Genomic DNA, 72,089 nt, shown 5'->3' with positions numbered 1-72,089 from the left:
AAACAAGTTTATGGCGATGATTGTCTATCCCATAGCAAAGAGCACGAGTGGTCTCAATGTTTTCATAGTGGTCGTGAGGACATAAATGACGATCAACATGTGGGCCAATGAAAATCCGTGATCACCAGAAATTCCATCGAAACTGTGCGTGAATTCATCAAAAATCAGCCGAAATCATTATTGAAATTCATGGAAATGGAATTGAACATCTTCAAAACATCGATTTTTCGCATTTTGACCTAACAATTGGGCTTATGAAAGGTGTGTGCACGGTTGGTTCCGCACAAATTGACTGACGACCAAAAATTGCTCTCATCGATCGACGCTTGTGACCGATTATTGGACCAAATATCACATTTTAACCATTAACCACTCCCCGTATTCACCTGATATGGCAACGTGCGACTTCTTCCTTTTCAGAAAAATGCATTTGTCTATGAAAGGAAAGTGTTATGCAGACTTTTAGTAGAGGCCATTCAAAAGGCTTGCACCGGCATACTGGCGGTCAAACCGGCCAACGAGCTAAAACACTCGTTCGACATGCTTTTGGACCGTGCTAAAAGCTGTATTGAAGCAGGAGACTATTTTAAATATTTTCTGGTTTTTTTTTGAAATCCTGTTTACTTGGTAGGCCCCTTGTAGGCCTCATAGCTGAACACAATTTGGCTTGAAAACATCTGATCTTCTTGGAACTTTTCAAAAGCCCTTAGAGCGAAGCGATGTTGCTTAAGAAAGTTGCGCGGCTTCAGTTCTTGCACAAACTGTATTTTATACTTTTTCAATTTAAGATGTAGATCGAATGCGCCAAGTCGTTCCATGCGGCAGCGTGCGCTGCTGCAAACGACGCCGAATCGATTCTTCACGATTTACGTGTACACTCTCAGCTATGGCTGCCGAAAAGGCTATAACAGTACCTCTATTTGGATCACCGGTTATTATAACCAATGTCTTTCTGGAGAATATAGTTTATAAGACTTGCAGTCTGTCTTGATCGGAGGTGAAGAATTACGACTTGGATTATTTATCGCACCTCATCAACTATATACGTTATATGTATCATTGTAAGTATTAACCGAATAGGCCAATCAATGATATGGTGGAACATGTTTTGTTAGCAGCGCCATCTATCGAGTAGGAAATTTATGTATCCCAAAGAAAAATATTTAGTAAGAATATTCTCTTCCCTATTCAGCATTGCTTATGTTTTTTATACTCTCGCAACAAAGTTGCTAAGGGAGTATTATAGTTTTGTTCACATAACGGTTGTTTGTAAGTCCTAAAACTAAAAGAGTCAGATATAGGGTTATATATACCAAAGTGATCAGGGCGACGAGTAGAGTCGAAATCCGGATGTCTGTTTGTCCGTCCGTCCGTCCGTGCAAGCTGTAACTTGAGTAAAAATTGAGATATCACGATGAAACTTGGTACACGTATTTCTTGGCACCATAAGAAGGTTAAGTTCGAAGATGGGCAAAATCGGCCCACTGCCACGCCCACAAAATGGCGAAAACCGAAAACCTATAAAGTGTCATAACTAAGCCATAAATAAAGATATTAAAGTGAAATTTGGCACAAAGGATCGCATTAGGAAAGGGCATATTTGGACGTAAGTTTTTTGGAAAAGTGGGCGTGGCCCCGCCCTCTACTAAGTTTTTTGTACATATCTCGGAAACTACTATAGCTGTGTCAACCAAACTCTATAGAGTCGTTTCCTTCAGGCATTTCCATATACAGTTCAAAAATGGAAGAAATCGGATAATAACCACGCCCACCTCCCATACAAAGGTTATGTTGAAAATCACTAAAAGTGCGTTAACCGACTAACAAAAAACGTCAGAAACACTAAATTTTACGGAAGAAATTGCAGAAGGAAGCTGCACCCAGGCTTTTTAAAAAAAAATTGCGTCCCACTTATGGACCAAGAACCATATCTCAGGAGCTACTAAACCGATTTCAATGAAATTCGGCATATAATATTTTCTTAACACCCTGATGACACGTACGAAATATGGGTGAACTCGGTTCACAACCACGCCTTCTTCCAATATAACGCTATTTTGAATTCCATCTGATGCCTTCTCTGTATAATATGTATATACATTAGGAACCAATGATGATAGCGGAATAAAACTTTACACAAATACGGTATTTGAAAAATATGTAAATGACGGATAATGAAATCTCGATTATCACTTTATCATGCGAGAGTATAAAATGTTCGGTGACACCCGAACTTAGCCCTTCCTGACTTGTTTTTTGTACATTTAATATTTATATAAAGCAGAGTCTATTTATTTAGATATGCAGCTGTAATCAAGAATATTTAAATACCACAACCGTATAATAAACGGTAAATTGTGTGTCTTCCACCAACCAGCATATCGCTGGAGAACTGCCCCGTCTTTTATGAACCGAACTGGTGTCACATTAGCTGGCAACTGTATTGGCACTATTAAAAGAATATAAATTGTCCAAGAGACAAACACTTATACACATATACAATGGTCCATGCACCAACACAACAAAGGCTTTGGAGCTGGCAATGTTGCATGATTTATGGAGCCGTAACTGTTGCCGACAGAAAATCAACAATATGTAAGTGAGTGTGTGTGTTTGCAAGTAATAGAAATGTGGCAGAGCAGCATTTGTTGCAGACATGACCCAACGGGCAGCAACAGTAGCGTGCAACGTGTCCGCAAGAAACTTGAAATTACAAATGTATCCTATGTTGCAACGCCACAAAACCGCAAGAAAAAGTGGCAAACGAAGTGAGTATGAAATTGAAATAACACACAAGCGTACAAACTACTCCAGCAATATGGGCAAAAATAACTCAACACAACAACAAACACCGTAACAACTCAAGCAAATGCCGCAATACATACATATATCAGGCAATATAAAGTTATCGAACACTTGCAACACGCGTGCCAAAGCGTGACTACGTGAAATTTGTTGCAAGGCACGCACACACCCTTAAACGCATACATGTATATATAAGTGTGTGTGTGTGCGTTGGCAATGAGGCATCTCTGCTGCAATGGCATCAATAACAAAATGTTGCAGTAAATATTGTTTGAGATAAGTCGGATTTGTATTGCGGTTGCAGCGGCGTTTAAGACTTGCTGCTGCTGCTGCCGTTCGTGCCACATACTCTACTTCATCTGCAGCTTTACACATCTTCATCCCGCCGCCTGCATTCATTTACACGTGTCTGCTGTGCAGCTTTTAACTGTGAAGCCTTTCATATCGGCAGAAACAGTTCGTTTTCTTCACTTTCCACATTCGTTTTGCACCACAAAGTGCCGAAATGGCCACTTGCTACCAGCATGCATGCAGCGGCAAGCTATCTTATCAACATCGGTTTGATTTAATTCTTATTTACTCACCCCGTTGCGGTGCGTCGTGGCCCTGCTTGGCCTTCCAATCGCCGACCAGCAACGATTATTGATCAACTTCGAGCGCTCGAAGGTAGTGCATGCAGCAATATAGTGTTGCAAGCGAGTAGCAATGTGCCAGCTGCCTTATTTATTGCATTTATTTATATATTTCTTTAATATACATATGTATGTGTGTGTGTGCATGTGTAAGTGTCAGTGTACATATGTCTGGTGCACCATAAATTTTCTCGATTGCACAGTTTGCTTTTGGGGCATAAGGGCAAACAACAACAACGTTTCATTTATTACACTATTTACTTAGGCTTACGGCAAGGCTGCGTTACGTTGCCATTATGGTCGGCGATACACAAAGCAATATTATTGATACGAAAAAAATTCCCAGAGAAGGAATGAGAGATTTATATTTTATAAATGAATTTTTGCTTATTTTCCAATAATGTTGCCACCATATTTCTTCTGAAATTTAAGACTAAGTAAATATGAAAGAAAATATCTTTTATTGTATATACTTTTGTGATAATTTATGTGCTATCCCGACATCGGGGAAACTTTAGTGGATTTCAATGAAGAGTGGTTTGAAATTCATCTATTTCAGTAAATATTCTTTTGCCTCTGGGAGAAGTCTTTATGCCAGATATACATATAGACTATAGATGGAATTTTTTTCCTTCATGGAAATGCTGCAATCCCTTCACACTGTTTCATATTTCCCTGTTCATTTATAAGCTTTCGTTATTTTAATTTCTACGGGTGTATCAACTCATGGAACTTATATTTTGTAAGTTTTTCAAAGCGGTTGTCCTTATCTCCCAGTTTTGACATACATACATATTATTACTGAACTAGATGAACTACCACGCGGCGGATGGGAAACATTCGCCTTTGGATTCGGTGAAGTATTTACGACTCGTTCTAGATAGCATGTTTTCATGGAAGTCTAATAGTGACCAGAGAGCAAAGAAGAAATTGATTGTTGGTTTGGAGTCTCACCGAAGGTAGACTTTATGTCTATTATGTTCCATGGGCGGATAGAGGACTCTACAAAAGACCATACTATCAAGAAAGTTGCAGAGCGTCCGATGAGGGGCGCTTATCAGCATGTGTGATGCTCTAAGATCTACTCCAAGCATGGCACCTAATGCCATTTTGCATATGTAAATTGTCCATAAATATCGTCAGAAGGTGCATTGACATCAGACTCTGCGAATCTGGGTATTTAAATGAACAGGTTTCTGAGTATTCGAAAATCCTACCTCGATTTGACTATACCGGAGCTTTTAGATCATGGGGTCGCCAAACCAAACTCAGGTGACTTTTTCTACGTCCACATACCTGCGAGGAGCTGTGGATGGGTAGAAGTTATTGAGCGGCAGTGAGCTTCTTTACAGATGGGTCAAAGATTGAGGGTAAGGGTGGTGGAGGGATATATTTTCAGGAACTGTCCATCAACTTCTGCTTCAAACTTCCTGATCCAATGCGAATTTGGCCGCAACCATGGCTTGGGCAATATTCAGGAAGTTTGCAGAAATTGATGGGAAGTTCCCGAAGATATATCCCTCCACCTTCAGAGAAGTGACAATCAACTCTGATAGCAGAGCGTCGATACTAGCCTTGAGCTCACAAAACGTACCGTAGAGCTGGTAAAGGAATCCCTAACCTCGTTGTTAATAGCATCGAACCACTTGTGATAAGACTAGTAGTATGCCAGTCCACAGCGGAATCGCAGGCAACTGTAAAGCTGATGAGCTGGTAAGAAAGTATAGCCTAGTTCAGCTATCAGTGAATGGGAACGGAGCGATTCTTCCCTCCCCTAATGATCTACTATTTGATTGGCTCCGCTAGAACTTAGCCAGTACTGGGTTATCATCGGTTCATGCGCTATCGCTAAATGGTTTTGGCTCAAGATCGATCGTAAGCGATCCAGTCTGTAAGGCTGGCCTCTCTCAAGTTTTAGGCGTTTTAAAAGTCCGTAAGGTTGAGAACCTCACTGGACGCCATCTGCAGTAGCTGTATGAAAGAATATGAGGTGGAAAAATCTCAACACTTCACTTACAATTTTCAAACTTCCGGTTGGCTTCATTCCGTGCATATCGGTCCATTTGTATAATTTGTAAGGTTTCTTCGGAAAATTAAGTGTGTAAATAGTGGATATGGTATAGTTTAATGCCGAAAATATATGAAATCACTTCATGTATAAGGATGTTTCTTGTTCTAGGAGTCTTATATCGGATATTTATGTCGGTTAGAGCGTAAGTTATCTTCATACAAGAAAAATATTTTATTATTCGAAACATTAAGAGCCGAATCTGCGTTTTTAACAGCGATCGTCGGAATATATCGACTTATGATCAGTAGATTGTACTTAGCAAAGCAGAAACTTCAACGTTTGTACTATTTAAGAAAAAAAATAGAGATATTTAAACAGTTTGTGAAAAATCGATTTTTGAGTAGCAGCCGTTTTATGATATGTTCTCCAGTCTTCTTTGTTCAAATAATAATGTCATGTTGTCCGTACAGACGAGGACATTCCAGCTCTAAAAGTATTTTCTACGCCAGTAAAGAATAAAAAGAGAAGAAGTTTCCGTAATGTTGTTAAGTGACCACAAGGATGGAAATCATGACGTAGACTACGCGGTCTGTGTTCCCTCTACTCAAGGTCATATAGCTTTATGAAAATTTATTGTAATTTTTGAAATTTATTTCGTTTACTCTTGAAATGTGATACATAAATGATCCAAATACTTCTCTAACGAAGATATTGGCTTTATATTTGAAGGTGAGAGTATAGAAGTCAAGCAAAACCCTTATTTAATTATAATCAAAAACTAACTAGTAAAGGCACCTAACACAGAACAATTTATTGCTTAAAGTACAATTAGCTTTAAATTTCAGTAGCAGAGATGCTTTTGTCTATCGAATATTTCTGTATAAGTATGTCCTGGCAAAATACAATGGACAGCAAAACTTCCGTCCTGCGGCTTTTCAATGCTGCAAACAAATAATCAAACTTGCCGATCGGCAAACAAATACAATAACAAACATGCGTGCGCGCATACGAATACGAAGCATGAGTCTGCACGATGAATAAATTGTATGAAGTGTTTGGGAGAGATAGTGGCTGCATTAAATTACATTGATACTGCAAACGATTGTGTGCCACACAAAGCCGCACGATGGTGTTTGTAGTTGTTGTTGTCGTTTTTGCAACTAGTTTGTGCGGCATTGTTGTTAACGGTGTTCATTGTGATAAAGTTGCTGGACACTGGTTATATTAGTTGTTTTTGTTGTTGTTTCAGGCTGGTGTGCACATAAATGTATAGTAGTATGAACATTAGGGTGTTTGTTATTTACCAAGTCGATGTCGATTCAGTTTTTGTTTTAAAAAACAACTTCAAACGTAACGGAGCGAGAAGTTAGTATTTTCGATTTAAACTGTGCCGAAATCTTGTTTCTTTGTAATTATTTCATAATTTGCTTGAAGCTTCGTAAAGCTAAAACTTCGAAAGAAAAGTATTGTATTTAATAAAAATTGATTTGCTCTACAAACAGTGTCTTTTTGTTTTTTATCATAAAAACATTCCTTTAAGGGGTTAGACTAGGGTAACCCATGAGAAATTAGGCGATTTTACTAAATGAATATTCATAGCAGTGGCTTATAAACTCTGTGTTACTCATACGACATGGTGTACTGAATGATCATTCATAGAAGTGCTTTATAAACTATGTGTTACTCATACGGCATGGTGTACTGAATGATCATTCATAGAAGTGCCTTATACAATTTGTGCTATTCATACGTCATGGTGTACTGAAGGATCATTCATAGAAGTGCCTTATAAAATTTGTGTTACTCATACGTCATGGTGTACTGAAGGATCATTCATAGAAGTGCCTTATAAAATTTGTGTTACTCATACGTCATGGTGTACTGAAGGATCATTCATAGAAGTGCCTTATAAACTCTGTGTTACTCATATGATATGGTATACCAAATGATTATTCATAGCAGTGCCTTATAAACTTTGTGTTAGTCATACGGCATGGTGTACTGAATGACCATTCATAGAAGTGCCTTATAAACTTTGTGTTACTCATACGGCATGGTGTACTGAATGACCATTCATAGAAGTGCCTTAAAAACTCTGTGTTACTCATACGACGTGGTGTACTTCTGAACATATATTTGATGCACAACTTTAACTGCGTATAACCGTTAAAATAATGACTTTCTGAAAAAAATTATCCGGACGTGTTTTGTAGAGCGGACAATTTTTTTTTTATTAAAACATTCTTGATTAGAAAGTCAAATTGTAAAGAGCTTTTGATTTGTTTTTTGTGGCAAAAGCTGCAACTTCGAAAGGCGTAATCGAAAATAACGGACACCCTAATACATCCATATATGTATATGTATATGTAAATAAAGAATTTTTCCAAAAATAGTCAAATTTCAACCGTTAATATCTTTTAAACGGTTGGGTTTACGAAAAAATCATAATAGACCATATTTTAGAGCATCCAATTTCCTACAAAATCTAATGAACAAGATATTTTTTTAAATAGTTGGAAGCGAAATATAAATTTTTCTATCTGAAAATAAGAAAAAATAGAAAACCGTTAGGCGGAAGACCTTCCCGTTACAATTAAAAAATAATATTTGGAGAGGCTTTCTTAATACATAGGAATATATGTATATGTACATATGAAAAACAAAAAAAATGATATACCCTAATGTATATAGAGGCATTCATGTGTATTAGGTGTGGCTTTATTTGATTTTTATTTCATTTTATAACACAACAAGGTTTACTTTCATTCAAATATGGGGAAAAAAATATTGTAAACACATACAAACACATATGAAACTCTATCATGTATACGTCCTTTGTTAGCTGTTTTGCCCAAAATTGTTTTCGTTTTTTATATTTATGAATGCAGTGTGCTCTTGAGTGTTTGTTTGTATGTATGTAAAAAATAATTTTTCTTCATTGCTGTTGTTGGTGTCCGGTGCAGCCTAAAATAATAAGCAGTAAATGTCGAAAAAACTAAAAAGTTAAACGTCACTGCAGGCTATTATGTTTGGCAGGCGAGCGTTTGCTTATTTGTTTGTATATATGTGTGCGTGGCTGTGTGTGTGCATTGTCGTACATACGTGTGGTTATCTTTTCGCACGTGCTGAACATTTCTGCTGCATGATATCATAACAACAATGAGGCTATTTGTTTGTTTGGTTTCCCTTTATGTCCTGGTTTTTGTACTTTGTTTGTGTTCTCTATTCCAGCAGCAGCTGTGTTGTTCGCCATTGTCCGTCTGTGTCCAGTTGAATATTAAATTGAATTTAAAGTGCGAACTTTGTGTCCAACGAACAATTGTGTAAATAGCGTGTGCATTGTAGTATTGGCTTCAAGTTTCTAACCACGTGAACATTTATGATTTTCAATTATTATTGGCAATTTGGAATATTGCCATCTAAATTGAAAATACTTAAACTTTATTGATAGCAATTCTAGATTTTTGCATAATTTAAACAAAAATCATCGCCAGATATGCGCAATGAAATCGCTGGTAATCTGACATTTTTAAATATACTCCAAGGGAAGTATTCGTCACACAAGACGTCAATGATCTTTTAGAACTTTAAGTGCGATTTGAAATCCACTTTTTATACTTCATCTAAATGGTTTGTCCAGAAAGTAATAGGACTGGGACGACTTAAAAAATTGAAGGCGTCACGAAAGGCATTCTCCGGAATAGCCTTGAGAGCCGAAATGCATGTTGCTTGAATTCGCTTTCATCGGCCTTTTTAGGCAAAGAAACAAAAAAAAGTTCGGAGGGCCCCATCTGGGCTGTAGGGTGGCTGCGGAAGCGTTGGAATGCCGGCCTTGGTTAGGTAGCTGTTCACAAGAAAGGCGGTGTGAGTCGGGGCGTTGTCGTCGTGCAATTTCTAATCGACTACGATGTCTTGTCGGACCCGATTGACCCTTCGTTTGAGTCTCTTGAGGACTTTCACGTAACACTTGGCGTTGACGGTTTGTCCGGGAGGAACAAATTCATGGTGGACGAGGCCTTTGAGTTCAAAAAAGACAACTTTGGATTTGCTCATTCTTGCCTTTTTTGGCCGTTTTGTCACACCACTTCTTGCTAAAGCAACATCTGGGTAAACCTGCTTGATCATATCAAACGTCTTTGTCGAAGATTTACCGAGTTTCACACAGAATTTAATCGCGTACCTCTGCTCAAACGAACGCACCACTCACAGAAGCACGTCGCGCCAAAATGTTTGTCCTGACTCTCCAGGTGCTCGGAAACAACTGACAAGCTGCTCGTTTGTTAGCTAGGAACGCCCTCTACCGAAGCCAGTCGGTGCGCGCACGCTTTGAAGTATAGTCGCGGCGGAAGAAAATCGGACCTATTACTTTCCGGACAATCAATGTAGTCCCTTGAAGTCGGAATCTTCTAGATTTCTAAGACGAGTTCTTGATAGGACTGGGCAGAAGCAGAGCAGATGTCTCTTCTCAGTCTCTTTTCGAGAATGTGTGCGTAAAAGGCACGCATGCTTTTTCTCGGGGCAATCGATGTATGTCTTTTTCTTTATTGGGATAAACACGGCTTAGGAGGTTATGGGCGAGTTAACAACGGCCGTGTTCTTCCTTTTCGTTGTTTGGCGCCAATTGGAGATGCCAAGTGTGGCTAGACCCTCCTCCACCTAGTCTTTCCAAAGTAGTGGAGGTCTTCCTCTTTCTCTGCTTCCTCCGGTAGGTACTGTGTCGAATACTCTTGGAGCTAGAGTGATGACATCACCCAGTCTGCGCAGCTGTTGTCTCATAATTCGCTGATCTATGTCATTGTCGTGGTATATCTGGTACTGCTCATCCTACCATCGACTGCGGTATTCGCGGTGGCAAATGCGCAAAGGACTATAAATCTTCCGCAGAACCTTCCTCTCAGAAACTCGTAACGCCGACTCATCAGTTGTCATTGTCCATGCCTCTGCACCATACAGCAGGACGGGAATGATGAAGGACTTGTAGAATTTGGTCTTTGTACGTCGAGAGAGGACTTTACTTCTCAATTGTTTGCTTGGATACACGAGATATTTCGTCTTGACCTCGTCGTGGCTATACTCTGCTTCTGTTAATGAGCCACTGGGTGTCATCTTTTGACTTACTTGTTTTTATTATATTATTTAAATTTAAATATATTAAAGTAAAATAAATCTTTGTTGTCTAAATGCAACTCTGCCGCACCACAATAAAACCCTGCATACGTTGCAAAAAGCGACCACATAAAATGTTGCACGCTTCGTTAACGGTATAAGACTAAAAGAATGCCTTTGGCTCCGTAAGTCCGGGCAAGAGTTTACTGTTTCGAATATATGAAGTATCTGCTGTGCAACGGCAGTTGGTGCTTTAATTCGCCATAATTTGCAGCGCACGTGACACAAGTCCATTTAACGACTGCACACATGTCCAACAACAAATAAGCACGAATGTCTTTTACATGCGCCAAGGAGCCGACGAGTACCGCAGCGAAGTCAAATGGCGTGAAAAAGAGAATATCAAAAGCAAAAACATAAAATTTAATTTCAGTATTCAATAAAAGCAACAGTACCCCAACAAGCGGAACCGTATAAGTGGGCGCGCCAGAGATAAGAGAAATAATGTATTTACATAAATGTAACTGTAAAACGAGAGGACGTGGGCGATACGGTGCCGAAGCTGTGACTGTAGAGAAGTGAAGGGAATGGGAGAGGCGGTGGCGCGCTTTTAAAAGCGAAAGCACGCCCGCAGGGACCGCGCCATAAAATGTAAATAAACAAACAAACGGCGTGTATTTATTGAATGCGAACGCCGCAACGTTTATGGGCGTTCCTAAAGGACACGTCGCGCACTCGTCGCTTCGGCGTGAGTAAGTGGGGAGAGCCCTTCGATTAAAAACGCTCAATGCAGTAAAAACAAGCGCTTAAGTGCTTGCGAACACATGCTCGCCCGAGGACCACGGCTGAATGGGGCGAAATATGCAACGAGTTTGTCTATAAAAATATAAAATTATTATTGAATACTAAAGTGGCGTAAGGCCGCGTCGAGGGCAGTGAGCGCGGAGAGCACTTATTCAGAACTGGTGCAATAAATCGAAGCAGGATTTTGCATATTTGTTTGCTTTTATGTTTGTATGTCGTTGAAAAGACATCTAGTTGGCTAGTAGGTTTAAAGGTTTTCCGAAGTAACGTCTAAAAAATATAAATGTTTACACAGATAGCGTTCGGTTCTCAACAAGTTATGCGTCGGTGTTTGTTTTAATATGAAAATATTATGTAGAAAACTTTATCAGCCGTCCAATGCCAAATTAAGTGTGGGTATCCCCTTCAAAAGGGGGGAACAGTCTCTCATCCGAGGTTGTTTTCTTCTTTTCATTGGGGGTGTTTTTTACGTGGTAGTGGGTTCCAAACCCAACGCACAGCCCTGGGGCTCACTCTCACTTTAGCTCGCCTTCAAAAGGATGTAAAGCCGGAAGTCGCGAGCTGCTTGAGCTGTATGTAAAAATAATCTTCTAGCCACTCCCAAGTAAATGACACTCAGAGAATTTCCTCATTTGCGTGAACTTCTACACATGACTCCATCCTCCATACTGGCAAGGCTCTGAGAGTATTGGACGCAGTACCCGCCGGGGGAAGCAGAGAATTAGAAAGATCTTCACTCCGTTGGAAAGACCAAGTGCGGCAGTAGCTGGCTTGACTTGAACTCACAATTGATGTCAAATAGGGAAAAGGAAGAACGCTTGGCAATAACCGCGTAAGCGTTGTCAACTCCAATAAAGAAGAAGAAGGGAAGTCGCGAAAACGGTTATATAATTGGCAAATTCTCAGTGTCGTTAGTGATTACCAATTCTAAATTTTAATCTAACAACTGCAGAATCTACAATGTAATGCCATATTCCAGTATATTGATATTATTGGTATAAAAATATCATAATTAATGGTGAAGCCTCAGGGGAAGATGTGCTATATGCTTTCTTAATCTTAGCGTAACTAATTCACGGAATCAAATTTAAGTAGATCTACTGCTCCGGAGCACAGCCTCTTCTGGAGTGGCGACTATCCGCTTTGATAGTCAGGCGGTGCTGCTAGCCTTACGCTTGCGAGTAGTGAAGAGATGTCTGGACTTCCTATCTCTGCCATCGACTTACTTCTTGGTTGGACAGGTTTGGTTGACTGGTCACAGCGAAATGGCGGGCAACTGCAAGCCTGATGAGCTTGTTAGGAAATGTACTTCATTGTCGTGGGAAAGTTTAAGCGCTCCAATGGCCTCTTACGGTTCACTACTGAATGATTGGACCTCTGGTAAGCACGGCAAGTGTTGCTCAGATGCTAGCAGTTCTGCAATGTGCTTCGAAGTCCTCATCCTGAGCAAAGTTCACCGTTCAAGGGTTATAGGAGTTTCAATTGGATACTGCCCGATGAAGATCCCTACGATGAGGTCTAATATTTTCTCATTTGCCAGTTGCGTGAGCTGCTTGGAAAGAGAATGAGATAGAATCATCACAACACTTCTTTCTCGAATGTTCCGCTTTTACCATATCAAGGCTGAAATACCTCGGATTGTACACATTTCTTGTGAAGTTTAGAATTTTTTTCCAAGAGTTGCCACTTTTTTGAAATTTTAAATTTGCCCTGTATTGTTATGTTATGTTAATAGAGAACATATGTGTTTAACATATAAGGGTATTTGAAAAATATATTTTTGAACATCTACTGAACAACTATTTTTTGTATGTAGAGTTGCCATATTAAAAAATAGGAAATTAAGTATTAAGTAATAAGCTTACAACACATACTTTTTATTGGTAACCAAAAAAGGTACAGATTTAGCTAATAAAATTTTGCAACAGAGTTGCCACCTATCTAGAAAATCTACCTCAACCTTTCAACTTATTCATAAAGTAAATTTATGTACACGGCCAAATTTTACTTCATTCGATATATAATAATTTAGGTAGAGTTGCCACTTCATTGTAATTTAAAATATGGTAGCTGTTTACATCTAATACTAAAATATTATAAATTACTTGCCACCCACTTAAAAAAAATATTTATTTATTAATTATGATTGTCACCCACTTATGTAAGTCTTTGATACTAAAACTTATCAACTTATCTTCAATCCATCAAGGCAGAACAGTAATTTCTTAGTATTCAATGAGTAATCCAATTTATAATGCCTTTCACTAGAGTGGGTTGATTAACACAGAGCCAAAAAAAACGGAAAACGCGCGTGTTATGGGAAATGTTGGTTTGATCTTCCTGAACAACTTTGTCTGAGAATCTTTGGATCCAAAACCGGTTACGAGCCAGAGATTTTTAAAGCGAAGTTCGTTAGATATCATAAAAATGTGCTCATCTGTTTTTGAGATATCCGAATGTAATTTAATAAATAGGTAAATTTTGATATTACATTGATCAGTTGTCGGAATCGAATTTGTCGTAAAGATCGGGCAACTTACATATTTTTTAAATTTATGTATATAAAGCTTTCATGCCTCACCTTATCAAACGCCTGAGCCACGTCTAAAAATATAGCTGAACAGTACTCTCTGTGCTCAAATGTTTTTCTCTTTTCGCTAGTAATTCTATTTACTTGCTCTATTGCTATGTTTTTCACGAAACCCGAATTGGATCGTTGGTATTATATTATTTTCGTGGAGGAAAGGAGACATCTTTGATAGCAGCACTTTTTCAAACATGTTAGAAAGACAGGGTAGAGGACTAATTGATCTGTATGAAGACGGCTGTGTTAAGTCTTTCCCAGGTTTATCTATCAAGATAATCTGTGACTTTTTCCATGAAATCGAATAATATCCTATACTTAGAAATGCATTGAAGAGCAAAGAGAGCGCCTCTACAGCAATATTTGGTCATTCAATTAGCATTTTTGGGATAATATTATCATGTCCTGGCGACTTTTTTGGGTTAAGCTCTTTTATGATTCTAATAATTTCAGAAGATGAAGTCTTAAAAGATTCGAGTGACTCGTTAGCTGTGTTGGGTAAGCCGGATTAAAGTTGTTCTTTGGGCAATTATGCAATGAATCTTGTAACACCTAAAAGGAAACGCCCAAGATTCCAAATCAACTAAAAGATCTTTTTATATGTTTTTTTGCCATAAAAATGCAGCTGTGTAGCGTATTATAGCTTTGGTGTAGCTGAAGAATTTTTTAGTAGATTGTTTATATTGTATACTGAATATCGGAATACAAATATGTATGTATGTATGTATATCTTGGATGTAGGTATGCAACATATGGCATTTACATTGCCATTTATCATTTTCTTAACATTATTCTATGCAAATCTTCTTCTGCTTTTCCAAATATGAATCTTGAACATATTTCGACTGTCAAGCGAATATTTATAGACGGGATCAGTTGCAGCAGAAGCACCGCAAAGCTTCTGCATAGCACACTGCTCATCCAGCGTATTTATTTGTTTGCGCAAATCGCATAAATCTCAAGTGAGTTTGCACAATTGACTACTTTTGGCAATTTCAAAAAGGAATAAAGGGTTCGCAAATACGCTGCGAAGTGAATTTCGGGCGCTTATCTTTGTTTGTGCAACAAATTGAAATAAGATTGAGAATGCGAATATTCGACTCTTCAAAGCAAACGTTGCTGAGCTACAGTTGTCGAAATAAATATGCTTATTTGCTTAGTTATATAAGTGTGTTTGTGTGTGTGTGTGAAAGTCGTGAGCCACCTGTTTGTTGGCAACGAATTCAATTGGGTTTAGATTTCAATTGCAATTTTGCATGAAAATATGCTTGAGCTCTTATTTGCATTTGTATATTTATACACTCCCGCAGCAATCTATGTGTTTGTGTGTGTGCAAATATTTGTTGGTGTGTGTGCACTCTCGGTTATGTGCGCCAACTTTATTTGCCGCTTTCGTTTACTTTTTCGAACTTTTTCTATTCCACTTTTAGGTTTTTTGTGTGTCTCTCACCTTGGAAACTTGCCTTCTCAAGAAATGGCGGACACATTCGTTTGTCAAAAATGATTGAAGATGCAAGGATTATTTCAATTCTCAGCATTTCTCCCAAAAATTTGCATAATTCTTTAAGCCAACGCACAGTTTTGGCTTTCTTTCCCAGTGTTCAGCCAGGTGTGTCAGATCAAGAGATCGCGACAGTTGTTCGACTCATGGATTCACTCAGACATTTCTATTTTTTGTTATGTGTTTGTTTGGTTTTAATTCAGTTAAGCAAATGCCTGGCCCAGAAATTACTATATTTCAAAATTTACTCTCTTTTATAAATTTCAACTTGCTACCTTCGTTATTGCTTTCACATGTAAATCGTCTGCCATATGAGCGAGAATAATAGTGAATCGATGACGGCAAATATTCAACGAATGTTTTCTATTCTTAGAACTGCTGACGTTTCTTGTGACATACTTATGTTGATACTGAGCGGTAAAGAAGTAAGGGTAAAGAAAAGGAAATACCATCCGATTAAATTTGACCCGGACTGATAAAAAATACATTTCCATGTATTTTAATACAAATATTTACGTCTTATCGCCTTCAAAATAGGTTCATGAGCCAGTTCAACCAATCCAAAGCTTAAGTCAATTTTCTATAAACTTCATTTGAGTATCGACGTGGATGGCCTTTTGTGCCTTCAGAGAATGTTTGGTTTTTTGCTTTCAGCTGCAACGACATTCGCTTGATTGTTGGGCAATTTGGAAGTCTTTCTTGCGACTTCCAATCAACACTGTTCCAGGTCGTTTGGTACTAGGCTATCATTGGCAAGCTTCATAGCTAAAACATTGATTGGAATGTGTTGAGTCAGTCCATAAGATATGTTGAGATCTTCCGCTATTTCTTTGCTACTAACACGACACTTTTCACCCACTGTTTCTTTAACTTTTTCGCTGTAATCGTCATCAGCAGAGCTGAATGACCGACTCGTATCAGGCAAGTTCTCGTTCGCGTCACGATCTGCACTGAATGATTTAAATACTTGTGTTCGTGTTAAGGTAGACCTCCCAAAACCCTATTTTTCCTCACACCAAAAGACCAGTCCGGTTCAAATTTGATCATATGGTTAATTGATTGTCATTTATCGTAGCAGTTTGTATTAATTGTGTAAAGAATAAAACGGCTATTAAATGTGGATGTTAGCTCTTCAATTTTGGCGATCTTCCGTTTTTTATTTTGGCGATCCACGCTGCTGGTTCTGCTTTCTGTAGGTTGGACCAAGAAGCGAAGCAAATCGGTTTGGTAATGAACGATGTCGATGTAATGTCTCCTGTTATCAAACAAACAATCGTCGCAATCGTGACTTGGCTCCCACGTCGCTGTTGCCAACGTGCGGTGTATTTAATGTGGGTGCCTGTTGGCGATAGTCTTACCCCACTGCGCTCAAAAGCAAAGCGGATCAAATCAATGCGTTTATCGGCGCCCCGGAAATTATCTACCACCTTGGTAGGGTTCGAGGCCCATCTAAAACCTTTGCCATACTTTGGGTCCGGCACCCCGTTGCAATGCAACTCCACATTCAACTGACGAATTCAGTTCTTCCCGCATTTGAGTTTTAACCACAACCACCACGATACTACCCGAGGGGCCAGTCCGCATGAGCAGGTTGGAATAAACTCCAAGGGCTCCTGCTCCCCGTGTAACCAGACTTAAGTCGCCGGTCAGACCTCATTGCCGGAACTACTATAGTTGAGCTTTCATACTGCTCTAGACTGGTGACCAGGGGTTGGATCCCATACACACATCACATACACACAACTTTCACACAAAATCTAACCCTAGTTCGCAGCTAAAGGCCTTTACCGCTTAAACAACTCACGCCCAAACGACCCTAACTGTTCGACATTCCGACTAGTGGAGATCACACCACTAACAGCTAATCGTCCATCAGTCCATACCACCCTAACGTCCGAGTACATCGGACATTCTGCAATTACGTGGATCCAGCCTTCAACATGCGCCCCACAAAAACAATCCGACCTATCAGATAGGTGCCTCTGACGCAAAAATGCATTCAGACGTCACTTTTGACAGTCATAACTTCGAAGTCATAGATAACTTCGTTTATCTGGAGCCAACATTAACACCCACAACAACGACAGCCTCATAATCCTACACAGAATAACTCTTGCCAACAGATGCAACTTCGGACTGAGTAGGCAGTTGAGAAGCAAAGTCCTCTCTCGACGAACAAAGACCAAACTCTACAAGTCTCTCATCATTCCCGTCCTGCTATATGGTGCAGAGGCATGGACGATGATAACATCTGGTGAGTCGACGTTTTGAGTTTTCGAGGGTAAGGTTTTCCGGAAGATTTATAGTCCCTTGCACATTGGCAACAGCGAATACCGCAGTCGATAAAGCGACGAGCTGTACGAGATATACGACGACATTGACATAGTTCAGCGAATTAAAAAGACAGTGACTAAGCTGGCTAAATCATGTTGTCCGGATGGATGAAAACACCCCAGCTTTGAAGGTTTTCGATTCAGTACCTGGCGGGGGTAGCAGAGCAAGAGGAAGATCTGCACTCCGTTGGAGAGTTCAGTTGGAGAAGGACCTGACTGCACTTGAAATTTCCATTTGAATCCAAACAATGAAAAGGGAGAATAACTGGCGCGCTATTGTAAACTCGGCTATAACCGCGTAAGCGCTGTCTGCTCTAATAAAGAAGAAGATTTCGTAACCATGAGATCGCTTGGCCGCATCAAATGAGCACTGAGAAGTCTTAGAAATCTGTTTGCTTTTTATTTGTGTTGCCTTAAAGAGTATTCCATAATATCAGCAGACATCCATGTGAACGTGGCGGAATAAAAATAAAATCCGAAGCAAATTGGTCGTGGCTGACGCTTTGTCGACACTGAAGTTCCAGCTCTAAGCGTTCTGTTGACCTCACAAGGAACTTTGCTTAATAATAACTCCAGCAATCATATCTTCTTATATATAATTAGTTAAGTGCCGGACATACCTGCCATTATGATAATCTGTTGTACTAATTGTTCGTGTCAGCCGGCAATGATTTCTCTTAAGCATGTAGACACACATACATACATATCTATATATCATAAATATATGCATATAGAATTCCAAAGCATACACATTCAAGCACATACATATCTACATGCGTACACATATCAACTGCAAAGCAGCTTGCTGTTTTTATTATTGCTGCGAGCTATGCTTGCGCTTAATAGACATTGTCGTTGCTGGCATTCTTGACTGATGATGAAATTGCATTTGGCTTTAGTGAAGTGATTTCGCTCATGCCAACGCCTTGACGCAGCTGCGCAGCGCATGTGTGTGTATCTATGTATGTAGAAAAAAAGAAAGAGTGAAAAATAACTCACGCACACACTGCCAGAAATTCACAATCTTCTTCGTGTGTCTTCCTTGCGAAATTGCTGTTCTCCATTTTTAGTGCCGCTGTGCCTCGGTGCGGCTCAATGAGTTGAGCCAGCCATCATTTCTAACTTTTCCCGTGTCCTCCCACTCCATCGACTTATCTGCCTGAATTTAGATATTTTTAGCAGCGATTTCGCATATCTCCGGGCACATTTTGCTGATAATTGGAAAGGACATGAAAAACAGAGAGCGTGAGTGCTGCCTGCTAACGCTTCTGGTTTGTTGTTTTTCGGCTGTGCGCGTTAAGTGAGCTGTGCCCAAATGCGATTTGAAGATTTCTGTTTTGTTTCCTTGAAAGCTTTATCATACGTAAATCTGTGTTGCCGGCAACATTTTCATTTACATTTCTTTTTCATTTGATGTGATTTCATTTCATTTCGTACGGTTTTTCTTCATTTCGCCTGCTTGCCGATGCGCCGTCAGCGTCTGAGGCCAAGATGCAAAGCGTGATTGCTGTGATTGTGTTTTCGTTCGAAATATGATTTTTAATGTTTCCACGTTTGCCATTGTTGTTGTAGTGTCTTTTCGCCATCCAAGGTAGCTTAAGGTTGTGCTTTTTGCAAAAGATTTCTAATTTTTTCGCATCTACGAACTGTTAGCTGCCTTCATGTGTGTGCGTGTGCATGTTTGTTTGTATTTGAGGCACCCTGTGCCTTGTAAATCTTACCTTTTCTCCAAATCATATGCTTAAAATGATTACTTGAGTGCAAAATATGGCAGGCGAGCGCAGTGGAGCGCAGTCACGCAGAATGGCAATGCATCATACATTTTATTTGTTTGAGTTGTTGCTGTGATAAGGTGAGTCAAGCTGACAGCTTGACAGCTGGGTTGCTACAATGGAAACTGCTGATAGTTGAAAGATGGAAAAAACATGTTTGAAGCATGGCAAGCGTGCAGCTATTGTGGCAATTGTTAAAACGTGAGTATGTATGTGTGTGTGTTAGTGAAGAATAGGGCACAAAGAACATTGTAAGCTTTAAACGAACGCAAGCTGCTGCTGAAAAGGAAAGTAAGGCGTAAGGCAAAAGCTAAAAGAAGAAGTGATATATAATTGTGAGTAATAAGATTAGATAAGGTAAACAAAGGTAGCTTTTTTAGAAAGTGGTTAAATCAGTTCTGATTTCGACAAATAAAATCGAGGCTGACTTTTACCATACTTTGGTATAATTAGTAGTGCTTGCTATCAGTCTGGAGGAAATATATACTGTTATTGTTGTAGCGGCTTAAAACATTGCTGAAATAATTTCGAGGAATGCTACCGAGCAGACAATCCTTGGCCGGATAAGAATCCAGGTCCGTTCCGGTTACTTGTGCATCGCAAAGCATACTACTGGTGCTATTTTCTCCGTGCACTTATGCGGTTGGGACCGAATCGCTGGCACTGAGAAGCGCAGTGAGATTATTCTCAGCTGGATCGAAGCTGAATGGAAGGTCGGCAAAAGAGTACACTGTCGGTAGCTTCAGTGATCAACGTAACAGCAGATGTACTTCTTCGAACTGCAGTTTCTCTCAGAACTGTATGAATTCACTACGTTAGCCGCTATACCGAACTTGAGCTCGCTGACAGTGCGCTCAAAGATTTAGAGTTGGCGATAGCGTCAAGGGCTTTCAACTTTAGACATCTTTGGGTAAATGGTCACTGCGGAAACGCTGGAAACTGCAAAGATGATGAGATCGTAAGAAGCAACGTAAGCCGCACCAGGCTAGGAACTAGTTGGAGTTCCGCTTTCATCTTGCGTTCTGGCAGTGAATCAGTGGACCTTATGCGAGCTTAGCGAGAGTTGATCAGCCCATGGTCGAAACAAGTTTGGCCCAAAGTGAAATGTAAGGAAATTTTTGAAGTTCTAACTGACCTCTGTTCTATTGGTATTCACGCGTTGAGGCAAAAATAATGGAGGATTAATTGTCAAAGTTGAATGGAGGAAGCTGAAGTGGAAACCTCTAGATACTTTCTGCTCCACTGTTCAATTATCGTTAGATTAAAGTTGGGTCAACTCGGTTGTCATATATACCAGATGAATTTGCTGAACCCGGTGAATTGACTGGAACTGATTTTAACCACCTCATTAAGTGGTGAGGTATTTTTGATCAGTACTTAAAAGTTATATTCTTTATTTTTTTTTATTAAAATTAGTTCCCTTCAAGGGTGATACTCTGATTTTAGTGATCCTCCAACTTTTCGATACCATTTTTGTAGTATGACTCGTCTTTAACTACAAAATAAGCGTCAGTTTCAGTACAATTTCTTTCGACGAAAATTTCATCCCAGCGAGCATTCTTTTGAGATCTGGAAACAGAAAATATTTGCTCGGTGACAGATCTGGATAATACGTTGAATGCGGTAGCAACTCAAGTTATGGATTACCATCGTATTCACTGACTTGTAACACGTTTCATTGTTTTGATGAAACAGCACTTTCTTTGTCTTTAAATGAAATTCAAAAATACTATGTAATTATCGTTTTTGATAGTTCATCTTTTTACAAGGTAGTCAATAAAAACTATTCCAAAATACAGACGCTATAACCTTGCCAGTCAACTGTTGCATTTTTCATATGCTGTGTAGCGGGTTCATCGTGTGCAGTCCACTCGGATGACTGTCGATTGGACTTCGTAGTGTGTTAATTCATTGTCACATATGGTTGTAAAAACTCGGGTTTATTACGCTCCAAATCATCAAGTTGTCGTTATTTTTATTCCGAAGTGAGCACGCTCGGCACCCACTTTGCACAGAACTTTTCCATAGCCAAGTATTCGCGAATGTTATGATGTACATGTTCAGTTGATAACTGTAGAGAGTCTGCTATCTCATTTCCAACAACTTCACTTTACGGTCATTCAAAATTATATGGTTGTCAAATATCTCCTTTCCGCTTTTTTGTCTTTTGAATAACGCGGCTTTATATAAAGTTCTACAGAGCTCGTATCTGGCAATACTATACATCTTTGAAAGGTCTTGACGTAACCTACAGAGCGACGCTATGCATGATTAGTTTGGATGTTGCGTTCAACAGTTATAAACGTGTAAACATGGAGTTCACTAACGCCAAAATTTGCGCTACTTTACAGTTTTCCTTCGTTAAAGGCAAATCCGCTAGAGAAACGTTCCGTGAGATTAATGGTGCTTTGGGGGATGGTACTCCATCACTTCGAACTGCGGAGTAATGGTTTCGACGATTCAGAGCGGGTGAAAACGACACCATGAATAAGCCAGCCGGCGGAAGACCTGTGACGACGAATACCGATCAAATCATGGAAAACATCGAGTTTGCCCGGGATGTGGCATCCCGTGACATCGTTAAGAAGATTGGAGTTAGTCACCATACCCTTTTTAAACCAGAAGGCTGGATACACGAAAAAGCTTGATGTTTGGGTGCCGCAATTTTTGACGCAGAAAAATCTTCTGGACCGAATCAACGCCTGCGATATGCTGCTGAAACGGAACGAATTCAACCCATTTTTGAAGCGGATAGTGACTGGCGACAAAAAATGAATCACACACGACAATATCAAGCGAAAACGGTCGTGGTCGAAGACCGCTGAATCGTCCCAAACAGTGGCCAAGCCGAGATTGACAGTTAGGAAGGTTTTGCCGTGTCTTTGGTGGAATCGAAAGGAAATCATCCACTATGAGCTGCTCCGATATGGCGAGACGCTTAATTCTACCATCTACTGCGAACAACTGGACCGCTTGAAGCAGGCGATCGACCAGAAGCGTCCAGAATTGGCCAACAGGAAGGGTGTAGTGTTCCACCAGGACAACGCCAGACCACACACTTCGTTGATGACTCGTCAGAAGCTACGGGAGCTCGAATGGGAGGTTTTATCGCATCCACCATATATCCCGGACATAGCGCCAAGTGATTACCACCTGTTCCTGTTCATGGCGAACGCCCTTGTTGGTGTAAAGTTGAACTCAAAAGAAGCTTGTGAAAAGTGGCTGTCCGAGTTCTTCGCAAATAAGGAGGGGGCTTCTACGGGGGAATTTTACAGCAGAATAAAAAGATATGTAAGTAAGATATGAAGTTGCCGTTTAGATGGAAACAGATTATCGAACGAAACGGCGCTTATTTGAACTAAATCCGATGACTGTAAGAGTTTTTATAAACCTTTGAATAAAGAGAAAAAAGCGGGATATTTGAAAACCTTATATTTTGTGTATTTTTTTGATGTTTTCTTTGGTAACAACCTCTTTTGGGCCTTTAGGGCCATGAAAATTTGATTACTACAATGCTCAAACTACCTTCAACTATTTAACTTTAAAAGCACGCTTATATGTTATTTTACAAGTGAAGTTTAATGACTGTTTTAAAGTTCACACTCAGTTTAAATATTCTTTTGTTAAATGACACATTGTTCATAGGTTAATTTTTGCCGAAAACAAACACCACAACAATGTCCTCTACAAATTAATTAACTCTTAATTTCATGTCAAGCGTTTATTTGTAGTCAATTTATATGAAGAGCGCATGCCACCACGCTTCCGAAAGGAATTTCGTTTATGAACCTTAAAAATTCGCTGAAACTACTTGCATCAAAAGAATTTTTCATTTATTTACAAGTAAGTACCGTTACAAACGTTAAGCTCCATACTTAACTGTGACGTTGAAGAACCATATTTTTATGACAGAAAAATTGTTGTACTTAATATTTATGAGAAGCATAAAACATTCTCGAACAGGCTTGTGAGCGCATCTATAGATGGTTGCCAATTTGTATATAATACATCCCTTAAACACACATATAACGGTTCGTATGTAATATTTTTAAGTGTTTTATATGAAGCTGACATATGTTCCCGTTATGCGCACAAACCGACACACGTGCGTTTGCTTACTTTGCTAAAGACACCAAGCAGTTTAAGTTGCGTATACGCCCTGGACAACCGTTAAGGTTGATATGTTATTGCGCGCATATTCTTTTAGTAGCCACTAAAAATTGACTTGAAAATTAAAAATTATGATTGCAAGTGCGATTTTATGGCGCGTAAGGATATGCGCTTGTAACATGATTGCTACAGTTGCATAAAAATGGCACACAATATATTCTGAAGACAATTACGGGGCGATAAAAAATATTAAAAATCTTGAGTGCTGTAATTTCAAGGCACTCGTGGGTGTGTAAGAGACATTTATGTTGCTTATAAACATATTCCGTGACATATATGTTGACATGACAAATTTATACATATTTGCTAATATTTATTTAGTCATATATGTATTTATATAGATATTATTTTATATTACATTTATCATATTGCAATTTAATTGAGATTCCATTTTCATGTGTTAAAACTATCTTAAAATCCATCTTTAAACATAATTGTCTGACATTGTGTAATGCTGTGCTCAGCATATATCTCTCAGTACATAACAACACAATTTGCAACTGTCAGCACTCGACTGCCTCTTTGCCTTGTTATTTCGCCAATTTGTGCACACACACACACATACACCCTACTCACTTTGTGGCAGCACTCAGCACATGCATACTTAGCTTGCTGCCAAAGATGTGGCACATTGCCGGCAAAGTAAGTTCTTGTTGTAACATTTTGACGCCCATAAAGTAAGGCTAAAAAGAAAAAATATGTGCTGATATGCTTACATATGTACGTAACATAGCTATATACATATATATATATATATATTGAGTTCAAAAATAGTTTAGCCTGACAGCTGCTTTGTCTTCGAAATAATAGTATGTTGTTTGTATCTTCAGTTCTTGACAGTTTTTTTCATTTTACTTTTTGCTTTCACTGCATATTTTGGCTTTTTGCCTTTATCTTTGTGGATCAGCAACATATTGCTGGCAGTTAGCAATGTATCAATGTTGTTTACTATTTGCTTGTATCAATTTCAATGTTTGGCTGAAAGCTGCAATGATTTTGTTAGAGCAGGTTGATAGAGAGTCTGATCAAAATTGAGCCGGACTGACAATAATGAAAATAAATTTTCTCGAACTTTAATGCAAATCTTTATTATCGTATTCGAAATCACTTCATGCGCCTTGCATGGCAACGTTTAGTTAAAATTTCCACACACTTGTTATAAACTTAAGCTGAGAAAGTTTTCAGTCATATATGTATTTATCTAGCTTCGGCTGAGAAGGTTTTCAGTGCCTTCAAAGAATTTTGGTTTTTTGAGGTTGCGGCTCATTTTTGAAACGCCCTTTCCTCGCTGATGCGAAACAATGATTTTCGAATAACGTTCCTTTAAGGTTCACAATGTTATTGTCATTAACAGAAATGTATTGCCGAGGCATATGAGGCATATGGGTGAGTTCTTCACTGAATGCTTTGTGCCACTCATACACTTTTGTTCCTCATAAAGTAGAGTTCCTAAAACAACAGCATGGTAAAAATCACCAGATCAAGTTTACGCGTCTCAAATAAATAAACACTCACTGACTGACATATAGAGATTATGTAAACAATAACAATTTTTGGTATTAGGCTCTGCTGCACATTTTTGTGAACTTTTCTAACTTTGTGTAGAACATTTTCTTATCCTGCGTCTTTCACCGAAGTTTCCAAGCCTATGATTCAACTTGAACATTTTAAATTCTAATTCATTGCTGTAAAAGCTATTTCTACTAAATTTTAGGAAGCTGACAAATATGTTATGAAAGATTTTTTGAAGAACTATACCAATTTTATATTTCTATAAAAGTGCTTCATCAGTGAAAAGTCGTATTATAGGTTTGGGAAACCTATCGATTCATCAAAAAATCGATAATTTTAGAAGAGTAGTCGATAGACGTGATGATATCTTTGTTTTCCAAGAATCTGTAATCCATATTTATTGTTGAGGATAAAATTTTTTATTGAGTCGGATATTTTTTAAACCCTGCAAAGCTCATTTGTATTATTTTTTTAAAGAAGACGATATTTTAGATATCTTTAGTCACAAATTATGGGCATTCGATATTTTTTAAGACATATGACTTATTCAAAAAAAACAGGCTAACATTTTAGTTGAAAATTAGCGATATTCGATATATGTCGAGTATCAAAACAGTGATAAATGTGATATTTTTGCTATGTATTACGCACATTCGATACAAATATTTATATAACATAATTTAACGAATTATCGATAATTTATCGATACCTATGCTTTTACATTTAAGTATAGATCGAAGCATTATAATAATAGGCATTAAGTATGTTTCTATCGATATATCAATATTAATTAGATTTATTCCAAAACTATTATTACGTATAATCGATAAAAATAATATAATTAAGATTTATCGATTTCTATCTAATTATATTTAAGGAAATATCAATGAACTATAATAATAAGCATAAATATCTGTATATCGATAAATTCGATAACTTATCGATAACTACCTATTGATATTTATGCATACTTCAATGAGTTATATTAAACGGCTTTAAATATGTATATATAGAAATATTAATATTATCATGTCATATTTGATCGATATATCGATAATTTATCGATAACTGTTCATTTATATTTTACTATATATCGATGAATTATAATAATAGGCATTAAATATGTATACATAAATACATCAATCTTCAACAATATCGATAAGTCATCGATACCTATCTATTTATACTATACATAATGTATGTATATGAGTATATATCGATGAATAATTCATTTCATTAAATATGCTATATGCAATATATCTATCTTCAAAGGAGTTATTCGAAAAACTTTAAAAGCAGGAAATTAGTCAACTAAATATGTTGATATTTAATCTAAATATCGATCCTTTATCGATACATAAAATTTCAAATAATTTTTGCCACCATAAGTGAGCTCTTTGCGTCTCTTTTTTGCATTGCAATAAGACCTTGACCTTTAAGCTAAGGTTTTACATACATATGTATATAAAAAATTAATTGATGATTTCAACAGTTTAAGCTTAATTGCACTGCTGAACAAATAAATTAGATAGAACCACGTGCCAAAATGATATTACTTCTCCTATCTTGCATTGAATATATTTTACCGACATTATACCTACGGAACAATAAAAGGCCTTCTTGCCGAAATATATTCATGCGCCGTGTGAGAGCATAAAGTCATTTACATATTCATAAGCAATAAATTTTATTTGAAGGTTATTGATTCGCATGCGGCCTTGATGGTCTACCATATATGTACATATATAAAAATGACACTCTTCAATCAACATTATGACATAGATTTATTGGGAAATAATTTTCACCTCTGCAAACAAATAAAGACGCTTTATGACACAAGAAAGCAAAAAAGCAGCGCTGCGCACATGGAGGCACCTGTAATGTATGCACAGCTTAAGCAAACGAAGGTTAGCGACTACCGCTACTTGAAAGTCATAAAATCAAGAGTAGCAGGGAAGGGCAGCGAGAAGAAAGAGTGGAGCAAAGAAATTGCATCAACAAAATGTTGATGACAGTTTAGAAGACATTATAATTTATTATGAATTTCAAATGAGTTGTGAAAAATTCGCATATACAAATTTTGTGTGCAGAAGAGAGCATTAAGCAGTGAAGACTCTTTTGTAAACATTTCAATATTTTGCTACTAAATTTATGAGAAAATAATATTTTTATTTCGCACATATCCATGCCAGCGCCTAAAAGCAGACTTCTCCTACGCAAATTTATTTTTTTGGACTAATAATTATTGTAGCTTGCTGCCTGCTGTGTGTTATCGACATACAGCTATTTCCACCTTCCAGCAGACACCTGAAAGCCTTAAAAACGTATCGCCATGACAGCGAAGGCGGCACAAGCACTTTATTGCATGTCTATTTGCAAATCGAGGGAATGTCAATGCGTCGATGATTGCTCACCTGCTGCCTTGTCCGCCAACGTTTATGTGTAGGTGTGTCTGTGTTGATTCAATATGCCTGCATTTGCGCTGACATACACTTAAATATATGCTAGCATATTCCTATTTCCCCATTAGACCATTTTAGTGCGCATTTTTCATTTCATTTTATTTTTTGTCATTTTCTTTTGCACTTGGGTCGCTCAGCTGCAGTCGAGGTGTTGCCACAGCGCATGCAAACACATGTCGCTTAATGAATATTCATGCTGTGTGCATGCTAGCACTGCAACTGCAGTCATTCTCGTGCTTATTTGCTCCCTCCTGTGCGTCTGCTGTTGCGACTCCTGCCAGTGTTGCACTTTTGCATTGGCAGTTGCCATTATGACCTGCAATAATAGCTTGAAACCGTTATAATAACGTTCAACCGCAATTGTTACTGGTGCTTTTGTGTTGTATTTTGTGTGTGTGTGCGTGTCTCTATTATCTATTTACTATCTTAGTAATGGCAGCGATAATCGGTGAGGTTATCTTAATGTTAATTTGCACCAAAATGGGTTTGCTCCGTTAGCAATTTGTGGCAAGCAATTTAATCGTGTATTTACATTTCATATGTGTGCATGTGCGTGTGATTTGTGATTTCGTGTTCGGCTGCTGCGTGCGTTCGTATTTTGCATACAAATTGCATGCTATCCGCCACAAATTGAAGGCAGTTCGTCTATCAAGCAGTTATGGCATGCAAATGTGACATTTGGCTAACTGTAATTTCCATTTTTGACAGGAAAGCACACAGTTTGCATGGCGTTCAAATTAGTTTCGTTTTTTGAAAAAAGTTTTATACACAATTTTCAATTAAAAATGGACTATATTAAAGGGGCTTAAACCGACTCTGACTAATGGTTCATGATTTGAGAAACTCATTGATGTGACTATAAACATCAAAGAAGTGTACTATGGGTTGAGGGTTGTTGATTTTCTTATATCATTTCACCACACATATATTGGCCTTTTTGTTTCTTTTTATATACTATCACCACACTTATACTGACCTTTTTTTTGTTCCCATGACAATCGGGTCTACGTAATCGGAATGGACCCGGATTTCTTATCCGGGCAAGAACTGTCAACTCGGCAGAATTCTGGCGCTACAACAAAAAAAACACCAATAACTTTTTTCAATGTCTCCTATATTTTTTACTATGTAATATAATATCCTTATATATATAAATCTTCTGACCGCGTGTTTGTAATTGAACTGCTCCTAAACGGCTGGACCGATTTTGATGAAATGTTTTGTGTGTGTTTAAGGAGATTCGAGAATGGTTTAGATTCACAATTTGGTCCACTGGAAAATGTTTTTTTAAATTAATTTTTCATTTGTAATTAATTGCTAATGTTTTACATTGGATCCGATAGATTGCGCTACCATCGCAGTATCCAATACTCAAACCTTAAATTAAACAAAACGATGCCAAAGTAAAAGGCGACATCTGTAGACAAGTTTGCATAATGTGGACAGAGTTGTTCGTTCTTAAGTAATAAATTGGGTGATTCAATACATCTATGGGTAGCTATGACATTTTTTTCATACCTGCTAACTATTGGAGTGGTATCTTGACAGGCAATTTAAAATTGCAAAAGATCTGGCATAAAAAAATAGCGACATAACTGAAGTGTTGATAAAAAGGTCTGTTAAAATTTGAGATACACAGAAATCTTTTTGAAGCATTGCACAGAGCAATGCAATATTTAAACGGGAACGATGAAGTACATATATGCGTACAATTTCAAACTGATCCTTCCTGAAAAATAATAAAATTGCTAAATATTGGGAATGGTAGAATAGAATTGCAATCAAATACACAGTGCAATGAATTAAAACTGGCTCATTTATCATTCGATGAATAATATACCACGGGCATCCCAAAAGACTGATGCCATAACCTTGCCAGCCGATTTTTTGTCTTTCCACGCTTGAGAACCGTTTCTTAATATGCAGTCCACTAGGCTGACAATCGATTGGACTCGATTGATTTCACTGATGCACAGCCCAAATTCAGTAGTATTTTTACCACAAAAACCAATTCTTTCTTAACGCACGAAATGCTTTTTGATTCATTTTTTGTAAACTAACACAAGTTGCTTCACCAAAAATGCGATAATTCCTTAACTAATACTTATAATCTGACTAATAGAAATCATATAGATGGTATTAGTAGTACTACCTATGTATCAGCCACAGTAAAACGTGGGCGGGTCCTCTAATATATATGAATATATATATAATATTTTTTTTCTATTGCGTACAATCGATAAAAATTATAATTATAACATAGTTTACCGAATTATCAATAATTTATCGATATAATTATAATTATCTATTATATTTATAATTTATCTATTTATATAAAAGTATAAACCGATGATTTATAATAATAAGCATTAAATATTATTCAATTATAATTCATCAAAATATCGATAATTTATCGATACTTTCGATATTTAGTCTCTACAGATACCTCAAGACTTATCTTAATAAGGCACAGAGCAATCAAACCAAACCTATGTGTGTTCTAGACATAATATAACATTAAATTATTGTTGGCTAAGAATTTAGCTTTATTACAAAGATAAGGACTTACCATTGTGTTCTAAAAAGGATTTCGGGCAAGTGACTGCCGCGGAGAGGCCTAGTATTCGAACACTTTTTGAAGCCATATGTCAGCAATAACGCGTCAAAGGTTCTAAGGCGTCAATCGTTTCGGAAATATCTGCCCAGACGTGCGACTTCATATAATTCCACAAGAAAATTGTTCAGCGTTGTTAAGCTCCAACAGGTCTACGACGCGAGATAATTTTGGTGGAACTAACTGTTGTCCACATCAAAATGGGCACGAATAAGTAATTATGGCTCTATAGCATTCTTCATTAACTGTAAAATAACGGGGTCTCAACAATGGCTTGTGGATCATCATCACTCCAAATACGGCAATTTTGTTTATTAATGGTCTTTTATCAAGCAAAAGTGAGCTTTAACGCTGAACGAAAGTTTCCTGTAAAAATTAGGATTATTAATTTGGGGTCCACTCACCAAACGTACGACGAGTTTGATATTCGGCGTTCATTCTTCCACCAGTTGTATTTTGTGCGACCTCAAACCTAGATCTTTTAGCTAAACCTTCGATAAAGTAGCTGGAAACAGTTTCAAATGTCGCGCGCAATGGATGAACTGATTTGGGTCTCCTTCGTTACTCTACTTCAAAGCAGCAAAAATGTCTTTGGTATTCTTTGTACGGCGTCTTCGAGGATGCGCATTATACACCAGAGTAAACGTGGTGCGAAATCGAACCGTGGTTGCTTGAATTACCAGATCTGCTGGGCGAGAACATCGACAATATATTGGACGTAGAAAAAAATTATTTTGGTAAGAAATCCATTTACTTAGGGCCACAGCTGGATGACGCCCCTTTATTTGAGTCAAATCGAACTCTTAGCTTGGAAGTTTTATTTAGATGGGGTTTCTGCGCCGTTTCGTGACCGTTGACGAATGATGGAACCAATGGTACACATCAGAATTTAAGGAACAGCCGTAACCGTGGACTTCACTTGAATAAGCTACCCTGAAGAAGACGAAAACTTTTACATCGGCTGAAAATGGAATGATTACGGATTTCTGAGATCTATAAAAATTACTTGGAGAGGGATATAGTTTTCAGAGAAGTCCTTTTTTGTCGCATTTATCATAATAAAGACGTTAACCAACTGAATTGATCAGATCACGAGAACCTATATGTATAAGGTGCTTTTTGCGGTCATGAGTCTGAAAAATTTAGTCCGATTCAGCGTCTCATAAAGTTCGTCCGAAGTATACGATGAGCCATACTTAATTCACGAGGGGAGTGCTCAGTTCCCTCTACAATTTTTTACTAAAGTTCATCCATAAAACGCTTACCAAAAGTCTACCCCGTCAGCTTTCGGTTGTTCGAAAGGCCATACTAAACTCACGAGGGCAGTTCTTAGCTCCCTCTGGAGTTTCTTACCAAAGTCCATTTCTGAAATAATAGCCAAAATATTGAGTGTATTCCAATATCTTTGTACTCGGAATTACAAGAACAATGACTGAAGCTGCTCTCCGAAAATGTAAAAAGTTGTCCATACTTCTCTTTTAATTATAAAAACAAAAACATATAAATATACAAAAATAATACAAACACATGCACACAATAATATTTCACAAAGGACGTAATATGAATCAGTTCGTCGTAGAACACGCCTTTAAGCCACTACCCACACATGATGCATAAGCCATCATATGGGGAATGGTGTTTTGATTATAAACACCAGAGAACAGATGAGCCCAAGGACCCGAAGCGAACACAGCGACATCGTCACCGCCGTGTGTCTCGGAATCCAATGGAATTGTGGAGGGAAATGAGTCGTATATTGCACCCGTTATCAGAGTGGTAGGATCGCGGCGTGCGTGCTGCTGGACATCAACAAATTTCTCATAACTTGGACCGTTTGCGTAACTCAAGGTCATGAATGGCTGACCATCTTTGCCCGTATAAGATGTGCTGCCAAAAATATCATTGCCTCGTTCCTAAAATTTCAACATAATAATTAATACAGCAAAAATTAAATGGTTATAAGTAGCAAAAGTTACCGCATAACCCGAATAAGACATGGCGTGCGAGTGATCGGCGGTGACCACAATCAAAGTGTCCGTTTCGTTGGTCAACTCACGCGCTAGTTGTATGGCCTTGGCAAACTCCAGCGTCTCATCCAAAGCCAGGCGAGCATAAGTGTCATGATGACCATGATCGATGCGTCCACCCTCAATGAAAATGAAGTAGCCTTCATCGTTGCGACTTAGAAACTCTATAGATTTACGGGTCAGCTCCGCCAATGTGGGTTGATTGCTTTGCTCATTCGTCTCCAAATGATAAAGCAAATGGTTGTCTTGGAAGAGCCCTAAAAGGCGATCCACTTCAGTCACATTCACGCTATTCAATTCATCAAGCGTCTCGACATAAGCATTTCGACTGCTTTGCTGCTTATACTCCTCAATCAAATTACGGCCATCGCTGCGTTTACCGGCCGCATACAATTCCGAGTCTATGAACTCCCGTTTGCCACCACCCAATATAACGGATAGTTTGCTACCCACCTCGCCATGTATCAGTTGGTATGCGATGTCCTGCACTACGGTGTCAGTGCCACAATCACCTTTCACCTCACTGTCATTCTCCCAATCGCGCTCGGCAACATGCGCATAGACGCCAGCCGGTGAGGCGTGTGTTATCCTGGTGGTGGTCACCACACCTGCCGATTTGCCAGCATCCACCGCCCACTTGGCAATCGAGTTCACATGGTATGTAACATTTGCCGACCCGACACAATCGGTACGGTCCACATGTCCACTAACGCCGATGGTGCCACCGATTGCTTTGACGCCGCACAGGTATGCGGTGGCCGTGGACGCCGAGTCAGGCACAATTTTGTCCACATTAAAGGTGCGTGACAGTCCAGTGTGCGGGAATGTTTCAAAGTAGAGCGACTTCTCTTCACCGCCTAGTAGAGTGCGCGCAGCAGAGTGTGTGGTGATGCCCATGCCATCGCCCAGGAACATAATAACATTTTTGGCGATATTTTGGTTGGCTGGCGTGTGCAGCTTCTCCTTCACGAACTGCTTGCCTTGGTCCAACCAATACTCTGTTGTTTCTTCCCCTGCAATCCTACTTTGAGATGTGAGTCTGCCGCGTTCGCTGAGCAAATCCGGATGCATGCGACTCTCCCGACAATCCTCATCGTCCTGTGCGCAAGCTGGAATTGCATATGCAGTCCGCAGCACTAGACAGCATACAATTCCGCCGAGTATTAGTCGCGACATAGCTTACGATTTGTGAGTAAATGATAGACTGTTCAAAGGTTCGTCTTGAAACTACTTAAATACTTAATGATATAATTTTTTTTTTTGCAAAGCTGTTGTGTACTTCGTATGTCCAAAAGCTAAAGATAAGGCGGACACGTGAGAGACCGATGCTGCTTTATTGGTCTGCCATCGAGACATGTCCGATTTGTGTTGGGGAGACGTAAGCGGCATCGTTTATAAACGAGACTTTCAGGTGATTTTCTTATGTGCATACACATACGTTTTTAGCACCAATAATTAGTTTATGATTACTCGAATCTTATCAACCAACCCCAAAACATTCCGCATGTTGCTATTAAGTTATCAAGTTATCAAATTAGTCGATATAAAAAGTTGTGCTCTTACAAGTTCAACCACACGTTTTCAAATTTGGGCCAATAAAATGGTGTATAATTTTTAAAGTTTACCATTCGAGGATGGCTCGATATGCTTATGAAAAATCTTTGTTCACCAAAACATTTTTTCAAGGTCTTAAGTGTTTTCAGATATTTGATTATTTGCAATACCCAGAACGAAATGTCGGAGGCCCCAGAAAGTATATATACACAAATGTACATATATATAAGTGGTCAGAGTAACGAGCTGAGCCAATTTAGCCTTGTTCGTTTCACCGTCTGTTCGTCTAACTGTATATACGCATACTAGTGTCTCAGTTTTTGTGATATCGATTTCAAATTTCGCTTGGCTCGAATGAAATCCAGCCGAGAGTACCAAGTTTTGACCACTTTTTGCAGAAATTCAGCCAGTACGTCAGCAATATGGCGCCGAATATTCTCTTCCAAGTTGTCAATGGTCTTGGGCTTATCTGCTTAGACATGCGATTTTCCATAATCCCACAAAAAATAGTCCACAGATCCTCGACGCGAAATAAAGCGCTCTCCAAAAGTTTCGTTCAATAAATTGGTTCTTTCTGGTCGTCCACGTCAAAATCATTCATTTCAGTGATGAAAAAGTCATTAATCATGGTTCCATAGCATTTTCCGTTGACTGTTTAATTATGATCGGCCTAATATTTGAAGAAATATGGTCCAGTGATTCTCTCTGCGCAAGGAGTACACCAAACAGTGACTCTTTGAGAATGTAAATGGTCTCAACAATGGCTTAAGGATCATTATAACACCAAATGCGACAATTTTGTTTATGAACGGTCTTATCAACCAAAAGTGAACTTCAACGCTGAACGAAAGTTTTTTGTGAAACTTATGATCGATGGCCATCTCGTTTGGGGTCCACCCACCGAACATGTAATGAGCTTGTTGCTCGTGCGGCTTTAGTTCTTGCGCGAGAGGGATTTGGGACCGCAAAATGAGATCCTTTAGCTAAACCGTCCAATAAGTGTATGGGCACAGATTCAATTGTGGCGTGCAATGAAAGGACTGTATCGGGTTTACTTCGTTACTGTACTTCACAGCAGGAATAACGTCTTCAGTATGCTCTATACGGCGTCTGAGGACACGGATTAGCCACTAGCGTAAACGCGGAGCAAAACTGATTTATGGGTACTCGAATTATCGACGCTGGGCGATTATGTGTACCGAGGAGATCATTATTTTGGTAATAAATTCCAAACATAGTTCGGAAGTAAGTCTGTTTAGTCAGAAATGGCAAACCAAATAACCAAACAAAGTCAAGTAACAGCTGTCAAAATGTAACAGCTGTTGAAAACTACGCGCCTAAAAAAACGTCCGTTATATTGTTTCGATAGGACCACTATAGGAAGTAACTGCCATACAAAGTAACCGTTGGAAATCGTAATAATATCAAGATAAAAATCGTGGAAAATCAAGGTAAACATTCTTTTAAACCTTTAGTTTTAGCAATTGCACCTGTAAAGGTATTAAAGCTTCGGTGCAGCCGATGTTAACGCTTTCCTTGCTTTTCCTTTATTAATGCTGTCTAATCTCTCCAATTGCATTTCAAAGAACACTGAGTGTTATCTCTTAGCCCGAACTTTATAAATAGTTTATATTCCAATTACCTATATCTCGAACCTACCCCTTATATAGATAATATTTGATAACTTTTGGTAATAACTGTAACGAGATATGATTAAATTGCTAAAAAAAGCTTTTGTCAAATTACTTAGAAACACTGGTGTTATGATTTCGTTGGTGAAGGGTAATATAAAAACTGATTTGAGCATCGAAAAAGCTTAAGTTTAGTTACAGTCAAAATGGAAAGCCTTCAAAGCTTAGTCAAGTTTATGTGGCTTTTAAGCTAACTGAAAGCTTTGACAAACTGTAAACTTTAAGGCTTTTTGAGATAAAATACTATTTCTTCTCTAGATCGTTAACTGAACCCAGAACAATAAGTTTATGAACTGCTATCTTTGTAGTTCTAAAGAGCCCGATATACCGTTGTTCATAAATCGTAGACAAATTATGGGATTAGGGTAGTGCTATGAACCAGAATGGCCAAATATTAGGTAGTAGCTTTTTTATCAAAACAATAACTTTATAAATACTTCTTGTGGAGCGGTAGTAAACATTTTAGACCAATTTAGGGCCGAATGAATGAAAAAACCGCCGGAGAAAACAGAGTATGAGGAAGACAACCACTCCGTTGGAAAGACCAGGTGGGAAAGGACCTGGCTACACTTGGAATTTCCAATTGGCGCCAAACAGCAAACGCATTAATGATTAAGATGGAGGAAGGCGTCATGTGTAGAAGGTCACGTACGTTAGGAAAGTTCTTTAAGCGCCATTCACTTGGGAGTAGCTAGAAGCGATTCTCTTACATATGGCTCAAGCTATTAACTACTTCCGGCCTTAGACCAAGTATTCACTGGGTAGCCAAAGAAAATTCGTTTGATGCGAGCTAAAGTGATAAGGCGAATCATGCCCACAGGAATGTGCGCTGGGCTTTGCACCCGCCACGTAAAAAACGCCCTCTATGATAAGTAAACAACAGCCTGGGACGAGAGACCCCTTTTGATGACGACCATGGCAAATGTCCTTATACACTTCATTAGAAAAAATTTAACTAACCTTTCTATAAAGTAATGACACTGATAATTTATTTTTAAATACAGATATTTTAATAGAAAATGTAGGTTTGAAAAAAACCTATGCCTAAGCCGTGGAGCATGCCGTCAGACCGTCAGACAAGCACGAAGCATAGGCCATAATATGTGGAATGGTATTTTGCTCGTAAACGCCAGTAAACAAATGAGCCCAGGGTCCGGAAGCGAATACAGCAACATCATCGCCACCATGAGTCTCCGAGTCAAATGGAGCGGTTGCGGGGAATTGATCATAAACATCACCGGTGATAAGCGTAGTCGGGTCACGACGCTCCTTATTCGTAACATCGTAGAATTTCTCAAAGCTCGGACCGTTTGCGTAGCTCAAGGTCATCAAAGGTTTCGTGTCACCGGGAGTAGCTGGTGTGCGCCCAAAAATGTCATTACCGCGATACTGTAGGGGAAAGAAAGAATGAGTAGAATTATGTGCTTAAACTCAAAAACTAACAAATGAACGTCTTAACTTACTGGGTAACCGGAATAGCTGAAGGCATGCGAGTGATCAGCAGTGACCACAATCAGTGTGTCCTCTTCGCTGGTCAATTCACGTGCCGCGTTGATGGCTTTAGAGAACTCGACTACCTCATCCAGTGCTAAGCGCGCCATATTGTCATGATGCGCCGTGTCGATGCGACCGCCTTCGATGAAGATAAAGTAGCCCTCTTCGTTGCGGCTCAAAAACTCAATAGCTTTGCGTGTCATCTCCTCCAGTGTGGGTTGGCGTGAGTTCTCATCGGTCTCCAAGTGATACTGCAAGTGACTATCGCTGAAAATACCCAACACGCGATCCACATTGCTAAAGTTCAAATTATTGAGTTCAGTGCGCGACTCAACAAAGGCATTTCGGTCACTAAGTTTCTTGTATTGGTCGATTAAATCCAGCCCATCGCTACGCGTACCATTCGCATATAGTTTACTGTCGATGAAATGTCTCTTGCCACCGCCCATCATGAACGACAACTTGCTGCCCACCTCGCCGTTTATTAGTTGATAAGCGATGTCCTGCACTCCGCTGTCAGCGCCACACCATGCGTTAACCTCAGTATCATCCTCCCAATCGCGATCGGCTATGTGCGCATAAACACCCGCAGGCGAGGCATGCGTAATTCTTGTCGTGGTCACCACACCGGCCGACTTGCCAGCATCCATGGCCCACTTGGCGATCGAGTAAACGTGATTGGTGGTATTCAGTGTAGCAGCACAATCATCGCGTTCCACCTGTGCGCTTACACCAATTGTGCCTTCCACGGTCTTGACGCCGCACAAGTACGCAGTCGCGGTATTCGCCGAATCGGGCACAATAACATCGACGGCATACGTTTTCGACAGACCAGTGTAGGGGAATTTCTCGAAGGATAGGTATTGCTCCTCACCGCCGATGAGATTGCGCGCAGCCGAGTGCGTGGTTAGGCCCATGCCATCGCCCAAAAACAAAATCACATTTTTAGCCTTCTGCGTGTTCAACTTCTGTGCCATTTTTGTCTGGATGAATTCTTTGCCCTGATTGCGCCAATAATCGTTCGTGTCATCGCCATCGATTTTGCGTGGTAATATTCTGCCCTGCGGCAGATCAGGCAGATCGGGATGCATGCGGCTCTCGCGGCAATCCTCGTCATCGCGTGCGCATGGCGGCAGCGCCAATGCGGCGTACAGTACACAAGCGAGTGTGGCTAAGAAAAGTGTGCGTCGTGCGTACGACATGATGTGCTATGTCTTGAGTCAAAAATCAACTGAAGCGAGCTGGTCACAATTTCAACGGTGTAGTGAACTTTGTCCAATATAAGTATACATAGCTGTAGATACATAAATAGTAAGATTTATTGTAGTAAAAATACTTGAGATATTGGTGTTTCGCGTTTGGCCGTTTATTGCTAATGATTAGATTAGCCATTTAAGGCGATGCTCGAATTTGTTTAAGGTTACTTTTTGCGAAGAATATTTTTTTTCGTTTTGCGTTTGGATTTTAATCAGTATTTGAAGAGTACTGTCACTTTCGCCCGATTTTTGATTCGGCGAAGCTTTTTCTTTTTAGAAATATGATTGGTATTTCCAAATATCATCCCCAGCGGCTTCGAAATTATTGAAAATCTAAAATTTCTTATTTCTACGCTCGAGTTAAACATAATACTCGCATACAGAAACATATACATATAAGAAAGGGTGATCCATTTAGAGGTTCCCAATTTTCTTAAAGAAAAAATACAATATTTATTATCTAAGGACATTCTTTGGTATTTATTTTTTGGAGACTATCTCTTTCATCGCCACCCATTGGTGCGGCTACGTCACAGATGCTCGTCCGTTGAGTCCAATTTTCGGTGACTCGTTCAAACATTTCGACTGGTAACTGACGAATGACACGTGTGATGTTTTGTTCCAAAGCCTGAATCGATGCGGAATTATCCGCATAGACTTTAGACTTTATATATCACCACAGGAAAAAGTCTAACGATCTTGGTGTCCAATCGACCGGCCCAATACGTGAAATTCTCTGCTTGCCGAAATGTTCTATCAATAAATCCATTGATAAGTTGATGCGTTGTTTAGGAAATGGTGCCGTTTTGTTGAAACCAAATGTCGACGAGATCACGGGATTCAATTGAAGCCAACAAATAGTATGTCATGGCACGATAAGGGTCACCATTGACGGTAGTGTATGTCTTTTTTGTGTTTTTGATGAAATGGCAGTCCTTGAATCTAAACAGGTTTTTCTTCGTCCCAAATGCGGCAATTTCGCTTGTTTACATACCCATTGAGCCAGAAATGGACCTCATTGCTGAACAAAATTTGGCTCGAAAACGTCGGATTTTCTAAGAACTTTTCAAGAGCCAATAGAGCGAAGGAATGTCGCTTGTGTAGGTCGAGCGGCTTCAATTTTTGTACAAGCCATATTTTTTACGCTTTCAATATAGGATCTTTACGTGAAATGTGCCAAGTCGTTCCATACGTCAATCCGAGTTGCTGCGAACGCCACCGAATCGACACTCCAGGGTCTTCGTGTACACTCTCAGCTACAGCTGCTATATTTTCTTCAATGCGTGCTGGACGTGGTCTATTCGGTCGAACATTATCCAGTTATGAATGCTGGGTCTCAAGATTGGATGATAGTGTTGTAAATATAAGGCTCAGTAGGCCGATTATGTTGACCAAAGGTTGAGCGAAGCGCGTGAAACACATTCTTTGCAGAATGCGAAGTTTTGTAATAAAGTTGAATCGCTTTGTAAACGTTGCTCAGGCGTAAGTTTTTCCATGATGAAATGCGTTATAATACTGAACAAAAATAATATTGTCATAATTAAAATTAAAATTAATACTGTCATAATTAATACTCCTCATTGGATCACCCTTTATATATTTTTATATATTTGTGAAGCCATATGATGTTTCTAGTCCATCGATCGCATATCAAAATTGATTGTGCAGCATTTATTTCCAAATTTGTGAGTAATTATATGTCAGGCAATGGAAGTTTATGTGAGTCCATTGCTAGCTATCGTAGCATTGATAAAAATTATTTATGGCTTTGTTTGATATGACAGACAAACTATTTAATGCCTCATATTGATAAGAAATTGTTTATGGTTTGGGCTGTAGTATCTACCGACTAATTCTTTAATCGTTTGTAATTTATAGCATTCGTCATATTTGGGCGTTCCTCGTGTCAACCGTTAAATAATGTTTTTGTATTTATAACAGCGTAAACGGTTATTTAGTGGTTTGTTAAGAAGCAGTTCGATATCAGAAGACAATAAAGAATAAGTAAAGAAGTGCTTCATTCGGGTGGAACCCAGCATTTTATATTCTTTCAAGTTTTCCGAATTTCAATTATAAAGCTCGATATTTTGTAATAGAACTGGGATCCACATATACGGTATGTGGGGGCTTGAATGGTTTTGGTCCGATTTTTATACTTGAGATGGCATGCTCGTTGCATAAATTGTTGCTAGATTTGTATACTGGATAGTGAAAGCATTCGACAATACTTAAAGTTGTGCCATATAGGAAATAGGCGTGGTTGTAATCCAATTTCGACCATTCTCGCACTGTAATATAGGAATATCAGGATAATAGTATGTACTAAATTAGGTTGAAATTGTGTCAGTAGGGATGTATATATGTGATTTTACCTAAAGGTGTGCGGTGCTACGTCCATCGTTATTATACCCTGAACAGGGTATATTAAGTTTGTCACGAAGCTTGTAACACCCAGAAAGAAGCGTCGGAGACCCTATAAAGTATATATATAAATGATCAGTATGTTGAGCTGAGTCGATTTAGCCATGTCCGTCTGTCTGTCCGTCTATATATATAAGATATCCTTTTGAAATTTTGCAAACGTCATTTTCTCTTCAAGAAGCTGCTCATTTGTTGGAACGGCCGATATCGGACCACTATAACATATAGCTGCCATACAAACTGAACGATCGGAATCAAATGCTTGTATGGAAAACTTTCACATTTTACAATATATATTCACGAAATTTGGTATATGTTATTTTCTAAGGCAACAATGTAATCTCCCAAGAAATTGTTCAGATCGGTTAACTATAGCATATAGCTGCCATACAAACTGAACGCACAGTTACTAAAAGAAATTCACATGTGAAGGGTATATTAGCTTCGGTGCAGCCGAAGTTAATGTTTTTTCTTGTTTTTGACCACCCTGTATATAAATCTCTGATCGGTTTAGTTATTGATTTATCATACTTTTAGTATTTTTTAACATAACCCTTTTATTTGGAGTGAACTGGGATATCAACCGATTTCACACACTTTTCAGACTGCCGAAAGAGTTGTCGAAAAGGTTCGTCTTGTGCGAATTTGGGTACTATACCTTGAATGGTTTGGGAGATGTATACATTAAACCTATTAGGCGACGGGGTCAAGCCCACATTTTCAAAAACTGTAAAACCACAGGTGCTCCTTTCTAATGCGATACGATTTACCAATACGACTGTTATCGTAGCTGCGCCTTCTGATAACAATTATAAACAACCGAAGAAGTATTGTTATTTTTTTAAATTATCAGCTAGTCTTTGTTGTTGCCTGGTACGTTGCTATGCGTTGTTTGAGAGTATTTCGTTGATTTGCACACAAAATATCACATATTTGTATATGTATGTCTGTATTTGTGATCAGAAACCACACTAGTTCTTTTGAAGAGACAGAAAAGACGGTCGCGACATTTCGCGTTGCTAAGCGAAATGTTAAAAGTAATTTTTATTTTGGCCGTATTGCTACTGCATTGGCTTCAATCGATGAACACATGATCAGTTGAAACAAGTTACTATAACTTGTGGATAAATTTAATATCTATTGCCCCTGGGATGCATATTTCCAAACAGGGATCACATCGCCTCATTAGCACCTAGCTTTATATTCGACTTAATCCATATGCTGCGGCGAGGTAAGTCTATGTGATTTTGGAGGGGCATAAAAGATCTAAAGTCGCAATTCAATCTTCGTCCATTTGTCTTAATATTGATTAATTAAAATTTTACACACACAGCCATTTTTGAACATTGCAAAAAATTAGAAACATCATTAAATCACGGTAGTTTGATGGATCTGTCCGTCCGTCTGTCCGTCCGTCTGTCCGTCCGTCCGTGCAAGCTGGGCTTGTCCGTAAAAAGGTGTTACGTGCGATTCGTTGGCCGAAAAAAATTGCTATTTTCAAACATTTTTTTTTCATATAATAAATACATAAATAATTTTTTACAACTTATCAGTGAAACAATTGAATAACTTTTTGTGAATTTCTCATACAAAAAAAATATTGGAAAATCTGCAATTGACAGCTGGTTTCTGGAGGTAACGTCCAAAACTTCTCCTCGCAGTGGTCAGCATAACAGAGAATAATTCAACTAAAATCAAAAAATCTAATTTTATCGGCTAGTAAATGATTTGTAAAAAAAAAAAACGGTATGTTTGGTAAAACAAAACGGTACGTTTTTGAATCTAGTTTCTACCTCAAATATTTGTAATGAAAAAAAAAATTCTTCAATCAATCATGAGATCATCCTATTTAGAAGAGCTGTGGAAAGTTTGGATAAAAACGCTTCACTGATTTCTGAGAAATCGTGATCAATGACTTTGAAAACGATTTTTGAGAAAGACCTGATCAAAGATTGAATTAGCCGCACGGCCGCTCTCACAAGGGTTCTATCTCCTACACTGTTATATACATATGTTTTGGAAAATTTTCTAGAAATTTCGAAACCCATGTAAAGCCATAAGTAGATGCAACAAATTAATGCAACGAAGTACAAGTTATTGGCAGAAAAATTGCTCATAACAGTACAGTTTTTTCAAAGAATTAATATATATTTTTCTGAATTTATTTCCGGCAATACGACTGTTGCTAACACTTCCTGTGACCGAAACTGGTGGACAGCGCAGTTGCTTTAATTGAAACTTAACAAAACTTTCACCTGCTCTGCAATGTGTCAAGAAAGTCAGACAGGTTTGGCATCATTTGAAAATGAAGTGGCAAAAACTCTTAACAATAAACAGTTTTGTTTGTCTTTTCCAATTTAAAGACTATAATATAATACTACTAATTTTAAAATAATTAACTCTTTTTACATTAATAATTAAGGTTTGCAACCCAATTGCATTTTGGTTGAAGGTTTTAAATTCGGTTTTATCTAAAACAACTCAACCTGTCAAAAAACTGTCCGTTGAAATGTTGTCAAACTTCAACTTTTTTATGGTATTACGGTTGTTGACGCTGTGTCAGTTGGGTTGACTAGAGTATTAAAAAATTTCAACGCAGTTGTTCTTGAACATTACTGCATTTATTTAGGACACTAATATTTTCTAAAATAGGTAAAAAAATATATTTTTACAACTTTCAACAATATTAATCAGTTATTTTGTTATACAAAAAAGTACGCAAAAAGTGTAAATAACACGAAAATTATTTAATTAATCATAAATATTTATTTTGTCGCCTTAAAAGTAATTCCCACCAGATGTAATACGCTTTTCTTAAGCACTTTTTGAAATGGTCTTCAGCTCTTTCAGTGATTTTGTTGAATCGGAGTCCAAATGGAACTCCTTATTGACCATTTGTCCTTCGGGAAGAAATTCATAATGTACCAAACAACGAATATTGAAATAAACAATGAGCATCACCTTGATTTTTGAGCGACTTTGGCGTCTTTTTTTTGGTTTGGTCTCTGTTTTTCTCCATTCCGATGACTGTTGACTTGTTTGCATGTCAAACCTGTAAACCCATGACTCACCGGCAGTTATAATGCTCTCCATGAATGTGGTATGGGAATTCGCACGATCAAACATGTCCAAAGAGACCTGTTTACGGACTATTTTTCAAAAAAAAAAAATCAGTTTTATCGGGACAAGACGAGCAAGAACGCTTTTCATATCCAAAATATCCATCAAGATCATTAAAACTTAGCAAAATAAAGTTATTTAAATATCATTAACCCGGTAAATTTAGTAGATATTAGAGATTGTTTTATTAAATATATTAACATACATATGTTGATAGCTAGTTACTTCCCACGCAATTCTAGGTAAGCATAAGGCTCTACAGTTACACTTCGTGCTCGAGTAGATTTATTTTTTTAACCGAAACCGAAAAAGCAGAATATGCTCTAAGTGGCAAATAATAGCTTAATCCGAAATTTTCGATTACTTTCGTTTATAATTTTTGGCTATCATTTATACCATGTCCCTCATTAGTCTAGTTAACTTCCTTGAATGAAGTTCTCAAGTTGTGTTTGAAAAGGCATTTATTTATTATCTTTAAGGGTTTATACATGGTTAAAAGACCGAAAAAAAGCGAAAAAAAACTTTTGACATAATTTCGGTTCCTAAAAAAAATCGATTTTTGACCAAAATTTCGGCCTGAAATTGTTTATAAAAAAGATTTATCGGCGAGAAAAAAATTTCGTTTAATTACTAAAAAATATATATACGAAGCTCGTGTTAAAATTTGAGTCTAAGCGGCTTAGCCTTTTTCGAGTAATGTTAGTCACCGACTTTGACAACACCATTTTGAGAGAAACGCGTTTAAAGTTAGGCTTTGTACTTCCAAGCACTCTGAAACGTTTTTTCAAATTAGCGTGTAACGTCCCAAAATAGGTACAATATGCATTCTACATTAGAGTTTGTCTGTAAGAGTCTCTTAACGGCTTATTTACTAATTTCTTACACATGCCTTTCCATTAAAAAATCTAAATTGTTCTCTTCTCTCTTTTATTTTCAGAAATATGTAAGCGAATTGTCGACAGTGCGAGATTGCGCTACTGAGTGCGTTGAGAAGGGTGAGTAAACTCAAACTGTCTTTAATTATTTTTTTTAATATAAGCTATATAACTATAATAACTAGCATCAGCTTTATGGTTGTGTTCCTTACTAAATTCTGAAAAAAAGCTACTAAATTTCTCTAAAACCCATTAATAAACGTGATTTTTTGTGCATTTTCTTATTTTCAGAAATCTGGGAGACACAAACCTATTGCTGCAACACCGATGGTTGCAATGGCTCCAACAACTTGCAGATCTCTAAACCTCTGCTATTATTACCGTTAATATATGGCATCTATAAAGCGCTGACAGGCGCTTTCAACGAGCGGCATTAAGTTGAGGAGCATGTGGAGAGCGTAGTGAAAGGAATAGGCGCCTATAAACATAAATTTGGGCATGTAATAAAACGAATAATAACGGTACGAAGTAAATTAATAAAAATGAAATTGTTAAGAATTATTTTCTTTTTAACTATTAAAATATCGTAACATATACAAAGCATTTTTTGAAAAAAAAAATCGAATATCTGTGTGATTTTTCATTTCACAATTAAATTTTTCAATAACTAAATTATTTAAAATTTTTTCAAAAATTGAATTTTTTAAAAATTTTTCCAAAAATAAATTTTAATTTTTTTTTATATTTTTAAATTTTTTTGTGCAAGTAAATTGGACATTTCGAAATTCTTAAGTAATTTTCAGCAAATATTTTTTGAAAAAATTTCGATATTTTGCATTTTTGCGCTTTCAACATTGTACTTTTAATAGTCTTCCCGATAAGATTTTATTAGAAATATACTGCGAAAAGCGAAAACTTAAACGCAAGCTAAGAACAAAACGGCAAACTTTAATAAATACGCGGATTGACTAACAAAGGTGTAGGGGAAAACCAAAATATAAAGTACATTATCTAAATCCGAATGTTGAAAATTTTGCGATTTAAGTAACCAAGAAGCATATTAGAACAAATTCTAAATATAATAATGCAAATAAAAAATACAATACATATATATATATATATATATATATATAGTTACAAGATTATGCAAAACAAATTTCAGCTCAAAACAACAACCTTTTCGTAATTGAAAGCAGAAAAATATTGAAATACTATATTATAAAGTAAGAGCTAATAACGAAAAGCATTAAAGCGAAAATGATTTACAGTTACTCTTATAAAGCTTAATAGCTAAATTTTAGTAAACAGTTTCAACACAATACTTTTAAAAATCCATTAACAACTCGTTTGCGCCTAAAAGTAGATCATGACATTTTCGAAAATCATTCATACAAAATTATTTTGCAAGATTTATATAAAGAAGCTTTTAAAAATCCTCTGAATACACGTTTACGCCTAAAAGTAGATCATGACATTTTCGAAAATCATTCATACAAAATTATTTTGCAGCATTTATGCAAAAAAAAACTTTTAAAAATTCATAAAAACACGTTTGCGCCTAAAAGTAGATCCTGAAATTTTCGAAAACAACTCACACAAAATTATTTTTCAACATTTACATATATAAAGAAGCTTTTAAAAATCCATTAACAACACGTTTGCGCCTAAAAGTAGATCATGACATTTTCGAAAATCATTCAAACAAATTTATTTTGCAACATTACATATATAAAGAAGCTTTTAAAAATCCATTAACAACACGTTTGCGCCTAAAAGTAGATCATGACATTTTCGAAAATCATTCATACAAAATTATTTTGCAGCATTTATATAAAGAAGCTTTTAAAAATCCTCTGAATACACGTTTCCGCCTAAAAGTAGATCATAACATTTTCGAAAATCATTCCTAAAAAATTATTTTGCAGCATTTATATAACGAAGCTAGAGTTTATGCCGCATACTTTTGTGCGCTTGCTATTTTTCTAATATTTTTTTTTAATATATTAGAAAAATATTTAGTCATATATTGCGCAATCAATCGCCTCGCCTTGTTATATTTTGGGGCTGGCAGGGGCGGTTGCTTCCCGGCAATATAAAATGTAATAAGCTTTGTGTATTTTTTGCATCATCAAATGGTTTATATTTCTTTTTTCATAAAAAACTTTTCTAAAATTTACTAACTTATCATACATACATTATAACAACACAAATATATATATTCTAAAATCGCGCAATTTTTCAAAAGCAACACACACCTTCTATATTAGAGACTCTTAGTTAAATGAACATTTAACGGGAACGCATTCCAATAGGGAATGTGAAATAATAAAAATTATTAAACGCATTCGGTCATTTTCATAATTGGATTTTAAGTGCAATATTTTAAAATTTCATTAGAAATTTAAATCGAAAAGAAGTAATATGCTAAATTACAATATTGCAAGTAAAAAAGTAGTTTGTTAGAAAAAACCTAGGAGATGAAGTTAGAACAATTTAAATACGCAACGAACTACAACTAAATCTCTGCGAAATCAAGCAGTTTCAAGGCTTATATGCGCTCTCTGCGGTTTGTGAGCAGATTGGCGGTGGTGAGTGGCAGCTGAGGTGAATTTTAAATTATGTTGCTTACATTTGTAAGTTTAGTCTATATTTTTGTATCACTTCTGCATATAAATTAAACTCTTGGCGTTATAAGCCATATCTTAATTTGGTATACCTGCGAAACTCATGACGTTATGCAGAATGACGTTGAGCACACTAGGAGTATCGTTAAAATCTGGAAGAACCTCTTCGTGCCATACGATGCCAAATTAGGTTGTGGACAGGATGACTATGTCTCGTGTGTCTACAACAATATAATGCTTGGAAAAATGATTCATGCTGCTAATCTGAACCACACTGGCAATGTCGACACTTAAATTACAATGCTACTAAGGTTCATAAATGACATCGTAGGTCTTAATAACAGAGCCGTCAGCGTTGCCTAGGCAGAAAGAAAAAGAAGCAAAAAAGTTTGGTGTTGCAGTGAACAAGGCGAAGACAAAGCACGTGTAGGACCCACATAAAGATTCCTCACGTCTTGGGAACTACGACGCAGAAACATATAAATGACGACCCGAGATTATAAAATATTCGCATTCGAGAGAACTATTAGTCGTAATATCTTTGAAGTCACCCTCGTGAGCGATGGATATTGAAGAATATGAAACCATGAACTGAATAAGCTCTACGACGACACGAACTAGAATCCAAAGCGCCAAAAAATTCAATGAATTCCTTCTCATAAAAGCTTTTGCTTTGAACAACAGTAGCAAAGTCGCCCACGCATCCTATGGAAGTGCGACCTTCACACACGTAGGGTGTACAACTGGCGTAACCACGCAAAGAATAGAGGCAACTATCGAAATTTTTTGTTCTCAGCTTAGATCTATGATTGTAGTGCCATAAGAGAAGGCTCTAAATTATCAACAATATTTTAAAATATAAAAGTAAATCTTTTTAGGCGTAATCAATAATCAAACGTCTACAATTTATAGATATCGTTTCAAAGCTTATTTGAGAAACATTTTAAATTTGTTAATCTGTAGAAGCCTGCGAAGAATGGTTTTAAAGAACAAAAAGTGACTGCGACATCGACACGAACAAATTAAGTAGGTGAAACTATGGAAAGAGCTTTACGAAGGTTACATCCATGGCTCGCAAATAACGGCCAAGGGATTAAACGCAGTAAGACGGAACTTATACTATTTACGAATAAAAACAAACTAGCTCAATTTCAACTTACCTCACTTTGTGGTACTATGATTTCTTTCTCTCCAACAGCGAAACATCTTGGGGTCGAGATAATACCAAACTGAACTGGAGAATTAATATATAAATATTGATTAAACGTATTATATGGCGCATGACAGGTGCAAGAATACACGCACCGGTAACTGGGACCTAAAACCGCATATAATCATGTGGACGTACATATGAAGCACTGATTTGGTGGCCAGCATTAAAGAAACAATTAAATTTTAGACTACTAAATGCATAAAGAGGGTTATAGGGTCTATTGAGTCATGTGCAAATAAAGGACCCCTGCTCCAACTGCCCATAAACGTTTCGTACCGGAAGTGCCAACATTTTCTGCTATAAGAAATGAGGAGATTGATGGTGGGTGGGTTTTGGACACAGCGAAAGTCTGAATTGGTTTGATACGAAAATAAATAAATTAGACCGTATCCTAACAAGGTCGGATTTCAGTAGATACTTCAAGGTGAGAATACTCTCCAGACGTAAAGGTACTAGAAATTTAGTAGGGGAGGTAGATACTAACTCAATCAAAATGGAAAACGCTGTAGAGACGGGGGTCTGATCCGAAGAACTTGACATTGCACTATATTTCCACCAACCAAACTCAACTAGTATTTGCCAAGCGAAAGTACTGTGTATAGAAAAAGCCTGTGGAGTTCTACTAAACATTTATGTGAAGCTACAGACAGCGACCAATTACACAGGCAACCAGGCGGCGCTAATAGCCTTGTCGTCGCCAAAGATCAATTTCGGATTAGTAAATAAATGTAGAAAGGCTTCTGGATATTTTAAGCCGACATAAGTTGTTACTGTCTTTTTCTAAGTTGGCTATCGAATAGCACTGATATCAAGAGTATACAGCAGGGGTTGTCACAGTAAGCGAGAGTTTCTAGTTTTGTATATTTCGACAAAACTATTTGAATTTTCAAGAGCATTGGAATTATTTGAGATGGCTCTCAGCTGGAATATCGTTTATAGTTTATTTTTTACTATAAATCATATTACCGTTAATCACCCAGCTGCTTTCTTAGCCACTCGGTGTAGCAAAAGAGCGAATTCTCACAACAAACCCTACGAAACTGTACAAGAAATTCTAAATTATTGTTTAACTAAATTAAAACTAAAAAAAAAAAAAAACAAAAACAAAAACAAAAAATATACTGAAATGTAAAAGCAAACAATTAATGTTAATACACATTTCAATAACAGTTAGAGAAAATGATAAAAGCAAAAGTCAAATATAAGTAAGAGCAAGGAAAATATTCGCTATTACAATAAACATATGTAGCAGAAAGCGAAAACAAAACATGTAGAAAAAAAATAACAAAAACAAAAACTGTAAAAGAAAATCTCACAAAAGGTGCAACAAAACATTTTAACATATTAAAAGTACATTAGAAAATATTAAAAAAAAATATATATATATATATAAATAAAAGCACACTTCTTTTTTAATTAGCTTTACATTTAAGGCTTTCACAAATTCTTTATATAATAAAAATAAGAGCTAATTGAATTGATAAAAGTAGTAAGTGCAATAGCAAGAAAAAAAATTAAGAAGTAAAAACAACAAAATACATACACACCAACACACAGTTAATTAGTGGTAAGTTAAGCATCGAATCATTAACATAAAGCCTATTGATAAAGCAAACAACAAAAAACAAAAACCGACAAAGCAAATTACGATTTAAAGCAGTAATCATAAATGTATTAGTTCCTTAACAAAGCGGCGTCAAGAAGGTGAGGCGTAAAAGAGAACGAAAAAAATGCAATAAGTATTATATAATTAATTATATAATTAATATAGCCACAACCATAACAACAAGATGCAACAAAGCATACAATAAGCTCAATGTAAGCTGTTTTTAAGTACGAACGAGACAAATGGCGGACACAAAGAAGTTTTAATACGCATTAATTAAATTTTTTATAATTTTTTGGGATTTTTTCTTTAAGCGGTTTATATCATGCTTGAAGTTGTGTGTTCTATTTTTTTTTTTTTTATTTCAAAGCGCTTTTAGTGCGGCACTGCTGCGAGTTATGCAACTAATTATGTAATAATCCACTATATTGCGCAAATTCTCCACATTTTTGTCACATTTATTTTTTTGCCGTACAGAAGCCTCAATAGCCTATGCTTCAGTGCACATATAGACACAATAACACACACTGTCACACACATTCAAGCGCAGGCCTTGCTGTGTAATATGGCAATGTGTAGACGCCTGCATGCTCCTCACAGCGCAACCACTGTTATAGCAAGCAAAAATAGTTACAAAAAAAAAAAGTGTTAAAAAATATATTTTCAAAAATCCCGGAGAAATACATATTTGAACTACAACAACAACAAGCGGCAAAATCGTACAATTGCGATGTAACGACACATTTAATTAATTCAATTCAATTTAATTCAACTAAAATATTTTTTTCTGTTAACAAATGAAGTAAACACAAAAATTAAATAAGCTGTAAAAAAACTTAATTGCAAAAAATAAGAATAATGTGAAAAAATAAAATATTTTATTACTATATGTAACTACATACATACATGTAGTTACGTTCATATATATATATATATATATACAAATTTCTATATATTATTATGTACAATTATTATTATTGCTATTATTATGCTAATTATTATTAACTATTACATTGTTATACTATTATTGATTAATATAATGTATGTATGTATATGCGCATTACCAATACACACACACACACAGTGATTATAAGTATACACATATATATATGTAAAAGTAATTCCGATTCTTATCCACATTCCAAGGCAATAACACAAATATTTAGTAAAAAATATATATTTAAATACACAATTGAAATATTACAAAATTCATTAACATTTCCTTTTCCGCTGAAATGCTGCGCAACTAACGGCATTTTTAAACAGTCACGCAATAATAACAGTAAATAAATGTCTAAACCGGACGCAGCTTTTCCGTTGGCGCGCAAAATATAGTAAAAAAATTATGAAATAATAACAACAACAACTCAATAATAGTGTCAAGCAAAAAAATAGAGTTGCTTGCATACAAATAAATAATTTACCGTTACAATAGTAAACACAGTAGCTGCGAAAGGTTAGAAACAGAAGTAAAATAATTCATCATCAACAACAACAACAACAACATACATAGTAATGCATAAATAAGCGTAAATAATAATAAATAAGTTTGCCGCATAAGCAGAAATAGCAAAAAAAATATTAAAAATAATAAAAAAAATTGCTAAATATAATATAAAAGAAAAACTATTAAAAATAATAGAAATAATAGCACAAAAAAATAATTAAAAATATAATAAAAAAAATATTTAAATTAATAAAAAAGAACAAGTAATAAATTTAATAAAACATAAAAAATTAATATAATTATAAAAAAATTAAGTGAAATCTTATATAAAAATTAATTTTAAAATAAATCTTTACTTAAAAAAATATTGATTTGAAAATAACTAATAAACTATAAATATATACTAAATTAAAAAAACTAATATTAATTTTGAAAAAAAAACACATTTATTTAAAAGTGCATAAAAAGTTGCAAGAGAAAACTCAACAACGCAACTAAAGCTCACTCAGATCACGCACACATATACACAAAAACACATATGTAACCACATGCAAAAACATCCACTCTCACTCTCACATGCGCAAAACTGAACTAAAAGATAACTGTAATAAATTTCATGTAAAATGTTTAATTTTGATTTTAGTAAAATAAAATTCAATAAAAACGAAAAGTTCTAATTCGTCATCGAATGCACCGTCAGTGGTGGTCAGTGGTTGGTTGAAAATTTGACGAAAAACTCACGAAGAATCAATGCAGTATGCGATGGTGCATTAGCGTGTTGGAAAAACAAAAAAAAAAAAAAATAGCATTCCTTGTTGCCAGTTTTGCCGGTCGGAAAAGGTTCGGAGTGCACCACACCACGCTAATCGAAGAAAACTGTCAGCAAAACCTTGATTTTTTCGGTTCACCTTTGCCACTACACAAGTATTCGGCCGATTGATCGTCTATTTCCGGGTCGTAAGCATAGATCCAAGACTCATCGACAATAATAATACGTTTGATGACATCCTGGTAAGTAGGAGAGTATTGTTTCACCGACGCGACGCTAATTTTCGAAAAAATTTAATGATTGTGGAAACAATCGTGCTTTCACTTCTCCCAAATGATTTTTCAAAATGGTTCTCACTGGACCTTCCGATATTCCAACGTTGCCAGTAAAATCTCTGACTGGTAATCGTTGATTCCCAAGCACTAATTTCTTTGTTTTATTGACATGTTGAGTATCAGTTGATGTGGATGTCCATCCTGGACGTAGTTCATCGTCAACGCGTTCTCGAAATATGTATATGTACATATAGATGAACACCCACAGCTTGGAAGCGAAGGCACGCGGGCATACTACAGGATCTGCATTTACAGCTTAAAGGCAATCTTACTTTTTAGACTATTGCCACGCCCCCGGTGGGGTTTTCCTGAAAGCCTCAATTGTCCACCAAGAAATTCAATTCGTCCGATCCCCCCCGGTTCTATAATTTGTACCAACCTAAAACATTTGCTCGCGAGATTTAAACAAAAAGTCTTACTTTTTTGCCCACAGTAGTACGTGATTATTTCGAAAGTTGGTTTCGGATATCAAGTATTTTTCACCGAAAATTATAAAGGTACTTTACAGTCGATCTGATATACTCATAACAGCTTTTTTAGGATACTCAAATAGCTGCGTTTTAGATTTCGTTGTTGGCTTATAACATCATATGGAGGTAAGGGCACTGAACGGTATTTTATTTGAACTCAACGAAGGAGGTGTAAAAACAGTAGCATATGCAGACGGTATTGTGTTAACGGCATGAGGGCTGCTTTCTGTCACAATCAGTGAAACTATGGAAAGAGCTTTATGAAGGTTACACCTATGGGTCGCAAATAACGGCCAAGTGATTAAATGTAGTAAGACGGAACTACGGGTGATCCAAGTAGAGGTACTTTTTTCAATAACCTTTTTTGGACAGATTACGCGCGAGTCGTGTGAAGCTGTCATGTAATTTTTGTTCAGTATTTCTTAGCATTTCATCAAGGAAAGACTTACGCCTAAATAACGTTTTCAAATTGTTCAACTTTGTTACGAAAACTTACTTTTTGTAAAGAGTGTGTTATCCGCGCTACGCTCAACTTAAGGTCGACATGGTCGGTATTATTGGTCAATATTGGATAATATTCGACCAGCCGTAGCTGAGAGTATACACTACCACCGTGGAGCGCATTTTACGTCGAGATCTTAAATTGAAATCATATGAAACACAGATTGTGCACGAACTGAAACCGCTTGACCGTCTCAAGCGACATCGCTTTGCTCTATGGGCTTTTGGAAAGTTCCAAGAAGATCCGAAGCCAACTTTTCTTCAGCGATGAGGCCTTACTGGGTATGTAAACAAGCAAAATGACCGCATTTGAGACGATGAGCAAGCTGAAAAGCTGCATTTATCCAGAAAAACATATTTATATTCCATATTTCCATATTTCTTCCAAAATGATGCCGGTGAGAACGTAACCGTCAATGGCGACTGTTAGCGCGACATGATAACCGACTATTTGATGCCTGAAATTGCAACTCGTGATCGACATTTGATTTCAACAAGACGGCGCCACTTCCCATTAATCAAGGAACTTATTAAGAAAGCACGTCAATGAGCAGATAGCGTTTTGGGTCGGTTGATTGGCCACTGCCATCATGTGATACCATTAGATTTTTTTCCTGTGGGAATATGTAAAGTCTACGTGGACAATCCCGCTCCGATTCTGGCTTTGAAGCAAAACATTGCCGGCGTCATTACTCATTTACCAGTCGAAATGCTCGAACAAGTCATCGAAAATTGGACTGTAAAATTTGGACGGACGATCTTTGCCTTAGCCATGTGAATTTCACGTAATTTTTCATCCAATTGAGGACGAATACGAGCTACTGAACAGCTTGGTCTTTAGCCGTCGCTTAAATCATCACGATCACTTTTAAATCGTGCCTCAACTTGAGTACGACTCATACAGTCATCACGATAAACTGACTGAGGGAGTTTCCTTATCAACTTTAACACAAAATTTTATACTTGCACTTTGTAAAATCTTTATCTTAATCTTTTATTGAAATTACTGCAATTTTACCATCTGTCATCCGATTTACACGAACCTAATTGCTTAGTGGATAGTAGAAAGAGAATGGATATACTATTACAAGCAAAAAATAGTGAGACTTTGTTCCTAGTTTAAAAATTCTTAACTTATTCTTAAAAGCTACTATACATTTTTAATGCTGGGACATACTGAAATCGGCCTTTGCTCATACTTATGATATTTTCGGAGAAGCTAAATAATGCGAAGGCGGTTATTAGGCAAAAATATCTTATTGTTAATGCTTCAACAACAAAACAATTTCTATATCACTATCTATCACTTCATGGGTTACAATGATTGCTTTTGTTGTTATTCGTATGAAAATCCATTGGCATAAATTTTTGTTAACAAATAAAGCCTTCGAAAGATCAGAGCATTCGGACAAAAGTTCATATATAAATCGCAATGATAAACAGTTAGTTCAAAAGACACTGATGATAATTTTATAAACACATTAATATTCATTTTAAAAAATCGACAATATAATAGTTCAAATTTTTATTAGAAATGTCCAACAATGCACTGTATATAACCGCTGCCGTCAGCCTAATGCGAGGCAAACAAATAACATATGACTTCATAAAACAATATACAAATGTTTTTTTCCACAGCGGAAATTTTCTAAGCATGTGAAAAAATTGTATCTATCTCTTCCAATTTTATTATTATACCATGAACAGGTTATTTTAAGTTTGTAATATTCAGTCGACGACGAAAACCCTACTAAGTCCGTGTATATGAGAATTAGTCTCTCAGTTTTTGAGATATCGTTCTGTACTTTGCACACGTTCGGTTTTTCACCAAGAAGTTCGTTTTTCGGAATCGCCGCTATTGGAACAATATAGCATATAGCTGCGACACAAAGTAAACAATCAAAATTAATTATTTTATGGAAAACGTGAACCTGTCATGGGTATTACAGTTTCGGTTAACGTTTTTTCTTGATTTTAATCTAAAATTCTGATAATAATAACCACCAAACTATTATACTATTATCTATGAGCTAGACGATCGAAAGCATATAAACATTTTGCTTCTGTTTAGGCACAGAAGTGCTGATAAACTCAGGACAGGTGTAGATAAGCATAAAATTTGAAAAAAAAAAACTGTTATCATTGGTGAATGAAGTAATTCATTTTTTATAAATTGAACAAATGATAAATCAATATTTATGTATATATCATTTATTATTCGGACTGCAATTGAGAAGCAAAGTCCTATCTATCCAGTTGTCCTTCTATATGTAAGAGTGTTCGAGTCAATACAGAGAACGTGCACGAGAGAAAAGTTCTGCGAAAGATTTGATTTTAGAATAAGATGGAACGATGAGTGTTTATCATTGACATAGTATGTTTGTTTGTTTGATGACATATAAATAAACAAATATAAATAAATATTTATGTAAATCGAAAATTTCGAAATCTAAGATTAAGAAGAAGAAGATTGAAGATTTTAGCATAATATTTAACAAAGAATTGTGGTATACTAAAAAGCTTCAAATTTTCAACAAAAAACGGCATAAACTATATATTTTTCGTTAGAAAAAGACAAAACATTACCCTGAAATTATAAAGTAATAATGTTTATTTTACCGCCTTGGTAATCCCCAACAGATGTAATACACTTATGACAACGGTTTTTCCAGTCCTCGTAGCACTCCAGTCCTTCATTAGCACTTTATGGGATGGCCTTCAGCTCTTTCAGCGAATTTTGTTTTATTTTTTCGATCGCCGGAAAACGGGCTCCACGAAGCGTCAATTTTTAGTTTGGGGAACAAGAAAAAATCACCCGGAGCCAAATTTGGTGAATACGGTGATTGATTGATGGTACTCATTGGCTTTAAATTCCGTCTCAATCGTGACTCGATACGATGGTGCATTATCATCGTGTAAAAATCATGAACTGTTCCTCAACAATTCCTGCCATTTTCGGCGGATGTTCTCACGCCAATGGCTCAACAAAGCCAAGTGGAACTCCTTATCAACCAAACCACGAATATCGTACAAAAACAATGAATCACCTTGATTTTTGAGGGTGTTTGATGTAGTTTTTTTTTTGTTTTTTTTTGGTTTCGTCTCGTTTTTTCTCCATTGCGTTAATTGTTGACTTGTTTCCATGTCAAACTCAAAAACCCATATCTCTCCGGTAGTTATAATGCTCTCCATGAATGTGTGATCGGAATTTGCACGATCAATCATGCCCAAAGAAACTTGTTTACGTTACTCATTAAAAAAAAATGCAGCTTTATCGGGACGAGAGTCGAGCAAGAACGCGTTTCGTATTACATAGGCTTGTATTTTTGATAATACTGGATCACCGTAAGCTTTTTTCAACATTTGCAATGATTCCGAAACGAAATCTGGAGATCAGTCATTGGATCTCCACCATTTTGTTATGAGAGCTTGAGCTATTACTTCTTGCAGAACATGCATAGTTTCATTCATAGTGTGATTTAGTCAAAACGCAATCGGCAAAGTCCCAATTTTTAGTTTTTAATGGAGCTTCATGAATTTTGAATCAATTACACTGGTTAACAAAATTTGAACTTTTTTGTCACATCAACACTCATATGGAATTTGAATGTATTTTCTTTAAAAGTACAAACATCAGCTACATTTAGAGAAATTATTGTTTAATATAGAAAACATATGTACTTATGATTTTCTTGAATATCTGGCTTTTGGAAAGTCGTTTTGAAGTCTCCAACAATGCCATGCTAGCATTCCTGCGCTCCATTTCCGTTGATAGCGCTTCTCCAGTAAGGAAATGTCTTGATGGAACCTTTCGCCTTTTTTACGCACAGTACCCCAATTTGTTGGAAAGAAATACAGATCAGAGTTCGGCATATGTAGATTTAAGGGCGTATTCCAACACAAAGTCATATATGACTTAATACCCTGCTAACTAGCATACTATCCTGTCATGGCTTGAGGAAGCCAATAGTTTTGAGGAATTTGCTGTTAGGACCTTCTTTGATATTGAGGGAGCTTTCAATAACATTCTGACGGCATTGGGTTCGAATCAAAACTCAAACATCTCATTTACAGTCTACTCCGCGTCAGAGTGAATGTAACGGAATAGAGCAACCCACGTGCTCGAAAAGTCAGTAAAGGAACCCCATAAGGTAGAGTTCTCTCTCCATTTCTATGGTTCCTGGTCATTAACGATCCGTATAAAAAATTTGAGGATCGCGGCCGCCAGGTGATTGCCTATGCAGACGATGTAGCACTAATGATCAAAGGAAAGTTCCTGAGTACCGTGTACGAGTTGATGCAATGGTATCACAGCGTCGTAAAAAATTGTGCAGTCGGAAGCGGTATCGCCATCAACGTAAATAAAACTGAGGTGGTTTTATTTACTGAAAGATACAAGATTCCGGTACGATTGCTGCAGCAAACGAGAGGCATCCATCTGCAACCGGCGGATACAGTGAAAAGTGGAATATCTAGGCATCATCAAGCTTTCATGGAAGCCGAATTTCGAGGAGATAGCAAAACGGTAAGGAAATCGTTATATTTTTGTAGATTAGCCATTGGTAGTAGTGACCCCTTCCACTCATCGAAAGTGGTCCTCTGGCTATGCGATACCATAGTCAAGTTCATTATGTTTGATGGAGTCTTTATGTGGTGGAGGGCACTAGAGAAGACCACACTTGCAAAGAAACTCCAGAGCGGTCAATGATTGGGTGGCGCTCATCAGCATGTGTGGTGCACTAAGTTTCACTTCAACCATGGCACTTAACGCCATTTTGCACATGGTGCCCGTAAACAACGTCGGGAGGTCTATGGCTGCGAAAGTTGTTATCAGATTCAGAGAATCTGGGTTTCTAAAATAACATGCGACTGAACACTCGGAAATCCTCACACATTTTGACTTCATACCGAATCATTTGGATCAATGAATCTCCAATACAAACTCTGACAGCTCCTTCTCTACCCATATACCAGTAGGGGTGTTGTGGCTTGGCTTGTTTACTGTTATGAGCTCTATATCGACTCCAGCTTCAACGTTCTGACAATTGCAATAATTTCCAAGCCGAGGTTGCAGCCATTAAGGTAGCAGTATATTTATTGCTCTGGAGTGCTGCTGAGAAGTGATCATCTGCTCAGACAGCAGGGTAGCGATACTAGCCTTGAACTCATTAACAGTGCGTGCAGTATTGGTTTAGGAGTGTCTAAGCTCGTTAATTGTTGAATCTTACCAGACCCCTTCTGTAGAAGGTATATGGAAGAAGACGTGGGGAGAAACATTCCAACTTGGAAATATTTTTGTTTTCGTCACCGAAAACTTCAGAAGATGAAATAAGATTCGTTCGAAACGTACTGACTTTACTCAACTCACTAACTTTACATCAGACTCAGTTCTACTAAATCGCAACAATTTCGCATCGCACCCTGTACATATTTGTCTCATGACCGGGATGTGATGCATTTGTTTTTCTGCCGATGCAGCGGTTATGTTGTTATCGCTGCTGTTTTGCATTGTTAACACTCAATGCAGTATTGTTGCTGTTGTTGTTGTTTGCCGCTAACAAACACTTCATGCACGAACGCGCTGGTCGTGCTCGTGAATGCATTCCGCTGTTGTTGGTGCATGTGAATGCGAATGTTTTTGCGCTTAAATGCATAATCCGGATAATCCGAGCGCAACTCATTGTACGAAGCATGTCTTTGTTGTGCAAAACAGCAGTGAGGCGGCATGATGGTGGAGGTAGGTATTTGATATTTTCAATTTGTAGAAATTATTTCGCTTTAAGCGATTAAATGCTTTAATTAAGGGAGCATATCGAGCGATATTTTTTCGCTGTTGAGATTTCAAATGCGGCTGAGATAAATAAATATAATCTTCACAAGCTCAGTTGTTTGCGCAGCGTTGCTGTGTCGCTGAGCTAATTACCACCAGCTACCAGAGAGATGCGCCAGAGGATGCACAGCCCAGAAGTATGCTTTAGAAATTATGACAGGTTAAACAAAGAGCGACAAAGTTGCCTTGATTTCATTTTCACCCACACACACACACCACCACAAAAATATCATCTCATGTTCATCAGTGCAGCTACTTACCAACTAACCACTAAAACTGGGTAAGTAACTAATGGCCACGTTAAATGCCAAATTAGCCTCAAGAGGCCTCTGGCTAAGAGCCGCAGCTCAAGTCCAAACCGAAAGTGGCGGAGAACGAAGAGACACGCAAAGCAGAGACAAGTAAATAGAAAAGTAGTTCGCTGGCATAACTGTAATTGCAGTGAGTGCCACAAAGCGAAACAGCCGAAAGATAGAAACAAAAGGAAAAACAAAAAAAAGGAAATAAAAAGTAAGAAAAAGGATTTATGTAAGCAAATGATGTGGAGGAACTTTGTAGTGTTGTTAATGATGTCTCAAGAGTATCTTCTATGTCTTTGCAGTGCTGCTTACTAGCAAGGCAGGTATTGTAGCATATAGTACTGGTATCGAAGAGAAATTGTGACTAGTGAAGTTGAGGGGGAAAATTCGCATTTTCCTGATATTCTTATGCATTTGCTTTGACTTTGTGTCTTAAAAGTAAGAAGAATTGAAATTGAAATGGAAACAAAAATAATAAAGCCACAAATTACTACACAAGGACTCTCTCAATTGCACTGATGTGCAATGCGGTAAGGAAACTGTATTCCATTGGTGGCATATACAACACTTTGTGGATTTGTTTCAGTTGGTATTTTTGAGTATTTTCTGTTTGGTTATAGATATTGCCAGACCATTCAGATAATAAAGCACATTAACCATGTCTGTCCGTACAAGCAAAAAATAAAATTTTAGATGTAGAAATAGGAAATTTAGATCTCGAGGATCCCTTAATCGATTTAGGTACTTTTCTCAAAGGCTTTTTTTGGCAGATGAATCGTGTCTCGTTTATAAATCGTTCAACTTTATTACGAAACTCACGTTTTGTAAAGAATGTCTTATGGTCAACATAATAGGCAAACTGAGCGTACTATTCGTAAAACCATCACCCATCTAGAGACCTAGCATTCACGAAGTTGCTAGACCTTCCCATGCGACATCGCTTCATTCTATAGGCTCTTGAAAATTTCCAAAAAGATCCGACGTTTTCGCGCAAAATTTTGTTCAGCGATGAGGCCCATTTCTGGCTCAGTGGGCATGTAAGCAAGCTAAATTAAAAAGAAACCTGAAGAGATTCAAGAACTGCCATTTTATCCAGAAAAAAACAACGGTTTGTGTGGTTTGTGAGCCGGTGGAGTCATTGTTCCATATTTCTTCAAAACTGATGGGGTGAGAACGCAACCGTCAATGACATGATAACTGACTAATTGATGCCTGAAATTGAAGCTCGCGATGTCGGAGAAATTTTGATTTCAAAAAAACAGCGAGAAAACACTTCGGTGAGCAGATAATTTCACGTTTTGGCCTGGGCGAGTGGCCACCCAGATCATATGATATCACACCGTTAGACATTTTCCTGAGAGGATATGTATTGTCTAAAGTCTGTGCGGACAATTTCGCTTCGATTCAGGCTTCGAAACTGACCTCAACAGGTGGGTCGCGGCCGGCATTTGAGAGAATGTTAGTGATTATAAACATTCCCCATTAAATTTGAAGTTTCCGTGTTTTTTTCTTTGAAAAAAGTCGTTGATATCTTAGAAACAAATTGTGGAAATAATTTTTTATCATTTACCATAATATATTACTATTAAGCTTTGGTAGCTATGAATTTCAAAAAGAACTGTCCTACCCTATTTGGGTTATCGAAATTTTGTTCGCGTAAATCTTGGAGTTAAAACGTACTTAGGCATTTTCACGGGAATTCGGCGACGTATCTTCAGTTCCCGCATAGTATACATATACTATATATAACTCATACACTCACAGACAAATTCGGCATAAGATTTGTTAGAAAAACGAAGGTACCTCACATACAATCACCAATCATATGGAGCAAGGTCAGCCGGATGTTCGAAAATCCTGATATTAGTTATATAGGGGCTAAGCCAAGTTTCAGCTCAAATTTATCTGTTTTTGGCACAAAGATACACTGTTATGAGTAAAACACGCTCTCTCATTTTCATTGAGATAACTCACTTATTAGCCGATATATGCAGTACAAAGTCAACCGGAAGTTCAAAACTCTATATATTAAGTATATGGTGGTTAAGTGAAGTATTGGTCCGATTCAATCCTATTCAATTTTGACATATAGACATACCATTTATTGGATTCCAGCAATTTTTGATCATAAGGTAGCGCACACATTATTCGTGCAAAGTTTAATCCCGTTATATTAATTGCTTCTTGATGTGTGGGCTGGTAAATAAACAAATCAAGTGGTGTTTAAAATTGTGCTATATGGGAAGAAAGCGTGGTTGTTGTGACATAAGAATGTAAGAATAAATCCACGTCTAAATTTAGTGGAAATCGGTTAGTCGGGTCCCAAGATATGGGATTCACACTGGCTCTCATTAAGCTCTCTTGCATCGTCTTGGTGGCCTGAATTACTTTTTGAATACGCTGCCCTACCTGACCAGCCTAAGTATTACCTCAGAAATTAGCAACTTTTTTTTCAGATATGATCAGGGGCTAAGGAACCTGTATTACTACGCTAACTATAATCTTAGCTGAAGCTCAGCTGTTTTTTTTATTATACCCTGAACAGGGTATATTAAGTCTGTCACGAAGTTTGTAACACCCAGGAGGAAGCGTCGGAGACCTTATAAAGTATATATATATATAAATGATCAGTATGTTGAGCTGAGTCAATTTAGCCGTGTCTGTCCGTCCGTCTGTCTGTCTGTCTGTCTGTATATAAACAAACTAGTCCTTCAGTCCTAGTTTTTAGCTCAAGAAGCTGTTCATTTTTCGGATTTGCCAATATCGGACAAATATAACATATAGCTGCCATGCAACCTGAACGATCGGAATCAAGTTCTTGTATGGAAAACTTTCACATTTGACAAGATATCTTCACAAAATTTGGCAAAAATCATTTTCTAAGACAACAAGGCAATATTCGAAGAAATTGCTTAAATCGGTTAACTACAGCATATAGCTGCTATACAAACTGAATGATCGGAATCAAATGCTTGCATGGGAAACTTCCTCATTTGACGATATGTATCTTCACGAAATTTGGTATGAGTTATTGTTCATAGAAATAATGTAATATCGGAATAAATTCTTCAGACGGGCTTACCATAGCATATAGCTGCCATATAAACCGAACGATCGGAATCAAGGGCTTGTATGGAAAACTTTCGCATTTGACGTGGTATCTTCACGAAATTGGACATGGATTACTGCTTAAGGTAATAACATAATCTCCGAAAAATTTGTTCAGTTTGGATTACTATAGCATATAGCTTCCATAAAACCCGATCACATAGTTACTAAAAGAAATGCACCTGTGCATGGTATATTAGCTGCAGCTTCGGTGCAGCCGTAGTTAACGTTTTTTCTTGTTTGAGTTCAATGTTGGATAATACAAATCCAACAAAAGGCCTTGACTGTTATTCGGAGAAACAATGTTTCGAAATCCAACAAAGATATAAAAAGTGTGCAGAAAAATATCTTTTCTATACTTTTTCTTTATCAATAGGTAATATGAAACACTGAGTTTTATTTCCTAGAATAAAAATCGTATTATGTTAACTGTAGAACAAAAAAAGATCAGGTTACCCCAATTAAAAGAACAAAGCCATAAAGAAAGCATAAAGAAAGTATGAAGAAAGCACAAAAAATGCCAGAATTCACTAACGCTTCCATTAATTGCCAATACACCGAGAATAATTATTGGCTGTGACGACCTTGAAAGCAACCCCTTCAATTATATTGATGTCAGAAGCGTAAATAAATGCCAATACTTTTTCGAGACGGTAATTATAAACGATCGCAGAACGGTAATGCCTTAACGAGCAACAACAATAACAAAAACATGTAAAATAATAAAGAAGAACACAGGCGAACAGTGAAAGAAAGAGAGCAGCAAATAGTTAAGTGTCTTGGCACCAAATCCCACCGAAATTTTAATTACGAAAATGCACTTCATGTCGCATTGTGTAACCAACTCACTTGCTGGCGGAGGAAAGCACAGCAAGCAGCTTACTGGCAACGGCAGTGATGTGGCAGTAAGCGCTGAGAGGGAGGTGCGTCGACCCGCTTAAAATTAACAACGTTTTAATAAAAGCCCAACGAAAATCACTCCTGACATGAGCTCATTTTTCACATTCAACAGCTCAGCGCCGACGAACGGAAATTGTGCAGGCGGCAATCCAGGCAAAGTACAAACAACAAGAAATCAAGCGCAAATTGCTGCAGTGCGCCTGCACAAGGACAAGGCGAAGAGCGCAGCAGATAACGCCTCAGCGAGCCTCAAGGATAATGCAGCGCAATGAGATATTCGCCCATTGTTAATACACGTACGAAATTAAAGAAGAAGGCAAATGGAAATTTAAGCAATACAACAGCCAAACAATGCCTACCGAAGTGAGTGCTGCGGCGAGGAGAGAGAGAGGGAACGAATAGCAGTGAAGGGTGCTCCACACGGTGCCCGAGCGCCCAATGTCGTGTTAAGCGGAAAGGCAAGTAAAGGAACAAATTAAATTAAAATACGCTGACACGCCACGTGCGCAGGTAGTGGAGCTAACGGTAAACAACAGCCGCCTACAGTAGCGTTGACAGTTTGGGGGCGTCGCTGCACACGGCCGTGATTGTTCGAACAAAACGGTGAGCCTGTAAACAAAATGTGACAAAATAGGCTTTGTCCGCTTGCGCCTAAGTAAAGTAATGAGGACTATGCTCAAAACCTCTCATTACACAAACACGGAAAGCCCATGCGTTAGAGATTAAGCGCAAAGTTGCAGCGTGTTGGCGGGTTTTGGTAAACAGATCACGAAGCGACAGCTGATGGGTCACAGAGCAAAGTTTGCTCGAGCTGCGCCGAAAGTGTTGAGCTCCAAAGTAAATGTCAGCTCGCTAAAGCTGTGGTTCGTGCATATAATCGGACTAAAATAGTTAAGTACCCGAGCAGTTGCTGGGCGCACAGTTAAGTGTTGGCGATTTGCATGTGGCACGCGATAAACCACGTGCACGGCGCTAACAAAGGCGATGATGGGTGTGGTGGGGGAGTGCAGTGTGTGTGTGTGTGCGTGAGGCGATGTGTTTGTGTAGCTTTGTGTGTGGGCGTGTTGGCGTGTAGAAAGCGTGACTGCACTCAATCAAACATTTGCGTGAAGTGAATTGTCAGCGGCAGGAGTCATGGCTTTGTGTGATGAGCGTATTTTTCATACAATTGTAAGACATATTTCGATGGGATCAGGCTTTGTTGAGGTGTGCATGCCAGTAGTGAAATTATTATAAATATTTCTCGCCACAGAGAACGCATTATGCGGCACGTTTGGTAGAGAGAACCTATAAAGAAATTGGCTTGAAAACGTACAACATATTCTGGATGGTATTGCTTAAAGTCTAGTAAAAATAAAATCATTATTTTTGCATTAAATTGCAGGCCTTCAGTTAAAATCTTTTGATTTAGATCAAGTATGAGGCATTTTCTTAGATAACTTTTTGCTATTTTATTGGTAATTTCATAATAACAATCACATAGAAATCCTAGTTTTAGTTTAGTTAGGTAAGAAACTAGGACAGCCGATTTTCGCAAGCCGCTCTTGAGGCTAATTGTTTACCAGCAAGTTCATTTATCATATACAGAAGAAAGCATTTGGATCCAGATCTGGACTGTAAGGTAGTTGCATTAGAATCCATTAAGAAAGCTCCCGAAACTTCTGGCCAGTCGCTTTCCATGCGTGTGGCCGGCGTTTACCTGATGGAAAGCAATTCTCCACTGGTCAAAGGCGTTCGGTTCGGGCGAGTGCCAATTGTTGAGGAAGCAAAACTTTCCTGATTTGACCATCGTTTGCGTCGACCTTGACCGTTTTCGCATGACGTTGTTGTACGTGACACGCTTTAATCAACAGTACAGTAACCATCCATTTCAGAAATGGATCGATTTTGTTGTCATTCAGCAGCGATTCACAAATAGAATTTCTATTACGTTTTTTGCTTTGACTCATCTAGCATTCATATATTGAGCTTGATTTTTATCCAGGCTTACCTAAATGATTCCAAACAAGATTTTGTGCCATTTCAAAACAGCGGGACTTTGTGATTTCCTATATTTCACTGACACTTTCGACAAATGATCTCCTAAAGCGTGGATCATTTTCGACCTAAAAATTAATGGAACATTTTTAGCCGCCTGACTTTCGTTTTCAAGTTTATCGAAAAAAGGAGTCAAATATGACTCTTTGTTGGTATCCCCCTTTGACCCGTTTTCAAACCACTGAGATAAGGGCTCAAAACGGTGTTAAAAGCTTTCTGGTACAAAATATATGTATTTTTTTTGGAATGACGTGAGTAGTGCGAATAAGCTCGAAAACTTTTGGCCCATCACACAGTAAAGCTAAAGCTTAACATAAAAAAAAAACAAGAAAAAACGTTAACTTCGGCTGCACCGAAGCTAATATTTCCTTCACAGGTGCATATATTTTAGTAACTATGTGTTCAGTTTATATGGAAGCTGTATACTATAGTAATCCGATCTGAACAATTTTTTCGGAGATTATATTTTTACCTTAAGCAGTAATCCATGTAAAATTTCGTGGAGATACCACGTCAAATTCGAAAGTTTTCCATACAAGAACTTGATTCCGATCGTTCAGTTTGTATGGCGGCTATATGTTATAGTGGTCCGATATCGGCAGTTTCGACAAATGAGCAGCTTCTTGAAGAGAAAATGACGTTTGCAAAATTTCAAAACGATGTCTTAAAAACTGAGGGACTAGTTTGTATATATACAGACAGACAGATGGACATGGCTAAATCGACTCAGCTCAACATACTGGTCATTTATATATGCTTCCTTCTGGGTGTTACAAACTTCGTGAGAAACTTAATATACCCTGTTCAGGGTATAATAACTGAACTATCAGTCCAATATTTCGGGGCTAAAATAAGATAGACAGTCAGACTGGGGTCCATGACAGACCAATACGGGGAGCGTACTGGAACTGCTGTAAGTTTGGGAAGTCAAACTCGCGAATAAATCTCATGCTTCGACAAAACTCTTTGAACCCAACATACAACTGCTTAGGCGTTTTATTTCTCCTTCCGATAGCTAAACAGAATATCTGAAGGTGTGAGGTCTGAGGTATTTTAGTCGTGATCTTTAGGTTGTACAATAAAACAGGAAGTGTAGAGATCTCTATTTTGAGACTTAATTCAAAGTTAGCATCCTTTGATCTGTTTAAGTTTAGCGCGTTCACACCGATTGAGTGGTGACTTAATAAAACTCTAACAACTAGGAAGTCTTAACCTTGTTAGGCACACAAAATCTTAAGATATTGGTCTACAACTTTGCTTCCGCCCGTTTTTTTTTTTTTGTAAATTTAAGGCTTTATTGTATAAAAACGGTTACAACAAATAAGGAAGGGCTAAGTTCGGGTGTCCGATCATTTTTACTTCTCATAAGATAAAGTGATAATCGAAATTTCATTATCCGTCATTTACATATTTTTCAAATACAGTATTTGTGTAAAGTTTTATTCCGCTATCATCATTGGTTCCTAATGTACTATATATTATACAGAGAAGGCATCAGATGGAGTTCAAAATAGCGTTATATTGGAAGAAGGCGTGGTTGTGAAATTTCACCTGAATGTTTCGTACATGTCATCAGGGTGATAAGACAATATTATATACCGAATTTCATTGAAATCGGTAGATTGTGCCTTTGAAGCAGTAGTTCGCAGAGAATGGTTTTTGGTCCATAAGTGGGCGAGGCCACGTTCATTTTAAATTAAATAAAAAAAGCTGAGGCGCACCTTCCTTCTGCTATTTTTTTCCGTAAAAAATTGAGTGTTTCTCAAAACGTTTTTTGTTAGTCGGTTAACGCACTTTTAGTGATTTTCAACACATAACCTTTGTATGGGAGGTAGGCGTGGTTATTATCCGATTTCTTCCATTTTTGAACTGTATATGGAAATGCCTGAAAAAAACGACTCTGTAGAGCTTGGTTGACATAGCTATAGTAGTTTCCGAGATAAGTTAAAAAATCTTAGTAGGGGCGAGGCCACGCCCACTTTTCCAAAAAAATTACGTCCAAATATGCCCCTCCCGAATGCGATCCTTTGTGCCAAACTTCACTTTAATATCTTTATTTATGACTTAGTTATGACATTTTATAGGTTTTCGGTTTCCGCCATTTTGTGGGCGTGGTATTTCGGAATAGCATAAATTTTGCCCATCTTCCAATTACCTTCTTATGGAGCCAAGGAATACGTGTACCAAGTTTCATCATGATATCTCAATTTTTACTCAAAGGAAACCGCAGCTTGCACGGACGGACAAACAAACAGACGAATTTGCAAAACGGACAGAACAGACATTTTGACTAATCGTTGAGATCAGATAAATTGAAATTCACCCTATCAGCTTCCATAAAATATATAACCTAAATCTGACTCTTTAAGGAAAACTTTTTTAGGACTTACAAACAATCGTTATGTGAATTTAAAACTATAATATCTCAAAATTAGCAACATTGTTGCGAGAGTATAAAATTGCTATAGTAGCCCCAGAACGTATACTGTCATTCATTTTGAACGATGCACATCAGGATAAAGATCTTTTTATACGCTTTTTTGATATATTAAATTAACGGTGGAGGGTATTAGAGTTTCGGTGCAGTTAGTTTTTTCTTTTGCTGCCCACAAAAATATCATATGAGAATATATTAAATATTTCTATGTATATATTTAGTTTTTTTGTGTTTCAATAGGGAGCGTTTTATTATTAGTAAAGCGTTGGTAAGATGAACCTTAGTGAATATGATTAGGTGGAATCAGGGAAGCATATTGTTTAGAATTTTGAATTGGGAATGACCAGCTTTGAGCCAACTTGGACGATATATCTTCCTTTGACTACCAATGTTCGAAACTGGAAAAACTGATGCCACTCGGGCAAAAAAAAAATAATAAACATAATTAAAGCTAATGAATTGTTAATGATGACTTATTTGCGGTCAGGCATCATTTCGACTACCCCTTACACACCCAACTCTTAACTAAAAAAGATTTTCACCATTTTGTATATACCCAATTGGCTAACTCTACCCTTCCTTGAAAAATTGCTAAATGTTAGACATCGGTAGCATCAAAAGCATATACACCGTGGTTAAAGAGGAAAAATAGAAAATAAATAGCACTCAACTGCAGCAGCATTATTTTCGTCTCATTCGTCATTTAAGGCTTACCACAAAACTACGCTTCAACTGAGCTGAGTGCCTTTGAGTGTGCAAGGAAGCAATTTTTAATGCCTGTCAAGCAATGACAATATTATAACACACACATACACAAACACATGTATATACACACACTGAAACATATATAAATACACCGTCAAAAGGAATGAAGCAAACAAAGTCTGCTGTGCAAGTAAAAAATCACAAAGAACGAAATGACCAAAATCAGTAGCAAGAAGAATACTGCAGAGACTAAAGCAGCGAGAAAAAGCAAAGCAAAGAGGCAAGCGCATATTGCTTGGGTAAGTACATATAAAGCTCGAGTTTGGGACGCAGTCGAATTTGCATAAGTTGAAATCACACTCATCATGGTCATTATCACACTCAGCTGCAGGCGCTGGCGTTGTTGCGCATACGCCCTGACATACTGGCTGCTGCTACAACCAGCAATATACACACAAGCACATACGCTGGCTTATGTGCTGAAATCCTTAATTTTGTCAACGTTTTGCTGCTTGCAATGCAGTAAGCATTTATTTTAATCCCGGCAAGTCCTTGCTCTTCAACTAGTTTTCATTTCGTGCTGCTGTGTATACATATTTACATACACACTTATATGGATAGCTGCGTGTATGTGGGTATATATAGAGTTATATTGTATTTGTGTTTGTACATTTTTAATATGTGCAACGTCCAGTGATCATTACGCTTGTGGCAAGGACGGACAGACGCATGCATACACACACACACACACATACAGCTTTGTGGAAACACGAGTCACACGCGTCTGTGTGCGACAGTGGGATTAGTGGCACTTCTCATTATATCATTTGAGGCTTTAGCAGCAGCAGCAACAACAAAAACGACAATAACAAAATCTCCAACAGAAACGCAATGTGGCAAAGTCTTGTGCTGCTTTGCTGGCTACCAAAAATTGCATGAGTGTTGTGATGTGTTTCTCTGCACATATCGTTTACATTTAATAGTAAAGCTAGCAGTTTGCTATATACATATGTACATATATAGCAAATCGCTCGCATGTATATTTATATATTAGAATTCCTATATATATGTATATGTGTATATTGCTACTAACTTTGTATGGCTACCAACCAACGCTTGTGTGTGTGTTTGTATGTGTCTGCGTCATTGTGGTCGCCTAATTGTGATGCATACAAGCACCATTTGTGGCTTTTCTTGGTGTTGCGTTCGTTCATTTTGGTAAAATGACAACCACATCCTGATGATACACACTCACACACACTTGAAAGCTTCAAGGACGTTCTATTTTTGTGCGGCACCTTTCAGTTATAGGAGATATATGTACATACATACATAGACAAATAGATATTGATAAGTAGTAAATAGGTGCAGTTTCTATGAGTTCCTTGTTGGGAGGAACAAAGTTTGTAACAACAAAGTCATTCTACATCGGAAGTAGAGCTTTCATTTGCTCTTTTCGAAGGCGAATAAAATTTTTCGAAAAAAAATTCCGAAAATCAATCAATATCCCTGAAACTGATACTAAGAATCTTAATCCATATTTTAAATAATATTGATCCTATAACCACATTCGCGCGGTTTGTTTTTGAAAGTTTGAATGTTTGTTGAGGAAAAGCATGTATTAGCATTATTCTGTGTATTTTTTTCATATTTCTATCATTGGGATTCCATTTGAAGAGAACTACGTCGACTTAGCGGCCAAGCATGAATCACGCCAATTTTTGATATTCCATTCGGATGCGAACCACATTTCTGTGAGGGCGTTCAACATTGAACGGAACATGTGATTGTCAGAAGAGACAAAATTTGGGCTATAAATCGATTCGCTGCAGCTGGTTTGTAAATAGTTGTTAACTAGTCTTGCAACATATAGCCGATAGAAAATTATTGCCTCATGTCTAGTTCCAAATTTCGGTCGTTTTTCTCCAATCGCACGCATAAATTTGTTGAGCTGTTATCGATAACATTCCCCATTAATGGTTTCCCCCAGGTTTAAAAGCTCATAGTACCGCTTACCCTTCTGACCCAGCAAATACAGAGCATTGTATTAGCGCCAGGATTGTCGAAATTGGTCAATTTTCAATTCACAACCCTATGGAAAACCAAATTATTTTTGTAGCGTTCAAGCTGCATGCTTAATGTTCAAATTTATTTGGGCGCCAGGACGTTCTTCGTCCTTCACTCCACATTCAAGCTTGCTCCGCTAAATCTTGTTCACCATAAACTTTCACAACTTTCGGCTGAGATTTTCCTCTTGATCAAGTAATAAAAAAATGTCACAAAAACACTTTTGCTTTGTTTTTTTCGCTGTATTGATAGGCATATACTGAAAACGTTGAATTAGGAAAGTAGCTGTAAACCACATGTTTTGAATATGGGAACAATTGAATAATAATTGATTTATCCCATCTCAATCTCCACATAATGTAGTTATATACTCAGACTTATTTGAATTCTAAACATACGATTTTGTTATTTATTATACCTTTCATATCTAAAAAGTACGTGTCACGTTGTCTGTCCGCGATGGACTCCTAAACTACTGAACCGATTTTAGTAAAATTTAGCACACTGTGTCCAGTTCAAACCAACTTAGAAGATAAGATAGTTAAAACCATTCATAAATAAAGAATACAGTGAAACCTCTCTTAAATGGACGCCCTATTAAGCGGACATCTCCATAAACAATGCACATTGTTGATGTTTAATAGTTGTAAGTACAATCTATTAAGCGGACAACTCTATTAACTGGACAGAAAGGCTGGTAACCAGACATGGAGAAAGCAGCCTTAAATTCGTTACTTTTTGCATTCAAAGTTATTTGTATGAAAATATTCAAAATTAAACCTTAAGTACAATCCCTTGGATTCTTATACCGACAAAAACGTTTTCCCCTTTATTCGTAAATAAAATTTTTACTGTACTGAATAGTTTATTATGTGAATAATAGTATAAAATGTATACCACAGCAACGCGTGGCGGAAGTATTTTCTAAAAGAAGCTGTGCCTTCTGAAGAAGCATGAAGCACTAATAGAGGTACACATATGTATGTTTTGAAAAATT

At 37.4% G+C, this 72,089-nt stretch overlaps 2 protein-coding genes across 2 annotated transcripts; both read right to left on the bottom strand.

Moving 5' to 3' along the window:
* Positions 1-31,871: 31,871 nt before the first annotated feature.
* Positions 31,872-33,509, bottom strand: LOC126760473 (membrane-bound alkaline phosphatase-like). The gene is made up of 2 exons (XM_050476158.1): positions 32,283-33,509; positions 31,872-32,219 (listed from the first exon to the last, which is right to left on the bottom strand). Exons 1-2 carry the CDS (start codon positions 33,507-33,509, stop codon positions 31,872-31,874), a joined length of 1,575 nt encoding a protein of 524 aa, XP_050332115.1.
* Positions 33,510-36,534: 3,025 nt separating this feature from the next.
* LOC126750957 (alkaline phosphatase, tissue-nonspecific isozyme-like) lies at positions 36,535-38,311 on the bottom strand. Its single transcript, XM_050460821.1, has 2 exons — positions 37,042-38,311; positions 36,535-36,967 (listed from the first exon to the last, which is right to left on the bottom strand). Exons 1-2 carry the CDS (start codon positions 38,272-38,274, stop codon positions 36,623-36,625), a joined length of 1,578 nt encoding a protein of 525 aa, XP_050316778.1. The 5' UTR covers positions 38,275-38,311; the 3' UTR covers positions 36,535-36,622.
* Positions 38,312-72,089: the final 33,778 nt, after the last annotated feature.

Source organism: Bactrocera neohumeralis, chromosome 2, assembly GCF_024586455.1.
Source record: "Bactrocera neohumeralis isolate Rockhampton chromosome 2, APGP_CSIRO_Bneo_wtdbg2-racon-allhic-juicebox.fasta_v2, whole genome shotgun sequence".
NCBI lineage: Eukaryota > Metazoa > Arthropoda > Insecta > Diptera > Tephritidae > Bactrocera > Bactrocera neohumeralis.
Note: the sequence above shows the minus strand (reverse complement) of the source record. Positions and strands in the feature narration are given on the sequence as shown.

What these genes read in the sequence shown, in the direction of transcription:
- LOC126760473 (XM_050476158.1), bottom strand. Translation starts at nt 33,509, where the DNA reads ATGTCGCGACTAATACTCGGCGGAATTGTATGCTGTCTAGTGCTGCGG. An exon ending in TGTCTTATTCGGGTTATGCG is followed by an intron (nt 32,220 to 32,282) that starts GTAACTTTTGCT and finishes TTGAAATTTTAG; the next exon opens with GAACGAGGCAATGATATTTT.
- LOC126750957 (XM_050460821.1), bottom strand. Translation starts at nt 38,274, where the DNA reads ATGTCGTACGCACGACGCACACTTTTCTTAGCCACACTCGCTTGTGTA. An exon ending in TCAGCTATTCCGGTTACCCA is followed by an intron (nt 36,968 to 37,041) that starts GTAAGTTAAGAC and finishes TTTCCCCTACAG; the next exon opens with TATCGCGGTAATGACATTTT.